Source organism: Salmo salar, chromosome 12 (assembly GCF_965601325.2).
Source record: "Salmo salar chromosome 12, fSalSal1, whole genome shotgun sequence".
NCBI lineage: Eukaryota > Metazoa > Chordata > Actinopteri > Salmoniformes > Salmonidae > Salmo > Salmo salar.
In genome coordinates, this window is record NC_138302.1 from 87749992 (window position 1) to 87822080 (window position 72089).

General features: G+C 45.0%; 1 protein-coding gene across 1 annotated transcript; it reads right to left on the bottom strand.

Annotated features, from left to right (window-relative positions):
- Positions 1-18795: 18795 nt before the first annotated feature.
- On the bottom strand, positions 18796-49543 carry LOC106565710 (membrane metallo-endopeptidase-like 1). Its single transcript, XM_014133112.3, has 24 exons — positions 49291-49543; positions 42045-42339; positions 41469-41513; positions 40942-41001; positions 40617-40778; positions 40372-40452; positions 40120-40215; positions 31032-31150; positions 30845-30910; positions 30610-30744; positions 30249-30338; positions 27913-28049; positions 27387-27480; positions 26954-27082; positions 26691-26789; positions 26010-26093; positions 25765-25868; positions 25596-25654; positions 22899-23018; positions 22616-22749; positions 22401-22466; positions 22164-22259; positions 20160-20236; positions 18796-20066 (listed from the first exon to the last, which is right to left on the bottom strand). Exons 2-24 carry the CDS (start codon positions 42199-42201, stop codon positions 19967-19969), a joined length of 2310 nt encoding a protein of 769 aa, XP_013988587.1. The 5' UTR covers positions 42202-42339; positions 49291-49543; the 3' UTR covers positions 18796-19966.
- Between the last annotated feature and the right edge of the window lie 22546 nt (positions 49544-72089).

Here is a 72089-nt window from a genome sequence, read left to right on the forward strand (position 1 = left end):
TTCCTATTATGGACCCATTTGTATTTGTCAAACGGCAGCCAAGCATCGATCATCATGCCACTAAGACCCTCAATATTTATTGTAAAGCAGCATCAAGCTCATCAATCACCGTGCACTTTCTCCACCCTGTGAATATTCATCATAATTTATTTAATCTGTAGCCTAATAAACTGCATGCTTTACGGAGTTGTAGTAGGAGGACCACACAACATACACTACACGACCAAAAGTATGTAGAAACCTGCTCGTCGAACATCTCATTCCAAAATCATAGGCATAATAATATGGAGTTGGTCCCCCCTTTGCTACTATAACATCCTCCACTCTTCTGGGAAGGCTTTCCAATAGATGTTAGAACATTGCTGCAGGGCTTGCTTCCATTCAGCCACAAGACGAGTCTGACGAGAAGGATATCCTGCTTTCACTGGAACAGACCCAGATCCACACCTTTTGCATGAAGAAAAGATGCAGGAAAAGGGGACTCAGATTGGGCAGTCTTCTGAGAATCCAAAGCCGAGTGAGTGAACTGCCATCCGTTCTTCTTGCTAACGTGCAATTATTGGAAAATAAAATTGATGACCTACGATTAAGATTATCCTGGCCTCCCGGGTGGCGTAGTGGTCTAAGGCACTGCATCACAGTGCTAGCTGTGCCACCAGAGACTCTGGGTTTGAGCCCAGGCTCTGCCGCAGCCGGCCGTGACCAGAAGGCCCATGGGGCGGCGCACAATTGGCCCAGCGTCGTCCAGGTTAGGGAGGGTTTGGCCGGCAGGGATATCCTTGTCTCATCGTGCACTAGCGACTCCTGTGGTGGGCCGGGTGCAGTGCGCGCTGACCAGGTCGCTAAGTGTACGGTGTTTCCTCTGACACATTGGTGTGGCTGGCTTCTGGGTTGGATGCGCGCTGTGTTAAGAAGCAGTGCGGCTTGGTTGGGTTGTGTTTCGGAGGACGCATGGCTCTCGACCTTAGCCTTTCCCGAGTCCGTACGGGAGTTGGAGTTGCAGCGATGAGACAAGACAGTAACTACTAACAGTTGGATACCATGAAAAAGGGGGGTAAAAGTAAAAAAAAAAAAGAATATCCTACCAATGGGACACCAAAACTGTAACATCTTATGTTTCACCGAGACGTGGCTGAAAGACGAAATGGACAACATAGAGCTAGTGGGATTTTCTCTGCAAGACGAGGAGTGGGGGTGTGTGTCTATTTGTCAATAACAGCTGGTGCGCAATGTCTAATATTAAAGAAGTCTCGAGGTATTGCTTGCCTGAGGTAGAGTACCTTATGATAAGCTGTAGACCGCACTATCTACCAAGAGAGTTCTCATCTATATTATTCGTAGCCGTCTATTTACCTTTACCATTACAGAACGAAGCTGGCACTAAGACCGCTCTCAACCAACTCTATAAGGTCATAAGCAAAGAAGAAAATGCTCACCCAGAAGCAGCACTCCTAGTGGCCGGGACTTTAATGCAGTCAAACTTAAATCAGTTTTACCAAATTTTTACCAGCATGTCACATGTGCAACCAGAGAAAAAAAATCCTAGACCACCTTTACTCCACACACAGAGATGCGTACAAAGCTCTCCCCCACCCTCCATTTGGCAAATCTGACCATAATTATATCCTCCTGATTCCTGCTTACAAGTAAAAACTAAAGCAGGAAGTACCAGTGACTCGCTCAATACGGAAGTGGTCAGATGACGCGGATGCTACACTACAGGACTGTTTTGTTCCGGGATTCATCCAATGGCATTGAGGAGTACAACACCTCAGTCATCGGCTTCATCAATAAGTGCATCGACGACGTCGTCCCCACAGTGACTGTACGTACATATTCCAACCAGAAGCCGTGGATTACAAGCAACATCTGCATCAAGCTAAAGGCTAGAGCTGCCGCTTTCAAGGAGCGGGAGACTAATCCGGACGCTTATAAGAAATCCCGCTATGCCCTCAGACGAACCATAAAACAAGCAAAGTGTCAATACAGGACTAAGATTGAATCCTACTACACCGGCTCTGACGCTCGTCGGATGTGGCAGGGCTTGAAAACTATTACGGACTACAAAGGGAAACCCAGACGCAAGCTGCCAGGTGACATGAGCCTACCAGACGAGCTAAATTAATTTTATGCTCGCTTTGAGGCAAGCAACACTGAAGCATGCACGAGAGCACCAGCTGTTCTGGATGACTGTATGATAACACTCTCGATAGCCGATGTGAGCAAAACCATTAAAGAGATCAACATTCACAAAGCCGCTGGGCCAGATGGATTACCAGGATGTTTACTCAAAGCATGCGCTGACCAACTGTTTTCACTGACATTTTCAACCTCTCCCTGACTGAGTCTGTAATACCTAGATGTTTCAAGCAGACCACCATAGTCCCTGTGCCCAAGGAAGTGAAGGTAACCTGCCTAAATGATTACCGCCCCGTGGAACTCACGTCGCTAGCCATGAAATGCTTTGAAAGGCTGGTCATGGCTCACATCAACAGCATCCTCCCGGACACCCTAGACCCACTCCAATTCGCATACCGCCCCAACAGACGCATACCGCCCCTTTGTGATAGCCACTCCAATACCTTGACTTTGTTGTCCTTAAGCCATTTTGCCACAACTTTGAAAGTATGCTTGGGGTCATTGTCCATTTGGAAGACCCATTTGCAACCAAGCTTCAACTTCCTGACTGATGTCTTGAGATGTTGCTTCAATATATCCACATAATTTTCCTCCCTCATGATGCTGCCCCCACAACATGATGCTGCCACCCCCGTGCTTCACGGTTGGGATGGTTTTCTTCGGCTTGCAAGCCTCCCCCTTTTTCGTCCAAACATATCGATGGTCATTACGGCCAAACAGTTCTATTTTTGTTTCATCAGACCAGAGGACATTTCTCCGAAAAGTACAATATTTGTTGCCATGTGCAGTTGCAAACCGTAGTCTGTCTTTTTTATGGCAATTTTTGAGCAGTGGCATCTTCCTTGCTGAGCGGCCTTTCAGGTTATGGCGATATAGGATTCGTTTTACTATGGGTATAGATACTTTTGTACCTGTTTCCTCCAGCATCTTCACATGGTCCTTTGCTGTTGTTCTGGGATTGATTTGCACTTTTCGCACCGAAGTACATTCATCTCCAGGAGACAGAACGTGTCTCCTTCCTGAGCGGTATGACGGCTGCGTGGTCCCATGGTGTTTATACTTGCGTGCTATTGTTTGTACAGATGAACGTGGGACCTTCAGGCATTTGGAAATTGCTCCCAAGGATGAACCAGAATGGTGGAGGTCTATAATGTTTTTTTCTGAGGTCTTGGCTGATTTCTTTTGATTTTCTCATGATGTCAAGCACTGAGGCACTGAGTTTGAAGGTAGGCCTCGAAATACATCCACAGGTACACCTCCAATTGACTCAAATGATGTCAATTAGCCTATCAGAAGCTTCTAAAGCCATGACATTTTCTGGAGTTTTCCAAGCTGTTTAAAGGCACAGTCAACTTAGTGTATGTAAACTTCTGACCCACTGGAATTGTGATACAGTGAATTATAAGTGAAATAATCTGTCTGTAAACAATTGTTGGAAAAATTACTTGTGTCATGCACAAAGTAGATGTCCTAACCGACTTGCCAAAACTATAGTTTGTGAACAAGAAATTTGGGGAGTGGTTGAACAGGTTTTTATGACTCCAACCTAAGTGTATGTAAACTTCCGACTTCAACTGTATGTGAGAATGTTGTTCATTGAGTACAGCTCAGCATTCAACACCATAGTGCCCACGTAGCTCATCACTAAGCTAAGAACTCTGGGACCAAACACCTCCCTCTGCAACTGGATCCTGGACTTCCAGACGGACTGTCCCCAGTTGGTAAGAGTAGGCAACAACACGTCTGCCACGCTGATCCTTAACACTGGGGCCCCTCAGCGGCGTGTACTTAGTATACTCCTGTATTCCCTGTTCACCCACGACTGTGTGGCCAAACACGACTCCAACACCATCATTAAGTTTGCTGACGACACAAAAGTGGTAGGCCTAATCAACGACGAGATGGCCTATAGGGAGGAGGTCAGAGAACTGGCAGTGTGGTGCCAGGACAACAACCTCTCCCTCAACGTGAGCAAGACAAAGGAGCTGATCGTGGACTACAGGAAAAGGCGGGCCGAACAGGCCCCCATTAACATCGATGGGGCTGTAGTGAAGCGGGTCGAGAGTTTCAAGTTCCTTGGTGTCCACATCACCAATGAACTATCATGGTCCAAACATACCAAGACAGTCGTGAAGAGGGCACGACAAAACCTTTTCCCCTTCAGGAGACTGAAAAGATTTGGCACGGCTTCCCAGATCCTCAAAAGGTTCTACAGCTGCACCATCGAGAGCATCCTGACCGGTTGCATCACCGCCTGGTATGACAACTGCTCGGCATCTGACTGTAAGGAGCTACAGAGGGTAGTGCGAACGGCCCAGTACATCACTGGGGCCAAGCTCCCTGCCATCGAGGAAAGCCCATAAAATTGTCAGAGACTCCAGTCACCCAAGTTAGACTGTTTTCTCTGCTACCATATGGCAAGCAGTACCGGAGCGTCAAGTCTAGGACCAAAAGGCTCCTCGACAGCTTCTACCCCCAAGCCATAAGGCTGTTGAACAATAAAGAAAATCACCACTGGACAATTTACATTGACCCCCCCCCCCCTCCCTTTTGTACACTGCTGCTACTCGCTGTTATTTATCTATGCATCGTCACTTCACCCCCATTCACGCCACCTGTATAGAGCCTCATTATTGTTGTTCTTATTGTGTTACTTTTTATTATTACTTTATATTTTAGTCGACTTGGTAAATATTTTCTTAAATCTTCTTGAACTGCACTGTTGGTTAAGGGCTTGTAAGTAAGCATTTCACGGTAAAGTCTATACTTGTATTTGGCGCATGTGACAAATAAAGTTTGATTTGATTTGAAGAGCATTAGTGAGGTCAGGCACTGATGTTGGGTGATTAAGCCTGGCTCGCAATCGGCGTTCCAATTCATCCCAAAGGTATTCGATGGGGTTGAGGTCAGGGCTTTGTGCAGGCCACCATTTCTGTATGGACCTCGCTTTGTGCACAGGGGCATTGTAATGCTGAAACAGGAAAGGTCCTTCTCCAGTGCTTCATTTGTAAATTGAAATGTCTGGAACAAAAATTGAGCCCGAGAGGCTGGGTGACCCGGTTGCTCTGAGGCACCAGAACGCATTCAAAAAATATATTTTATAGTAATGCATTGCTTGCATTATCATCACTTTTGCTTACTGGCATAGAGCAGTATTGTAGAGGCACTTGCAGAAGTTGCACAAATGGAGAATATTTTTTGTTGCCTAGGGTTTGGGGAAAATGTATTTCATGCATTTCTACATTTAGATGGGGAGACACACATATTATACAATATGAGGAGGAAATTATAGCCCTAAAAAAGCTTTACATTGATGCTCAGCTCAATCACTGGTGATGGCCGATGCTTGCTGTGCGTTCCAGGCTGTAGGCATATAGTGATTTGTGTTACACGGAATCTACAGCTAGGTAATTAAAAATATAAACTATTCATCATCTGAGGCTAAATTGTAGTCCTACTCATGGTGTAGTATACGGAATTATTTCATTTCTTTCTGAACTGACAGCAGTAATTCTATAACTTTGGCAAATGTATTTCAATGTATATTGGCTGCTGCAGCACCTCCAGAACCCCTTCGTTCTGCTATGATTCTATAAGGAAATAAACGGTGAAGTGCAACGCTGGAGAGATGAGAGTTGCAGGCTCATGCCTATCAGTAGAGAGTGGGAGAGAGATCATAGAAAGTGAATCTCATTCTAGTTCTGTGCGAGATACAGGCGTGCTTCTGTCTCTCACTACAGCAATGGCCACACTTTGGTCTATATAGGCTACAATGTTGTGCAAATCATCAACACGGGGCAGCTCAACACGAATCAATTACCAGGCACGTTTCCACATTACGTTTTTAGGGGGCAGCCAGGGGGATTACAGAGGAATCAACTTCAATTGCTTTAATTACATTTTTTACATTACAAACAGTGAAAAAATATTTTTCATGCTATGAGAGGTACCGGATCCTGGCAAATGGGTTCAGAAACAAAACTGTCAAAAACTGAGAGGTGCCGAATCCTGTTCTGGCAGGATTCAGCTCACATTAAGCACTGGCCTTCCATAAACTGTTGCCACAAAGTTGGAAGCACAGAATCATCTAGAATGTCATTGTATGCTGTAGTGTTAAGATTTCCCTTCACTGGAACTAAGGGGCCTAGCTTGAACCATGAAAAACAGCCCCAGACTATTATTCCTCCTCCACCAAACTTTACAGTTGGCACAATGCATTAGGGCAGGTAGCGTTCTCTTGGCATCCGCAAACCCAGATTTGTCCGTCGTCGGACAGCCAGATGCTGAAGCATGAGTCATCACTCCAGAGACCTCCTTTCCACTGTTCCAGAGTTCAACGCGGCGAGTTTTACACCACTCCAGCCTACTCTTGGCATTGCGCATGGTGATCTTAGGCTTGTGTGCGGCTACTCGGCCATTTAAACCCATTTCATGAAGCTCCCGACGAACAGTTCTTGTGCTGACGTTGCTTCCAGAGGCAGTTTGGAACTCGGTAGTGAGTGTTACAACTGAGGACAGATGATTTTTACACGCTTCAGCGCTCAGCAGTCCCGTTCTGTGAGCTTGTATGGCCTACCTCTTTGTGGCTGAGCCATTGTTGTTCCTAGATGTTTCCACTTCACAATAACAGCACTTACAGTTGACCGGGGCAGCTCTAGCAGGGCAGAGATTTGACGAACTGACTTGTTGGAAAGGTGGCATCCTATGACGGTGCCACATTGAAAGCCACTGAGCTCTTCAGTAAGGCCATTTAACTGACTGTCTATGGAGATTGCATGGCTGTGTGCTCGATTTTATACACACGTCAGCAACAGGTGTGGCTGAAATAGCCAAATCCACTCATTTGAAGGGGTGTCCACATACTTTTGTATGTAGTGTATATATATATATATATATATATATATATATATATATATATATATATAGTGTATCATTGCTTGACTCCAAGTTTACTTCAGGGACCGGTACGTCCTCAGAAATGCAGAATAGAACACGTACAACTCAGAAGGCACAAAGAAAGAGGAAATGAAAATAGTGTCTTTGTAAAACAAAAAAGAGTAGATATACTAAAGTCCACCTACAGTGGAAACACACACACACATATACATACATACTATATATATATATATATATATATATATATATATATATATATAGCAGCACTACGTACTAGCTATGGGAAAAACAGGATGTCTTCCCCTGGATTTGAGCCTACAGACACACTGACTGCCTACTGTTTGGTCTGGAATGACATCTCCAAACTGATTTTAACGTTTCCTCTCGACTGTATTTAGAACTAAAGGGATGTTCTAGAGCGCTGGCTTTCACCTGCTGATGAATGTGAGAGAGCTATAAATGTCCTACAACAATAGCTACTGTAGCAGGCAGAATATCAGAGAAGAACATGTGGCGGAAAAGCCTACTACTGTAATCTTGGAGCTGTCACGGGTGTCGTAGGGTTTAGACCAAAACGCAGCGGGAAAATGTATACTCATCTTCTTTTATTTAAGGACAAAGAAGGAAAACCAAAACACGACGACAAAGAACATGCCGGTAAGGCACAAAGCTATACACAGCAACAATCTCCCACAAAATCCCATGACAAACACCCTCCTAAATATAGGACCTTCAATCAGAGGCAACGATAGACAGCTGCCTCCAATTGAAGGCCCCAATCCCCATTACCAAAACATAGAAATACAAACACCTAGACAGAACATAGAACGATAACCAAAACTCTGGACTAATAAATCAAATACCCCTCTACATACATAACGACCTCGAACCATATAAATCAAATACCCCCTCTACATGAACACATACACAAACACACCCTGAACCACATAAAACAAATACCCCCTGCCACGTCCTGACCAAACTATAAGAACAAATAACCCCTTTACTGGTCAGGACGTGACAGGAGCTGTGTGCTTAATCATACTGTTACTCAGTTTACTTACAGTACCTGTCCCAGTATTTGCTGAAAAAAGCCTGTTTGTGGGGGAAAACTAATTCTGATTGGCTGGGCCTGGCTCCCCAGTGGGTGGGCCTAGCTGCCAAGTGGGTGGGCTGCACCCCTGCCTAGTCATGTGAAATCCATTAATCAGGGCTGAATTAATTTATTTCAATTGACTGATTTCCGTATATGAACAGTAACTCAGTAAAATCTTTGAAATTGTTGCATGTTGCGTTTATATTCTTGTTCACTACTTTTGTATATATAGGGTATGTACAGTCGCTAGTGAAAGTCTATACTCTTCTTGCACATTCTTCACATTTTGCTGCCTTCAAATTTGATCTAAAAAGGGATTAAATATGATTTTTTCCCCCCTATCGATCTACACGACCTACGCCACGTTTTTAAAGTGAAATAAAAATAAGAAATTTTCCAAATGACTAAGAAATACAAAATGAGGATGTCTTGATTGTGTATGTCTTCACACCCCAGAGTTAATACTCGGTGGAAGCACCTTTGGCAGCTGTGAATCATTTTGAATAAGAGTCTACTAACCTTGCACAATTCTTAGGGAAACATGTATCCATTGTTTTTGTAAACATTGCATTAACCATTTGGCCTATATTAAAAAATACATTTTTTTGTCAAATCGAATAGCACACAACACAGAATGAAACCCTCTGTATTTTCAAGTATTATGGTGGCAGCATCATGTTAAGTGTCATCCACGGGAACTGGGGAGTTTGTCAGAATATGAAAGGAGCAAAGCCCAGGTGAAAAGGTGAAAAGGCCTATAAGGCCTCATTCTTCTGAAAACCTAACCCTGGGATAGAACTTCATTGGACTCTATGTAAACTGGAAACAACATATCCTGAGGCTGCATTTATTGTAGATGGGGATTTTAACAAGGCTAATCTAAAAACAAGGCTCCCTAAATCTTATCAGCTTATCGAATGCGCGACAATACCTGGCAAAATTCTGGATCATTGTTACTCTAACTTCCACGACGCATACAAAGCCCTCCCTCGCCCTCCTTTCGGCAAATCTGACCACGACTCCATTTTGTTGCTCCCAGCCTATAGACAGAAACTAAAACAGGAAAAGCCCATTTTCAGATCTGTTCAACGCTGGTCCGACCAATCTGATTCCACGCTTCAAGATTGCTTCGATCATGGGGACTGGGATGTGTTCCGGATAGCGTCGAACAACAACATTGATGTATACGCTGATCCGGTGAGCGAGTTTATTAGCATATGCATTGGGGATGTTGTACCCACGGTCGACTATTAAAACCTACCCCAACCAGAAACTGTGGATTGATGGCAGCATTCGTGCAAAACTGAAAGCGCGAACCACTGCTTTTAATCAGGGCAAGGCGACCGGAAACATGACCGAATACAAACAGTGTAGCTATTCCCTCCGCAAGGCAATCAAACAAGCTAAGTGTCAGTATAGAGACAAAGTAGAGTCGCAATTCAATGGCTCAGACGCGAGAGGTATGTGGCAGGGTCTATAGTCAATCACGGACTACAAACAGAAAACCAGCCCCGTCGCAGACCCTGATGTCTTGCTCCCAGACAAACTAAACAACTTCTTTGCTCGCTTTGAGGACAATACAGTGCCACCGATACGGCCCACTACCAAAACCTGTGGGCTCTCCTTCACAGCAGCCAACGTGAGAAAAACAATTAAACGTGTTAACCCTCGTAAGGCTGCCGGCCCAGACAGCATCCCTAGCCGCGTCCTCAGAGCATGTGCAGACCAGCTGGCTGGTGTGTTTACGGACATATTCAATCAATCCCTATCCCAGTCTGCTGTTCCCACATGCTTCAAGAGGGCCACCATTGTTCCTGTTCCCAAGAAAGCTAAGGTAACTGAGCTAAACGACTACCGCCCTGTAGCAATCATTTCCGCCATCATGAAGTGCTTTGAGAGACTAGTCAAGGATCATATCACCTCCACCCTACCTGACAGCCTAGACCCACTCCAATTTGCTTACTGCCCCAATAGGTCCACAAATGACGCAATCGCAATCACACTGCACACTGCCCTAACCCATCTGGACAAGAGGAATACCTATGTAAGAATGCTGTTCATCAACTACAGCTCAGCATTTAACACCATAGTACCCTCCAAACTCGTCATTAAGCTCAAGACCCTGGGTCTCGACCCCGCCCTGTGCAACTGGGTCCTGGACTTTCTGACGGGCCGCCCCCAGGTGGTGAGGGTAGGAAACAACATCTCCACCCCGCTGATCCTCAACACTGGGTCCCCACAAGGGTGCGTTCTCAGCCCCCTCCTGTACTCCCTGTTCACTCATGACTGCGTGGCCATGCACGCCTCCAACTCAATCATCAAGTTTGCAGACGACACTACAGTGGTAGGCTTGATTACCAACAACGACGAGATGGCCTACAGGGAGGAGGTGAGGGCCCTCCCTCCCTCACACTCAACGTCAACAAAACAACGGAGATGATCGTGGACTTCAGGAAATAGCAGAGGGAGCACCCCCCTATCCACATCGACGGGACAGTGGTGGAGAAGGTGGAAAGTTTTAAGTTCCTCGGCGTACACATCACGGACAAACTGAAATAGTCCTCCCGCAAAGACAGCGTGGTGAAGAAGGCGCAACAGTGCCTCTTCAACCTTAGGAGGCTGAAGAAATTTGGCTTATCACCAAAAACACAAACTTTTACAGATGCACAATTGAGAGCATCCTGTCGGGCTGTATCACCGCCTGGTACGGCAACTGCTCCACCCACAACCGCAAGGCTCTCCAGAGGGTAGTGAGGTCTGTACAACGCATCACCGGGGGCAAACTACCTGCCCTCCAGGACACCTACACCACCCGATGTCACAGGAAGGCCAAAAAGATCATCAAGAACAACAACCACCCGAGCCACTGCCTGTTCACCCCGCTATCATCCAGAAGGCGAGGTCAGTTCAGGTGCATCAAAGCTGGGACTGAGAGACTGAAAAACAGCTTCTATCTCAAGGCCATCAGACTGTTAAACAGCCATCATTAACATTGAGTGGCTGCTGCCACCATACTGACTCATCTCTAGCCACTTTAATAATACAAAATTGATGTAATAAAGGTATCACTAGTCACCTTAAATAACGCCACTTTATATAATGTTTACATACCCCACATTACTCATCTCATATGTATATACTGTAATCTATACCATCTACTGCATCTTCCCTATGCCGTTCGGCCATCGCTCATCCATATATTTATATGAACATATTGTAACGGGCATCGTAAGGATTAGACCAAGGTGCAGCGGGAACGTGTATACTCATTTTCTTTATTAAATCAAAAGAAAGAAAAACAAACAAATCACGTATACAAAACAACGACCACCACTAAACAGTCCTGTCAGGTGCACAGACACAAAACAGGAAACAACTACCCACAAACCCCCATAGCACAAACACCCCTATACATAGGACCTTCAATCAGAGGCAATGAGGAACAGCTGCCTCCAATTGAAGGTCAATCAACAAACCCTAAACATAGAAATAGAAAGACTAGACTGAACATAGAAATACACTAACATAGAACAAAAACCCCGGAACACTCTAAACAAACACCCCTCTTACATAAGCACATAAACCAACAAACCCAGAGACACTCTAAACAAACACCCCCTGCCACATCCTGACCAAACTACAATAACAAAAATACTCCTTTACTGATCAGGACGTGACACATATTCCTATTCTTTCCTTTACACTTGTGTGTAAAAGGTAGTTGTGAAATTGTTTGATTACTTGTTAGATATTACTGCATGGTCGGAACTAGAAGCACAAGCATTTCGCTACACTTGCATTAACATCTGCCAACCATGTGTATGTGACCAATAAAATTTGATTTGATTATATTTCATTTTTCAGTGAGAAAATTACACACACTTTTATGCCAAAGACACACCAGAATGGCTTTCCATCAGGTTTTGAGTTGTCCAGCCTCAGGTTTTGAGTTGTCCAGCCTCAGGTTTTGAGTTTTCCAGCTTCAGTCTTGACTTACATTTGCTTGAAAAGCAGAGACAAGAGTTGAATATTGCTGTGTGCCAATCATTCCCAACCAAATTTACTGAGCTTAAGCAATTGAAAAAAACAAACAATGGACATACAGTATGTTCCCGTCAGAGTTGGTAGAATATTATTCAAAATGATTCACAGCTGTAAGGGCTGCCAACAATGGGCTAAGGCACTGCCTCTCAGGGCTAGAGGCGTCACTACAGACCCTGGTTCGATTCCAAGCTATATCACAACCGGCCGTGATTGGAAGTCCCATAGGGCGGCGCACAATTGTCCCAGCGTCGTTAGGGTTTGGCCGGGGAGGGCCGTCATTGTAAATAAGAATTTGTTCTTAACTGATTTGCCTAGTTAAATAAAGGTTAAATAAAAATAAAAAGTGCTTCCACCAAGTATTAACTCTGGGGTGTAAAGACATACACAATCAAAATAATTTAGGTTTTTATTTTATTCTTAATTTGGAAAATGTTTTATTTATTTATTGCACTTTGAAAATGTGTTGTGTAGCTCTGAAGGACAAAAATGTGAAGACTGTGGAAGTGGTGTGTAGACTTTCACTAGGTACTGTATGTATAAGTTGTGCCACATTTAAATTCAACTAGCAATTTAGTGGCTTATGGGATTGTAATAAAGATTTAGAATCAATGACTGCACCCTGATGTTGTTGAGTGTTTTGCAGAGCTCTGTGAACACTGTAAACACTCCTTGTAAAATAAAGCATCTAATTCAGTCATCAGATGTGTACAGAGCTGCCAGTTGTTGGTTATAGAAGACCTTACAATAACCATATCATTTTTGACATGGAGAGCTGAAACTCACATAAACAAGCTAACAACTCCTCATTTATCAATTTTTTTACCCAATCTGGAACAAATAGGACCATTAGATTGACTTAGGTTTATCTAGGCACAAGTTTATCTACTCTATGTAAAATGTGAATAGACAGTGTTAAAATATCCAACCTGCATTCCACAATAAACTCCAAACACTACATGTGATGCTTAGACAAGTTAATTTAATACATTTTACTTAATATCTTCAATAAGTATAGCATTTGTTTTTACATCAAGATATACAGTGACATAATAAATTGCATATTACTAATGCAATGCTTATGCAATATGCAATTTATCACAAAACAGCACAAATTCAGAACATTGTAAAGTACCCACCATTTAATATAATCAAAAGTTTGAAAATTACTCACTAGTTTGAGAAGTAAGTATTTAGCTCAATAGCTCTATAATAATCACACTTAAACATTGAAAATGGAGACTTGAAACATCTCAGGTAAACAATCAATTGATAGCGCTAATAAGGGATTGTGAGTCACAAAAATAGCTGTTGGTCTAGATAATTATAAAGCAGTATGAGCTTTCACCTGTGAATAACAGAGAAGCACACAGCAATGACAAGGTATCATTTTGTTGCTTCAGAAATGTATTTTCTGCGTGTTCCATTTTGGTTTAGAGTTATATCGTAAGGTAGTTACGCAAGAAGAAAGACTATCTGGTATTGGATGTTCAATCTGTATTATTTATTTATTTAATTCTCATGGTCTAAGGAATACTATAGTGGGGAAATGTCCATCTATTATCACAGGTTAAAGGAGCTATATTATATAGTACAGCTTCTTTAACCTGTGATAATAGATGGACATTTCCCCACTATATGCTATATATATAGTACCAGTCCAAAATTTGGACACACCTACTCATTCAAGTGTTTTTCTTTATTTGTACTATTTACTAAATTAGAAAATACTAGTGAAGACATCAAAACTATGAAATAACACACATGGAATCATGTATCAACCAAAAAAGTGTTAAACAAATCAAAATATATTTTGTTTTTGAGGTTCTTCAAAGTAGCCACCATTTACCTTGATGACAGCTTTGCACACTCTTAGCATCCTCTCAACCAGCTTCATGAGGTAGTCACCTGGAATGCATTTCAATTAACAGGTGTGCCTTGTGAAAAGTTCATTTGTGAAATTTCTTTCCTTCTTAATGCGTTTCAGCCAATCAGTTGTGTTGTAACAAGGTAGTGGTGGTATACAGAAGATAGCCCTATTTGGTAAAAGACTAAGTTCATATTATAGCAAGAACAGCTTAAGCAAAGAGAAACGACAGTCCATCATTACTTTAAGACATGAAGGTCAGTCAATGTGGAACATTTCAAGAACTTTGAACATTTCTTTAAGTGCAGTAGCAAAAACCATCAAGCGCAATGATGAAACTCTCTCTCATGAGGACAGCCACAGGAAAGGAAGACCCAGAGTTACCTCTGCTGCAGAGGATAAGTTCATTAGAGTTACCAGCCTTGCAGTGCAAATAAATGTTTCACAGAGTTCAAGTAACAGACACATCTCAACATCAACTGTTCAGAGGAGAATGCGTGAATCAGGCCTTCATGGTCAAATTGCTGCAAAGAAACCACTACTAAAGGACACCAATAATAATAAGAGACTTGCTTGGGCCAAGAAACATGAGCAATGGACATTAGACTGGTGGAAATCTGTCCTTTGGTCTGATGAGTCCAAATTTGAGATTTTTGGTTCCAACTGTCGTTTCTTTGTGAGACGCAAAGTAGGTGAATGGATTATCTCTGCATGTGTGGTTCCCACCGTGAATCATGGAGGAGGAGGTGTGATGGTGTGGAGGTGCTTTGCTGGTTACACTGTCTGTGATTTATTTAGAATTCAAGGCACACTTAACCAGCATGGCTAGCACAGCATTCACAGCGACACGCAATCCCATCTGGTTTGCGCTTAGTGGGACTATCATTTATTTTTCAACAGCAGAATTACCCAAAACACACCGCCAGGCAGTGTTTTGGCTATTTGACCAAGGAGAGTGATGGAGTGCTGCATCAGATGACCTGACCTCCACAATCACCTGACCTCAAACCAATTGAGATGGTTTGGGATGAGTTGGACCGCAAAGTGAAGGAAAAGCAACCAACAAGTGCTCAGCATATGTGGAAACTCGTTCAAAACTGTTAGAAAAGCATTCCTCATGAAGCTCGTTGAGAAAATGCCAAGAGTGTGCAAAACTGTCATCAAGGCAAAGGGTGACTACTTTGAAGAATCTCAAATATAAAGTACATTTTGATTTGTTTAACACATTTTTGGTTACTACATGTTTCCATGTCTTATTTCATAGTTGTGATGTCTTCACTATTATTCACTAATATTCTATGTAGAAAACAGTAAAAATAAAGAAAAACCCTTGAATGAGTAGGTGTGTCCAAACCTTTGACTGGTACTGTATGTGTGTGTGTGTGTTATGTTTTTATAGACAAAATGTGTATGAAGTACAATCCTCAAAATATTTATTGTGCAGATGGTATTGACACCACTATACTGTGCCTTATGGCTTTAGCCTTAGGCTGTTTAAATGTAAGTTACTATTTTTAAACGTTTTCCAGAGGAAAGACCAACAACAAAATCAAAAGGTACATCCCAGAGTATAGTGTGCCGTTTGAGACACAGCTTTGTATGGTCACTGTTGGTTATTTTAATTCCTTGTTATCTATGGGGAGTCATTTTGACTGTCATTATACTACAACACCACTAACATCCTAGTCCCAAAGCTATTGGAATCCCCTGCACTGCACTGTACACCAGTCTACAGTAAGCCATTACAACAAGTAAACAGGCAGAGTGAATGTAGAAAAAGTTTCAAAGGCAGATACAGTATATCATGAACATTCAATAAATCAGTCTCTGATGAGACATAACAGTCATGTTCAATTGACCAAGGCATCCTGACTGTGTTGAGCTCTCAGCAATATCGGTGTGTTTGTTATCCTCAGCAGCGCTTTAAAACCCTTTCTTTGTTCCACCACCATGCCAGCCTGTTTAATCATTTTGTCCGGTTCTCTGTTCCGCTCTCCTGCTCTGCTCTTTACTTCTGCTGCTTGTTAATCAACATAGAAACAGTCCTGGCCCTGACTGACAGCTCTCTAATGAGAAGCCATTTCCCCAGAGTGTCCATCTGTCCGTCTGTGTTATCATGAGACCCCTTACAGTGGTTAGTTAACGTGCTCCCGACAGTCCTCATACATGCTACAGCACACAGCCTTTCCATCCCCAGGCCACTGATCAATGGCAGTGATCAAGAGGTACCACTTCACCCCTCACCTACACTTGTGGAGTTTCCTGTGTCTTTATTCATACCTACATTCCACCTCGTGTGTGTGTGTGTGTGTGTGTGTGTGTGTGTGTGTGTGTGTGTGTGTGTGTGTGTGTGTGTGTGTGTGTGTGTGTGTGTGTGTGGGTGTGTGTGTGTGTGTGTGTGTGTGTGTGTGTGTGTGGGGGGGGGGGGGGGGGTTGTAATATCAAGTGGAAATCACAATCAAAATAAATGAAATGAAAATAGTTTTTGGACAAATTGTGAACATGTGCTGCCTGTCCTGGAAAGCGTTGTGGAACATCTCGTAGTAATCTCTGAAATGTTGGCATTTTAGACAGCCAAGACAGACCATGAAAGATAATAGGCCATAAAATGCACTGCTACACACAGTATCCCATTTTAGTAGAATACATGATTCTATTTCATTCCTCCATTTCTTGCACATCCAATATGGAAAGGGGGATCCAGATGCAAAAGTAACAGATGTTTTGTCTCTTTGTAGATAAAAAAATATAATATATATATATTTAATGGAGGAAGGAGAAATGGAGGAAAGGGACATGATTCCCAAAACACCGCTGTTTAGGGCCCCATGTGTATGTAGAGGTTTCCTTCCTCTGTACAGAGAATGTCTTGTTTTACAGGTGGGATGCCATGCAGCTGAGGCATGACTACACATTCCTCATTAAGTCACTAGCTAGTCCAAACCCATGAATGTATTATGGGATGTTGGGAACAGTTTTCAGTTATTTTTTCTATGCAGAAAACATAAAAGCATTGTATACACTTAAAGACTTCTCTGTGCACCTTTTTGAAATGTTCCTCTCTAAATGTTCCTTCCTGACCATATCCTCATAAGGCCCAATGCTCTGAGATAAGGAACACTGGTTGATCAAATGTTTATCTCGGAAATGTTACACAAGACATACAGTAATTAAAATCACTTAGAGTTTCGACTTACAGTTGTGACCGTGTATTGAGTATCTATCATAAATAAGATACTGATCACTCCGTGGCAGATCATCATCACTATAACTCTCAAAGAAAACAGTGCTAGCCTAGCAAGTCTTTTAAACTACTTTCCAAGCAATTATATATTTGTAGATTTCACATTTATATACACTACCGTTCAAAAGTTGGGGTCAATTGGAAATTTCCTTGTTTTTGAAAGAAAATTTAAAAAATTGTCCATTAAAATAACATAAAATTGATCATAAATACAGTGTAGACATTGTTAATGTTGTAAATGACTATTGTAGCTGGAAACGGCAGATTTTTTATGGAATATCTACATAGGCGTTCAGAGGCCCATTATCAAGCATCATTCCTGTGTTCCAATGGCACGTTGTGTTAGCTAATCCAAGTTGATCATTTTAAAAGGCTAATTGATCATTAGAAAACCCTTTTGCAATTATGTTAGCACAGCTGAAAACTGTTGTTCTGTTTAAAGAAGCAATAAAACTAGCCTTCTTTAGACTAGTTTAAGTATCTGGAGTATCAGCATTTGTGGGTTGGATTACAGGCTCAAAATGGCCACAAACAAATAACTTTCCTCTAAAATGTATCAGTCTATTCTTGTTCTGAGAAATGAAGGCTATTCCATGTGAGAAATTGCCAAGAAACTGAAGATCTCGTACAACGCTGTGTACTACACAGCATTGGGGCGGCAGGTAGCCTAGTGGTTAGAGCGTTGGGCCATTAACCGAAAGGTTGCTAGATCGAATCCCCAAGGACTGGGAGGCCCCGGTGCACAACTGAGCAAGAGGACAAGTACATTAGAGTGTCAGAGAGGAGAGTTCCAAAGAAAAAGCCATATCTCAGACTGGCCAATAAAAAGAAAAGATTAAGATGGGCAAAAGAACACAGACACTGGACAGAGGAACCCTGCCTAGAAGGCCAGCATCCCGGAGTCGCCTCTTCACTGTTGACATTGAGACTGGTGTTTTCGGGTACTATTTAATGAAGCTGCCAGTTGAGGACTTGTGAGGCGTCTGTTTCTCAAACTAGACTAGAAGAAGGCTAGTGTAGGAATGTGTAGGCGTCTGTTTCTCAAAATAGACACTCTAATGTACTTGTCCTTTTGCTCAGTTGTGCACCGGGGCCTCCCACTCCTCCTTCTATTCTAGTTAGAGACAGTTTGGCATGTTCTGTGATGGGAGTAGTACACAGCGTTGTACGAGATCTTCAGTTTCTTCGCAATTTCTCGCATGGAATAGCCTTCATTTCTCAGAACAAGAATAGACTCATGCGTTTCAGAAGAAAGTTATTTGTTTTTAAATCAGCTGTTTCCAGTTACAATAGTCATTTACAACATTAACAATGTCTACACTGTATTTCTGATCAATTTGATGTTTTTTTAATGGACAGTAAATGTGATTTTCTTTCAAAAACAAGGACATTTCTAAGTGACCCCAAACTTTTGAACGGTAGTGTATGTTTTAGCAAAAAATTTAAGCCATCCACTTTAGATTTTCTAAATGTTCATATAAGATTAAAGCTGCAAATGTTTAACAGTCTGTCTTCAGGTAAATTGCTTTATTTCAAAGAGTGACGTAGCCAAGCCAGCAATAGTTCACCGCTGCTCTACATTTTCTCACAGAGCCTTTATTAATTTCGTAGTCACACTGTAATGAGAAACTTCCCACTGGGCACAGACGTCAATTCAACGTCTATTCCACGTTGGTTCCACGTTGGTTCCACGTAATTTCATCGTGGAAAAAACGTTGATTCAACCAGTGTGTTATTATTCACTTTGCCTCTCGCTTCGTGGAAAAATGTCTTGAAAAACAAATGTTTCATATCAGATAGGATCGTACAAGGCAACACGGTGCCTAAAGATACTCGGTGCACATAGATTTAAGCCACTAAATATGTGGGCTTCAAAGCGCTGTGGATTTGCCACCCGAATGACTTGACAAAAAGCACAAAGAGTTGCTTAGGAAATTCTTCAAAAAGTCAGTTAAAGCATTTAAAGCCAGCTCGGCTGAAACCTATTCTACAAAATCTTAGGAATGTCCTACATTTTCCCGACTATTCATGTATCAACTGACCCCCCACAGTGGAGATTCAGATGTATACATATACACTCTTAGAGAAAAAGGTTCTGGATAGAACCAATAAGGGTTCTATGCTTGCTTCATATATGGCACCCTTATTCTTATTCACTGAACTAAAATTGGTTCCATTTAGAACCCTAAATTGATCCCAAGGGTTCTATATGGAACCAATTTTGGTTCAGTGAAGAACAACCCCTAAAGGCTCTATATAGAACCTTTAGGGGTGCCATATATGAAGCAAGTATAGAAACATTTTTTGGTTCTACCCAGAATCTTTTTTCCTGAGAGTGTATACAACAAAACCACAAGTAAAACTGTTCACCCACAGACAACATCTTCAAGCTGAGTAGCCATATAAGCACATACCCCTTGCAAGTGTTTTTCCTGTCTAATCGTAGTTTTAATCTGCTTCAAGTGGTGATACTAGGGTGTAGTTTGGTCAGTTATCCAGTCCATATATAAACTGTATTCTGCATTTACACACTGTTAAAACACTTGTGTAGATATCTATGTTAACTTGTGACATGTAAATCTATCAGACATACTCTAAGGCAGGATGCCTCTGTGGTAGTTAAGAATGTTCAGTTGCCCCAGTCAAGAAATAATGAACAAGAGTAGAAGAAGGCAGGAGCTGGCTACCACACCCGACATTTTATCTCAGGGTTCATGGGAGTACCCGGTTTGCACTGGAATGCCTCTGAGAATGCACCAAAATTCTGTAGGGAGCCAAGCACCCTGTGAGAAAAGATAGATAAAGAGTATTAACAGATTAATGACAGAAAATAGGTTGGAATAGCCAAACGCTCCATTTTTACAGTTGGTCGTTACCTGTATTCCAGGGGACTGTGGGAGTCCGTTTTGATGGACTGGCTGGCATATTCAGGCCGATAGGCACCACACCATACCTGGAGGAAGAAGATGTATCACTAATTAAATCATTCAATTTTGACACAATCAAAGCAGATACAGTATTACTGTGCCCATAACACATTTATTTTCTCAACTACACCTGTTCGTATTTTACAAGTGAAGATATTTTGGGACTGAATGTAAACCATAAAATGATGAGGAACATGATATGCCAGAGAGAACACCTTAAGGGGTACCAAGTATTTTTTCCAAGGCGCTGTTCGACAGCCCATCTGAATAATCCCAGCAGGGATTATGCTTGACTTTAGCTTTGACCTGGTTTTGGATGAAGACTGTCAAACACTAGTCTGGCTTTGCTCTGGCCTTGTTTTCCCTGGCACAGTACCGCAGTGGTCTTTATTTTGGCAAAATATTCTGGACCCCTAGGTAGGTAGCTTGATATAATGATCTGTGGTAGTTTTAAACCCCTTGGTCCAACTGTTTATTTATTGAAACCCAAGTATTTAGGAAAATATACAGTTTTGGGGCTTTTGTTGACAGTGGTCTCTAGACCAGTGTTTATCAATGGTCCGTGAACAGCAGTGGAGGAAGGGTGGTGATATACACTATATATACACAAAAGTATGTGGACACCCCTTCAAATTAGGGGATTTGGCTATTTCAGCCACTCCCGTTGCTGACAGTTGTATAAAATCGAGCACACAGACATGCAATCTCCATAGGAAAACTTTGGCAGTAGAAGGGCCTTACTGAAGAGCTCAGTGACTTTCAATGTGGCACCGTCATAGGATGCCACCTTTCCAACAAGTCAGTTTGTCAAATCTCTGCCCTGCTAGAGCTGACCCTGTCAACTGTAAGTGCTGTTATTGTGAAGTGGAAACATCTAGGAGCAACAACGGCTTAGTCGCGAAGTGGTAGGCCACACAAGATCACAGAACAGGATCGTTGAAAATCTTCTGTCCTCGGTTGCAACACTCACTAGTTCCAAACTGCCTCTTGAAATAACGTCAACACAAGAACTGTTCGTCGGGAGCTTCATGAAATGGGTTTCCATGGCTGAGCAGCCGCACACAAGCCTAAAATCACCATGCCAATGTTGGCGTTGGCTGGAGTGGTGTAAAGCTCTCCACTATTGGACTCTGGAGCAGTGGAAATGAGATCTCTGGAGTGATGAATCACGCTTCACCATCTGGCAGTCCAACGGACTAATCTGGGTTTGGCAGATGCCAGGAGAACGCTACCTGCCCCAATGCATATTGCCAACTCTAAAGTTTGGTGGCGGAGGAATAATGGTCTGGGGCTGTTTTTCATGGTTCAGGCTAGGCCCCTTAGTTCCAGTGAAGGGAAATCTTAATGCTACAGCATACAATTACATTCTAGACGATTCTGTGCATCCAACTTTGTGGATCGCTGACTGCGAGTCAGGCCTAACATCAGTGCCCGACCTCCCTAATTGTGGCTGAATGAAAGAAAGTCCCCTCAGCAATGTTCCAACATCTAGTGGAAAGCCTTCCCAGAAGAGTGGAGGCTGTTATAGCAGCAAATGGGGGATCAACTCCATATTGATGCCCATGAGTTTTGAATGAGATGTTCGACGAGCAGTTGTCCACATACTTTTGGTCATGTAGTGTAAGTTTTAGTTGATGCAATAAAGGTTGAGAAACAGTGGTCTACTCCAGACAACTCAATTTATTAAAGGGATGCTTTGGGATTTTGTCCATGAGGCCGTTTATCTACTTCCCCAGAGCCAGATGAACTAGTGGTTACCATTTTTTTATGCTAGTAGATACCCATAGACCTTCAGTCATTGTGCTAACGCTAGTAAGCATTGGCTCGCGAAACTACCTCTAACTTCCTTCTTACCGAACACAGATACATAAAAATGGTATCCACAAGGGAAAGTAGATAAAGGGACTCATTGCCAAAATCCCAAAGTATCCCTTTAAAGTGGTGTTTACTCACTTGGGCAAAGTTAAGAAAGAAAAGTTGTTTGTGGTCCATGTCCAGACCAGGTAAACGATGCTCTTCACCTTCTCTCTCCATCCACTTCATGTAGGCCTGACCACAAACACACATAAACATTCAAATGTCAAATATAATTAGATACTTCTTAATCAGAAATCCATTTTTGTTAGACAGTGGTTCATCGTGTTTTCATTGTGTTGTGGGGGTTGAATGAGTTTTGTGAGGGTGTCACACCTTATAGGCTTGCCGAACTCCTCCGTTGTCAGCGATGTTCTCCCCCAAAGTGCTAATTCCACTGACCTGGGGTCACGCAGAGACAGTCATTAACACACTCCCAAAAACCATTCATCGTCAATAATCTTTTCTAGTGAAGCTAAAATGAAGTATTAGTCAGTACACCCAAATAAATGTTTGATTTTCCTATCCTTCTGCTACAATGGGAAACTCACATTTTGTCCACCTGCGAGTTTCCAGTTGAAGTTACCATATTGTTGCACCATGCATTGTGATTGGTCCTTGAAGTGCTCAGCAGAATAATTACTCCACCAGTTAAGCATGTTACCATCCTTATCAAAATTACGGCCTGTTTTTAAAGATAAAACATGGAATTAATTGTGATGCAGTCTCATTTAAATTTGACCAAAATTGAATTAATACTCTATACTAATCATGATTGTGCAACACATTGGACACAAACATGGACAGTGACTATAAGTATGAGGACTGCCTCACCATTGTCATCAAATCCATGAGTGATCTCATGTCCAATGACCATCCCTATTCCTCCAAAGTTCAGGGCCTGGAGCTGCTGCTTACTGAAGAAAGGAGGCTGCAGGATACCTGCAGGGAATACTAGGATAAAGAACAGAGAGAAACCAACAGAGAACAGATCAGGCCAAATGAACAAACAGAGTCTATCATCTTGCAACCTTAGGAGCAAGCCAATTAAACTGAATTTCAGCTTCATATCTGACTAATCATCACTGCACATTACCAGTCCATGTGTTTGCGGCATTGTCTGAGTGGAATTCAATGTGGCTTGCGCCCCAACCCCATCTCTTTTAGCCACAAAGCCTGTGTGCACTGGAGCCTGAAACTAGTTCCATTCTATCAACAGCGGAAAGCATTACCGCCAGTCATTATTCTCAATGAGGTTAAAGTGGCAGTGAGACAGAACACCGGGGCACGCGGCCGAGCAGGCTCACATACAGAGAGGGCTCACACATACAGAGAGGGCTCACACATACAGAGAGGGCTCATACCTACAGAGAGGGTTCACACATACAGAGAGGGCTCATACCTACAGAGAGGGCTCACACATACAGAGAGGGCTCATACCTACAGAGAGGGCTCATACCTACAGAGAGGGCTCATACCTACAGAGAGGGCTCACACATACAGAGAGGGCTCACACATACAGAGAGGGCTCATACCTACAGAGAGGGCTCATACCTACAGAGAGGGCTCACACATACAGAGAGGGCTCATACCTACAGAGAGGGCTCATACCTACAGAGAGGGCTCATACCTACAGAGAGGGCTCACACATACAGAGAGGGCTCACACATACAGAGAGGGCTCACACATACAGAGAGGGCTCACACATACAGAGAGGGCTCATACCTACAGAGAGGGCTCATATCTACAGAGAGGGCTCATACCTACAGAGAGGGCTCACACATACAGAGAGGGCTCATACCTACAGAGAGGGCTCATACATACAGAGAGGGCTCACACATACAGAGAGGGCTCATACCTACAGAGAGGGCTCATACCTACAGAGAAGGCTCATACCTACAGAGAGGGCTCATACCTACAGAGAGGGCTCATACCTACAGAGAGGGCTCATACATACAGAGAGGGCTCACACATACAGAGAGGGCTCATACCTACAGAGAGGGCTCATACCTACAGAGAGGGCTCATACCTACAGAGAGGGCTCATACCTACAGAGAGGGCTCACACATACAGAGAAGGCTCACACATACAGAGAGGGCTCATACCTACAGAGAGGGTTCACACATACAGAGAGGGCTCATACCTACAGAGAGGGCTCATACCTACAGAGAGGGCTCATACATACAGAGAAGGCTCACACATACAGAGAGGGCTCATACCTACAGAGAGGGCTCATACCTACAGAGAGGGCTCATACCTACAGAGAGGGCTCATACCTACAGAGAGGGCTCAAACACACAGAGAGGGCTCATGCCTACAGAGAGGGCTCATACCTACAGAGAGGGCTCATACCTACAGAGAGGGCTCACACACACAGAGAGGGCTCATGCCTACAGAGAGGGCTCACACACACAGAGAGGGCTCATGCCTACAGAGAGGGCTCACACATACAGAGAGGGCTCACACATACAGAGAAGGCTCATACCTACAGTGAGGGCTCATACCTACAGAGAGGGCTCATACCTACAGAGAGGGCTCATACCTACAGAGAGGGCTCATACCTACAGAGAAGGCTCATACCTACAGTGAGGGCTCACACATACAGAGAGGGCTCATACCTACAGAGAAGGCTCATACCTACAGTGAGGGCTCACACATACAGAGAAGGCTCATACCTACAGTGAGGGCTCATACCTACAGAGTGTGTCTATGCACACTCACAGGACTCTACACACTCACTCAAACTGACATTCCAACACACACATATAAACTCTACACACACGCACTCACATACAGTCACCATTTACACTGCTGCTACTCTATTTCTCATATCGTGATGCCTAGTCACCTTACTCCTGTACATATCTATGGTATTGGAACTGACTTCTTACTTTCTTGTGTTCTTCATATTTTAAATGTTTTATTTATTGTGTGTTTTTGACTACCTTATGTTATTTTTAGTGGTATATTGATATTGATTACTGCACTGTTGGGTTTGGAGCGTGCAAGAAAGGCATTTCACTGTACTTCTGCATGTGATATTAAAACTTGAAACTTCACACAGCATAGCACTCACATCAGAGCCAAACCCTAATAGTCACCAGGTGGTCTGTCTGTCTGCTTTCAATAAGACTACAAATAGACCCAAAGGAATGGCTTGAAGAGTTGTGTAATATTTCACTATGGTTCAGGGGTAGAAATTCATGTTCAATGTAATGTTTAATGTTCTGTATGTAACGCAATATTATTACAACCAAATGCAAATGAGTCCCTATTCAAAATACATTCCTTTTATTTGCTCCAGTTAGCTGCAAGCTGCATGCATTTACATCATTTCTTAAATCAGGAGTTGACTATCTTTCAATCATTCAAGAACTTGTAAGAAATAAATCCTTTGCTAGTATAGAAACAAATACTGTAGTCACAATTATTGTTAGTAAGGGATATCCTTAAGTCAGGATTGGCCGGCGATAGATAACTTCAGCTGGATGAGGAAAGATGCAGCCAGTGTGTTGACTGTTGTCATATTACCTATCTGGTTTCTGTTTGGTGAGTAGAAAGCATTGACCACAGCAGCACCAATGATCCACCTAGAAAAAAACACTAGAATATAGATCTCACCATTTAAGAGGCAATGTGTAATGTGTACATGTGTTTATGTTCACGTGTGTCTATGTGAGTCTAAATGAATGTATCTTACATGTCTGGGTTGACCGGCTCTCTCAGCTTCTTCAAACTCTTGTGTGCTTCAGCCTGCAGGTTCTCAAGGATGTTCTCAAAGTAGTTCTCCTCACTGAAGTTCAGCTGCAGACAGAGACCAGGCAAAGATAATCAGAGACAATCTAGACAACAATTTGTATATCCATTTCACTCTGAAAAGGAGGATTTATCATAATCCTTTGAGGCCCAAAGGGGCTAATGTGTGGGCAGGTCTCACAGACATACATGGGCATACTCCTGGTCAAGCTTCAGATTGCTCTCTTCCAGAATGTGGTCAGGATAGCCAATATGCTCCTTAATGGCCATGGCCTGTAACATAGAGCAGTAGAACAGTCAGCTGCTAAGTTCTTTCTTTTACATATTCAAAACACTGATGATGTACAGGTAACTGCCAAAATAATGGAAACACTTGAGTAAATGAGAGATACAAAGTATATTGAAAGCAGGTACTTCCACACAGGTGTGGTTCCAAAGTTAATTAAGCAATTAACACCATGCTTAGGGTCATGTATAAAAATGCTGTGCAGGCCATTATTTTGGCTACCATGGCCATGCCCCTATAGGATAACAATGTCCCCATCCACAAGGCACAAGTGGACACAATGGTTTGATGAGCATGAAAATGATGTAAACCTTATGCCATGGCCGTCTCAGTCACCAGATCTCAACCCAGTTGAACACTTATGGGAGATTCTGGAGCGGTGCCTGAGACAGTGTTTTCCACCACCATCAAATTATGGAATTTCTCGTGGAAGAATGGTTTCGCATCCCTCCAATAGAGTTCCAGACACTTGTAGAATCTATGCCAAGGTGCTTTGAAGCTGGTGGTGGCCCAACACCCTATTAAGACACTTAATGAATTAGTTTCTATTATTTTGCAACTAGCTGTACATTGTATGTTTGTACCTTCTCTCTTGCTTTTTCCTTAGACTGGTCATCCATCCAGCTCAACTCCTCTAGCGTCTCCACGTACGCTTCCTGGATCTTACTGATGAGGTCACTAACCTGCCCACACAAAGAGATCATATATTCATTTACAGGGAAAGCAAACACAAACACACACACACACACACACAGATTGCAGACTAAACTGCTGTAGTGACAGTGATTATAGAAGCCGGAGCAGATTTTCCTGTTTTGTCTGCATCCTGTCTACAGGAGTGACTCACCATGCGTTTACTCTCGCCAGCAAAGGTCTCTCGCACATACAGAGCCCCCACTGCGTTCTCCATGCTGCCCTGGACGTAACGCACACAGTCTCTCCACCGCGCCTCCTCTACGGTCGTCCCATACAGGGCCTGACCACACAGACAAACCGTCAAAGTTGCCACACGTTTATACATGAATTAGCTTTTCAATGTGTCTGTTTCTAAGGGCTCATTAAATCTGTATCGTTGAAGTGTTACAGATTGCGCAATATACATTTTAAGGTAATTTCCGATTGAGCCGACATATGCATGCAGCGTTTACCGTGAATGATTTCTTCGCTTTCGCGGGAACATTGCCTTTAAATTTCCATCACAATGTAATGCTGAATTTCCACGATATGGATTGAATGGAGCCCTAAGGGTGCTCCTAGACGTGCTCATATCTCTGTCTCACCTTTCTATAGTGTGCCCTGGCATCTTTGAAGCGGCGACTCAGGCTGCTGACTCTCTCCATGACAACCTGCCAGGTGAGGTAGTTCTGCATGGTTCTGGAGGAGGAGACATTTCACCCAATAATGTCACTCAATCACTCAACCAATGGATATACTGTACGTGACACACAGCGCTAGATGATGCAACCACAAATCTACACTTAGAAAAACGTTTTCCAAAAGGGTTCGTCGGCTGTCCCCATAAGATAACCATTTTTGATTCCAGGTAGAACCCTTTTGGTTTCTTTTTAAAACCCTCTGGGGAAACAGTTTTACATGGAACCCAACAGAGTTCTGCCTGAAACCAAAAAGGTTTCTTCAAAGGGTTCTCCTATGGGGACAGCCGAATAACCCTGTTGTTTTAGGTTCTAGATAGCACCTTGTTTTCTAAGAGTGTACCGTTCTGCATGACTCACATGATAAATCACAGTAGATAAAATATTGCTAGAGGCACATTTTAACTATGGTCTACACATCATCAGTTCTGACCTGACAGTGTGTTTGGAGAGCACTTTGTTCATCTTCTCCAGGTAAGGGGAGCTGTAGACCACCACCTCCTCTTCCAGCTGTACCTTCACAGCCACGCTGGACAACACACCACGCACAAATCTTGTCCAGTTAAAACCCTGGAAGAAAGAGCATTGTTTTTGTTAGTAATACTAGTCTTGAGGCTTGCTCTGCAATCTACAAGTGTATTTTGTAGCGATCTTAACCTTACAACTAGCGACCTCGTCAAGAAGCTTTGACCTCTTGGCGTAATGGCTAAGGTGTTGGGTTGACAGTCGCTGGACCCAGGTTTGAGTCCCGGTCGAGGCAACCCCCCAAAATTACTACATTGGTGTCAGAAGTGGGATGGTGCCTGTTAGGCCATCAGAGAGGCGTGTACATGTGAGGGACTTGGTATAGAGAAGCGTGGGAACACGCTCTCCCGATGGAAGGGGGTAATGTAACAACCTTAATGTATGCACTCACTACTGTAAGTCGCTCTGGATAAGAGCGTCTGCTAAATGACTCAAACGTAAACCAACACCTAGCAAGATCATCAAGGGGTTTGGACCTCTTAGCGCAACGGTTAAGGTGTTGGCTTGACAGTCACTGGGCCCGGGCTCGAGTCCCAGTCGTGGCTACCCCCCGAATTCGCTACAATATATATACTGCTCAAAAAAATAAAGGGAACACTTAAACAACACATCCTAGATCTGAATGAAAGAAATAATCTTATTAAATACTTTTTTCTTTACATAGTTGAATGTGCTGACAACAAAATCACACAAAAATAATCAATGGAAATCCAATTTATCAACCCATGGAGGTCTGGATTTGGAGTCACACTCAAAATTAAAGTGGAAAACCACACTACAGGCTGATCCAACTTTGATGTAATGTCCATAAAACAAGTCAAAATGAGGCTCAGTAGTGTGTGTGGCCTTCACGTGCCTGTATGACCTCCCTACAACGCCTGGGCATGCTCCTGATGAGGTGGCGGATGGTCTCCTGAGGGATCTCCTCCCAGACCTGGACTAAAGCATCCGCCAACTCCTGGACAGTCTGTGGTGCAACGTGGCGTTGGTGGATGGAGCGAGACATGATGTCCCAGATGTGCTCAATTGGATTCAGGTCTGGGGAACGGGCGGGCCAGTCCATAGCATCAATGCCTTCCTCTTCCAGGAACTGCTGACACACTCCAGCCACATGAGGTCTAGCATTGTCTTGCATTAGGAGGAACCCAGGGCCAACCGCACCAGCATATGGTCTCACAAGGGTTCTGAGGATCTCATCTCGGTTCCTAATGGCAGTCAGGCTACCTCTGGCGAGCACATGGAGGGCTGTGCAGCCCCCCAAAGAAATGCCACCCCACACCATGACTGACCCACCGCCAAACCATTCATGCTGGAGGATGTTGCAGGCAGCAAAACATTCTCCACGGCGTCTCCAGACTCTGTCACGTCGGTCACGTGCTCAGTGTGAACCTGCTTTCATCTGTGAAGAGCACAGGGCGCCAGTGGCGAATTTGCCAATCTTAGTGTTCTCTGGCAAATGCCAAACGTCCTGCACTGTGTTGGGCTGTAAGCACAACCCCCACCTGTGGACGTCGGGCCCTCATACCACCCTCATGGAGTCTGTTTCTGACCGTTTGAGCAGACACATGCACATTTGTGGCCTGCTGGAGGTCATTTTGCAGGGCTCTGGCAGTGCTTCTCCTGCTCCTCCTTGCACAAAGGCGGAGGTAGCGGTCCTGCTGCTGGGTTGTTGCCCTCCTACGGCCTCCTCCACGTCTCCTGATGTACTGGCCTGTCTCCTGGTAGCGCCTCCATGCTCTGGACACTACGCTTACAGACACAGCAAACCTTCTTGCCACAGCTCGCATTGATGTGCCATCTTGGATGAGCTGCACTACCTGAGTCACTTGTGTGGGTTGTAGACTCCGTCTCATGCTACCACTAGAGTGAAAGCACCGCCAGCATAAAAAAGTGACCAAAATATCAGCCAGGAAGCATAGGAACTGAGAAGTGGTCTGTGGTCCCCACCTGCAGAACCACTCCTTTATTGGGGGTGTCTTGCTAATTGCCTATAATTTCCACCTGTTGTCTATTCCATTTGCACAACAGCATGTGAAATTTATTGTCAATCAGTGTTGCTTCCTAAGTGGACAGTTTGATTTCACAGAAGTGTGATTGACTTGGAGTTACATTGTGTTGTTTAAGTGTTCCCTTTTTTTGAGCAGTGTATATAGTATAAGGCTTTGTCTACTTTATATAGACAATGCCATTAGATTTAGGTCTCAAGTCGTATCCACTTGAAATCACTAGAGTTGAAGCACTTACGTTGAGATTGAAAGACTCCTGCAGCTCAGTCAGGGTCATTTTTTTGTAGAGAATCGTGACATCCTGACGCTCCTCTGCAGGGGATGTGGCCTTTGACATGACAAGACAGAAAGCATAGGCCTACAGTCATGTCTGATGTATTTAAATGTAAATGTATTTAGCCATAATGTTGATCTATTCAAGTTTTTAACATGCAGATGACATGTAGTACAGTATAGTTGATTTCATCCATCTCTATTAGCTGTTTCTTGTTGAAGACTAATTCATTTAATAAGAGGGGGTACATCCACCTCATATGTGTTCCTGTCTCTTTTAACTTCTGTCACAGTTCCATTTCCTGTTGTGACGGGCTGGCACTCACATTTGCGATATCTGTTTCCAGCTCCAGCACTTGCAACATCTCCTCCACCACACGATCATCTTCCTGGGTCAAGTTCCTGTCTTCACGGGCAATCCTCACCATGGAAACCATGAACTGCAGGTAGGCCTCTCGAACCTAAAGAGCCACATGACACATACATGCAAAGATGACCTTGTCTTTTCCAGTGCAATGGCATTAACAGTACATTAATACACAATACTGTTTATGAAAGTACCCTTTTGTAGTTTCCATCATTGAAGTAATACTCTCTGGATGGCATTCCTAGTCCTGGCTGGTCAATCTGTAAAATAAAAACAGACTTGTTAGTTTTCTTACCACCCAATCAGAATGGGGGAAGATTTAATTAAAAAAACACAAGCACTGAACTTTTGGGACATTGCGTATTCAAACACTGTCCTTACGTAGATGATGTGGCGTCGGGAGTCACGGTCATCAGTCCACACATACATATCCAGCAGGACCTTCTTGTGGTAACGAGAGATGAGGGTGGCTAGAGTGTCCTCCAGGCTCCAGGCCTCCTCTGGGATAATACAATTAAACAATTAAACATAAATACAGTACCAGTCAAAAGTTTGGATACAGCTGCTCATTCAAGGGATTTTCTATTTCTACATTAGAGAATAACAGTGAAGACTTCGCGTCTTGTGACGGCCGGCCTCCCAACAACCTGCCCACTTGACCCTATCCCCTCCTCTCTTCTCCAGACCATTTCCGGAGACCTTCTCCCCTTCCTCACCTCGCTCATCAACTCATCCTTGACCGCTGGCTACGTCCCTTCCGTCTTCAAGAGAGCGAGAGTTGCACCCCTTCTGAAAAAACCTACACTCGATCCCTCCGATGTCAACAACTACAGACCAGTATCACTTCTTTCTTTTCTCTCCAAAACTCTTGAACGTGCCGTCCTTGGCCAGCTCTCCTGCTATCTCTCTCAGAATGACCTTCTTGATCCTAATCAGTCAGGTTTCAAGACTGGGCATTCAACTGAGACTGCTCTTCTCTGTGTCACGGAGGCTCTCCGCACTGCTAAAGCTAACTCTCTCTCCTCTGCTCTCATCCTTCTAGACCTATCTGCTGCCTTTGATACTGTGAACCATCAGATCCTCCTCTCCACCCTCTCCGAGTTGGGCATCTCCGGCGCGGCCCACGCTTGGATTGCGTCCTACCTGACAGGTCGCTCCTACCAGGTGGCGTGGCGAGAATCTGTCTCCGCACCATGCGCTCTCACCACTGGTGTCCCCCAGGGCTCTGTTCTAGGCCCTCTCCTATTCTCGCTATACACCAAGTCACTTGGCTCTGTCATATCCTCACATGGTCTCTCCTATCATTGCTATGCAGACGACACACAATTAATCTTCTCCTTTCCCCCTTCTGATAACCAGGCGGCGAATCGCATCTCTGCATGTCTGTCAGACATATCAGTGTGGATGACGGATCACCAGCTCAAGCTGAACCTCGGCAAGACGGAGCTGCTCTTCCTCCCGGGGAAGGACTGCCCGTTCCATGATCTCGCCATCACGGTTGACAACTCCCTTGTGTCCTCCTCCCAGAGTGCTAAGAACCTTGGCGTGATCCTGGACAACACCCTGTCGTTCTCCACTAACATCAAGGCGGTGACCCGATCCTGTAGGTTCATGCTCTACAACATTCGCAGAGTACGACCCTGCCTCACACAGGAAGCGGCGCAGGTCCTAATCCAGGCACTTGTCATCTCCCGTCTGGATTACTGCAACTCGCTGTTGGCTGGGCTCCCTGCCTGTGCCATTAAACCCCTACAACTCATCCAGAACGCCGCAGCCCATCTGGTGTTCAACCTTCCCAAGTTCTCTCACGTCACCCCGCTCCTCCGCTCTCTCCACTGGCTTCCAGTTGAAGCTCGCATCCGCTACAAGACCATGGTGATTGCCTACGGAGCTGTGAAGGGAACGGCACCTCCATACCTTCAGGCTCTGATCAGGCCCTACACCCAAACAAGGGCACTGCGTTCATCCACCACTGGCCTGCTGACCCCCTACCTCTGAGGAAGCACAGTTCCCGCTCAGCCCAGTCAAAACTGTTCGCTGCTCTGGCACTCCAATGGTGGAACAAGCTCCCTCACGACGCCAGGACAGCGGAGTCAATCACCACCTTCCGGAGACACCTGAAACCCCACCTCTTTAAGGAATACCTAGGATAGGATAAAGTAATCCTTCTAACCCCCCCCCCCCCCCCCCCCCGCTTAAAAGATTTAGATGCACTATTGTAAAGTGGTTGTTCCACTGGATATCATAAGGTGAATGCACCATTTTGTAAGTCGCTCTGGATAAGAGCGTCTGCTAAATGACTTAAATGTAATGTAATGTAAATGTAAGACATCAAAACTATGAAATAACACCTATGGAATCATGTAGTAACCAAAATAATGTTAAACAGATCGAAATACACTACCGGTCAAAGGTTTTAGAACACCTACTCATTCAAGGGTTTTTCTTGATTTTTACTATTTTCTACATTGTAGATGTCACGACTTCTGCCGAAGTTGATGCCCCTCCTTGCACGGGTGGTGCTCGGCGGTCGACGTCACCGGTCTTCTAGCCATCATTGATCAGTTTTTCATTTTCCATTGGTTTTGTCTTGTCTTCCTACACACCTATTTCCAATCCCATTAATCATGTTGTGTATTTAACCCTTTGTTTCCCCTCATGTCCTTGTCGGTGATTGTTTGTGATGTTATGTTACGTGGGTTTATGTATCGGTGTGCAACGGGTATATGTTACCCATGTTATTTTGTACTTTGGTTTTGGAGTTTGTTTTTTCATTAAATACTCCAGATTAACCAATTTGGTTTCTCCTGCGCCTGACTTCCCTGCCACCTACATACACGAATATGACAGAATCACCGACCTGCATATTGAAGTCAGCAGGAGAAGATACCCCGGACGGAGAGGTGGAGAAGCGCATCCAGGAGAATGCGGAGAAGCTACACCATCTATGCGTCGCCATGGATTGCGTTGTCCAGAATCTGGACCGCTGGGAGAGACATGGAATTCATCCAGCGCCTCCACCAGCCCAATCGGGGTCTATCCGAAGCGCCCCGTGCCAACCGGAACCCGGTGGCATCAGTCTAGCCTTGCCTCAGGGTTACGATGGGAGTGCTGCTAACTGCCGGGGTTTCCTGCTCCAGTTAGAACTTTATCTGGCCACGGTCCACCCTGTTCCGACTGACCGTGAGTAGAGTTTCGCCCTCGTCTCGTGCCTTACCGGGAGAGCCCTGGAATGGGCCAGCGCTGTGTGTGGAGAAGGAGATGCGGCGTTGGACCATTATGAGGAGTTCACCCGCCGTTTTCGGGCAGTCTTCGACCACCCACCCGAGGGCAGAGCGGTGGGTGAGCGCCTCTACTATGTGAGGCAGGAGACGAGGAGCGTCCAGGATTTCGCCCTGGAGTTCAGGACCCTGGCAGCCGGTACGGGATGGAATCACAGGGCCCTGATCAACCATTACCGCTGCAGTCTGCGTGAGGACGTCCGTCGGGAGCTGCCCTGCAGAGACACCACCCTCACCTTCGACCAACTGGTGGATCTGTCCATCCGGCTGGACAACCTGCTGGCTGCTCGTGGACGTCCAGATCGGGGTCTGGTCGTTCCATCCTCCAGCACCCCCTCTCCTCTTCCCATGGAACTCGGAGGGAGGGTGCACAGGGAGACTGGAAAGGGTTCCCGCTCGTGCACCATGGGTGGCCGCAGAGGTCACACTGCTGGTAGGTGCCGGGTAGGTTCCTCTGGGAATCGAGGTAACAGGCAGGGCGCTCTGGCGCCACCCCAGGTGAGTAGGCACCATTCTCATCCAGAGCCCTCTGTTGCACATATATTTGTGTCTGTTACTTTTTCCGATTTTTTTCCCCCCCGTGTTCCCAGTATAAGGTGCTAGTAGATTCAGGCGCGGCTGGGAATTTCATTGATCAAGCTCTTGCTCGTAGTTTAGGGATCCCCATTGTACCCGTGGATGTGCCTTTCCCCGTTCACACCTTAGATAGTCGACCATTAGGGTCAGGGTTGATCAAGGAGGCCACCGCTCCTTTGAGTATGGTGACGCAGGGGGGTCACAAGGAAAAATGTGTCTTTTCCTTATTGACACTCCTGCGTATCCTGTGGTGCTGGGTCTACCTTGGTAAACTAGTCATACTTTTCTTGGCCACAGAGGGCTCTCACCGGGTGGTCGCGAGAGTGCTCAGGTAGGTGTGTAGGGGTTTCCGTTGGTGCTACTACGGTTGAAAGTCGAGATCAGGTCTCCACCATGCGCATTCCCCCAGAATATGCCGATTTGGCTCTCGCCTTCTGTAAAAGGAAGGTGATTCAATTACCACCCCATCGACAGGGGGATTGTGCGATAAATCTCATGGTAGACACTGCACTTCCCAAGAATCACGTGTATCCCCTGTCGCAAGCGGAGACGGTGGCTATGGAGACATATATCTCTGAATCCCTGCGTCAGGGGTACATTAGGTCCTCCATTTCACCCGTCTCCTCGAGTTTCTTTTTTGTGAAGAAGAAGGATGGAGGTCTGCGCCCGTGCATTGATTATCGAGGTCTAAATAAAATCACGGTGGGATACAGTTACCCACTACCTCTGATCGCCATGGCGATTGAGTTAATGCATGGGGCGCGCTTCTTCACTAAACTGGATCTCAGGAGTGCGTAAAATCTGGTGCGTATCCGAGAGGGGGACGAGTGGAAGACAGCATTTAGTACCACCTCAGGGCATTATGAGTACCTCGTCATGCCGTACGGGTTGAAGAATGCTCCATCAGTCTTCCAATCTTTTGTAGACAAGGTTTTCAGGGACCTGCACGGGCAAGGTGTAGTGGTGTATATCGATGACATTCTGATATATTCCGCTACACGCGCTGAACATGTGTCCCTGGTGCGCAGAGTACTTGGTCGCCTGTTGGAGCATGACCTGTACGTCAAGGCTGAGAAATGCCTGTTCTTTCAACAGTTCGTCTCCTTCTTAGGGTATCGCATATCTACGTCAGGAGTGGAAATGGAGAGTGACCGCATTGCAGCCGTGCGTAATTGGCCGACTCCAACCACGGTGAAGGAGGTGCAGCGATTTTAGGGTTTGCCAATTACTACCGGAGGTTTATCCGGGGTTTTGGTCAGGTAGCTGCTCCCATTACCTCACTATTGAAGGGGGGTCCGGTGCGTTTGCAGTGGTCGGCTGGGGTGGACAGGGCTTTTAGGAAACTGAGGGCTCTGTTTACCTCGGTTCCGGTGTTGGCTCATCCGGATCCATCTTTGCAATTCATAGTGGAGGTGGACGCGTCTGAGGCTGGGATAGGAGCTGTGCTCTCTCAGCGCTCGGGTACGCCATCAAAGGTCCACCCCTGTGCCTCCTTTTCTAAGAAGCTCAGCCCGGCAGAGCGAAACTATGATGTGGGGGACCGGGAGCTGTTGGCTGTCGTCAAGGCTTTGAAGGTGTGGAGACATTGGCTTGAGGGGGCTAAACACCCTTTTCTCATCTGGTCTGACGACCGCAATCTGGAGTACATCCGGGAAGTGAGGAGACTAAATCCTCGCCAGGCAAGGTGGGCCATGTTTTTCACCCGTTTTGTGTTTACCCTCTCTTACAGACCAGGTTCCCAGAACGTTAAGGCAGACGCATTGTCCCGGCTGTATGACACAGAGGAGCGGTCCATGGATCCCACATAATTCCAGCTTCTTGCTTGGTGGCGCCGGTAGTGTGGGAGCTAGACGCGGACATTGAACGGGCGTCACGTGCAGAGCCCGTTCCCCCTGAGTGTCCAGCTGGGCGTCGGTATGTTCCATCTGCTGTCCGCGATCGATTGATCTACTGAGCTCACACGTCACCCTCCTCTGGTCATCCTGGGATTGATCAGACGATGCGGTGTCTTAGTGGGAGGTACTGGTGGCCCACTTTAGCTAAAGACATGAGGGTTTATGTTTCCTCCTGCTCAGTGTGCGCTCAGTGCAAGGCTCCTAGACACATACCCAGGGGTAAGTTACAACCCTTACCCGTTCCACAACGGCCGTGGTCGCACTTGTTGGTGGATTTTATAACCGATCTTCCATCTTCACAAGGTAACATCACGATCCTGGTCTTGTGGATCGTTTTTCTAAGTCCTGTCATCTCCTCCCTTTGCCCGGTCTCCCTACGGCCCTACAAACGGCGGAGGCTCTGTTTACACACGTCTTTCGGCACTACGGGGTGCCTGAGGATATAGTGTCTGATCGGGGTCCCCAGTTCACTTCTAGGGTCTGAAGGGCGTTCATGGAACGTCTGGGGGTCTCCATCAGCCTTACCTCGGGTTTTCACCCTGAGAGTAACGGGCAGGTGGAGAGAGTTAACCAGGATGTGGGTTGGTTTCTGAGGTCTTATTGCCAGGACCGGCCGGGTAAGTGGGCGGAGTTTGTGTCCTGGGCAGAGATGGCTCAGAACTCGCTCTGCCACTCCTCCACTAACCTCTCTCCCTTTCAGTGTGTGTTGGGGTATCAGCCGGTTCTGGCCCCTTGGCATCAGAGTCAGACCGAGGCTCCTGCAGTGGACCACTGGTTCCGGTGCGCGGAGGAAACCTGGGACGCTGCTCATGTCCGCCTTCAGCGCCAGAAAGTGGGCGCAGACCGTCGCCGCAGTGAGGCCCCGGTGTTCACACCGGGGGACAGGGTCTGGCTCTTGACCAGAAACCTGCCCCTCCGCCTGCCCTGCCGGAAGCTGGTTTGTGGGGCCGTTTAAAGTCCTGAGGAGAATGAACGAGGTATGTTATAGGTTAAAGCTCCCTTCTTATTACCGCCATAACCCCTCATTCCATGTGTCTCCTCAGGCCGGTGGTGGCTGGCCCGCTCCAAGAGGCTGAGGTGCGGGAGGTTCCTCTGCCCCCTCTGGACATTGAGGGGGCCCCGGAGTACTCCGTTCGATCCATCCTGGATACGAGACGTCGGGCGAGGGGTCTTCAGTACCTCATGGACTGGGAGGGGTGCGGTCCGGTGGAGAGATGCTGGGTTCTGGTGGAGGATGTGTTAGATCCGTCCCCGAGGCCGGTGTCGACGCGCGGCTTGGGGGGTACTGTCACGACTTCTGCCGAAGTCGATGCCCCTCCTTGCTTGGGTGGTGCTCGGCGGTCGACGTCACAGGTCTTCTAGCCATCATTGATCAGTTTTTCATTTTCCATTGGTTTTGTCTTGTCTTACTACACACCTGTTTCCAATCCCATAATAGGGAAGACATCAAAACTATGAAATAACACACATGGAAGCATTTAGTAACCAAAAAAGTGTTAAACAAATCAAAATATATTTGAGATTCTTCAAATAGCCACCCTTTGCCTTAATGACAGCTTTGCACACTCTCTGTATTCTCTCAACCAGCTTCACCTGGAATGCTTTTCCAACACTATTGAAGGAGTTCCCTCATATGCTGAGCACTTGTTGGCTGCTTTTCCTTCACTCTGCGGTCCAACTCATCCCAAACCATCTCAATTGGGTTGAGGTCGGGTGATTGTGGAGGTCAGGTCATCTGATGTAGCACTCCATCACTCTCCTTCTTGGTCAAATAGCCCTTACACTGCCTGGAGATGTGTGGGTCATTGTCCTGTTGAAAAACAAATGATAGTGGGACTAAGTGAAAACCAGATGGGATGGCGTGTTGCTGCAGACTGCTGTGCTAGCCATGCTGGGTAAGTTTACCTTGAATTCTAATAAAACAGACAGTGTCACCAGAAAAGCACCCCCACACCATCACACCTCCTCCTCCATGCTTCACGGTGGGAACAGCACATGCGGAGATCATCCATTCACCTACTCTGCATCTCACAAAGACAGGGCGGTTGGAACCAAAAATCTCACATTTGGACTCATCAGACCAAAGGATAGATTCCCACCGGTCTATTGTCTATTGCTTGTGTTTCTTGGCCCAAGCAAGTCTCTTCTTATTATTGGTGTCCTTTAGTAGTGGTTTATTTGCAGCAATTCGACCATGAAGGCCTGATTTATGCAGTCTCCTCTGAACAGTTGATGTTGAGATGTGTTTGTTAGTTGAACTGTGAAGCATTTATTTGGCTGCAATCTGAGGTGCAGTTAACTCTAATGAACTTATCCTCTGCAGCCAAGGTAACTCTGGGTCTTCCATTCCTATGGCGGTCCTCATGAGAGCCAGTTTCATCATAGCACTTGATGGATTTTGCAACTGCACTTGAAGAAACTTTCAAAGTTCTTGAAATGTTCCACATTGACCGATCTTCATGTCTTAAAGTAATGATGGACTGTTGTTTCTCTTTGCTTATTTGAGCTGTTCTTACCATAATGGACTTGGTCTTTTACCAAATAGGGCTATGTTCTGTATACCACCCCTACCTTATCACCACACAACTGATTGGCTGAAATGCATTAAGAAGGAAAGACATTCCCCAAATGAACTTTTAACAAGGCACACCTGTTAATTGAAAGGCATTCCAGGTGATTACCTCATGAAGCTGGTTGAGAGAATGCCAAGAGTGTGCAAAGCTGCCATCAAGGCAAATGGTGGCTACTTTGAAGAATCTCAAATATAAAATATATTTTGATTTGTTTAACACTTTTTCGGTTACTATATGATTCCATATGTGTTATTTCATAGTTCGGAAATCTTCACTATTATTCTACAATGTAGAAAATAGTAACAAATAAAGAAAAACCCTTGAATGAGTAGGTGTGTCCTAACTTTTGACTGGTTCTATACAATAAATCTAACATTCAACATCTGGTTGGCAGAGAGTAGACTGACTACCTCTCACACAGACAAGTTTAGATGGCCACTGCCGCACAATTTACAGTGCAGTCATAAATCTGTCTGTGCAGATGCACCAGATGCACTTCTGCGTTGTAAATTCTGTTTGAGAACCTACATTTAATTACACTGGCGGCAGTCAGGTTTAGTGCAGAGAAAAGCGGTCTATTTTAAGAATCAGTCACAGTCCTGATTGGGAAGCTGCCCACTCAACACATCCACCCCCCGTCACTACACCTGACTGCCCTTCAGTAGAGCCAGGGGGGCCCGCCTGGATGACCATGTCACATGTCACTCACAATCATATCACTCATCATTTCAGTTGGTGAACGTGGGACCAGAAGTCCCCACAACAATAGTAAACAAACAAATATTGGACCAACTGGGGACTTTTTGTTAGTCGCCACAAGGTCAAATGCTATTTCTAGGGCATTTAGGGTTAAGGTTAGAATTAGTGTTAGGGTTAGAATTACGTTTAGGAGCTAGTGTTAGTTTTAGGTTCAGGGTTAGGAGCTAGGGTTAGGGTTAAGGTTAGGTTTTGGGGTTACGGTTAGGGTTAAGGTGAAGGTTATGGTTAGGGTTACGATTAGGGTTAGGTTAGGTTTTGGGAGAAGTTAATGGTTAGAATTAGGGTTAGGTTTAGGGTTAGGGGTCAGAGAAAATAGGATTTTAAATGGGACTGAATTGTGTCCCCCCACATGGTAAGTTATACAAGACTGTGTGTGTGTCAGTACCAGCAGTGCTGTTCCAGTCCTCCGAGGCAGCAGGCCAGTCTCCTATGCTGTCAATGAGGAGCATGAGCGGCTGGGAGTCACGCTGCTCTATCAGAGCTATAGAAGACAACACGACACTATTAGCAACACACTGTCAGTCAATCTTACATACAGTACTGTTAATGAATGTTACAGAGTATGCAGCTGATTCCGAGAGCAAACGTCTGTGGAATAATGTTAGTTTGGAGTTTGGTTGAGAGGAGCCCTACTCACTCTCATTCATGCAGGAGCTATAGAGAGTTTTGGCCTTCTTGAAGGCGTCACGGTCCTGATCACTCTCAGTCTCAAAAACTCCTGTGAGGAGACGACCAACAGAAACAAAAATGTACCTCATTCTGTCTAGTGATCTAACACAGAAAGTAGATTTGATCCTGCAAAAAACACTATCTGAGCATAGGTCTCTTTTCCCGCACAATGGCTGACCCTGAGGTTCCTATGGAAACATGTCGCTGTCTGACCTTTGAGCACAATCTCAAGCCTGTCTCTGAGGATGTCGAAGACACTGTGCCGGGAGCTGGTCTCGGGGATGACATGACGCTCCAGCCAGCCCCCACAAGCATATTGGTAGAAGTTCTGACACGGCTCCACCGTCGCATCCATGTTCTGCAAGAGACGAGCGGCTGTGGAGGGTAAAGTCAGCGGAGGACGGATAGGGGAGAATGTGAATAACATAGAAGGAAAGGGAATATTACGATGCAGTTATCTGTTATGTTGATATAAAATTGAGTGATGAATTTTGTTTTTGGAGGACGGACAACCCCATACGCAGGTGGAACTGCTCACCTGCTGTGACGCACTCAGGAGTTGTGCAAACATTGCTGGGGCCAGAACGATACTTCTGCCCTGAAAACATCAAGAAATAAATACTATTGTCATTCCTGGCAGAGAGTAGGAATTTATTAGCAGCAGCATCAAGGGATTGTAGATTCCTCTGCAAATCATTGCTTGATACTGTCTGTCCCTCTGTCTGTCTGTCTGTCTGTCTGTCTGTCTGTCTGTCTGTCTGTCTGTCTGTCTGTCTGTCTGTCTGTCTGTCTGTCTGTCTGTCTGTCTGTCTGTCTGTCTGTCTGTCTGTCTGTCTGTCTGTCTGTCTGTCTGTCTGTCTGTCTGTCTGTCTGTCTGTCTGTCTGTCTGTCTGGTCTCTGAAATGGCTGTGTCAGCAATGACTCTGTTCTCTCGCTTTTGTCCGACACTGCTGATGAGGCAGCAGAGGGAATTAAAAGGGGATCATCCTCTGTCCAGTTTACATCGTACCGTATCCTATAACATATAAACACATACAGTATTTCAACTCAAGTGTCAAGACTCACCCTCAGTGACTGAGCTCCTTGACACACCAGGTATATTGGACCGCTCTGCATTGGAGATAAAAACACATTAAAAACACTTGTTCAGAGCAGTTACTGTACCTAGTACACACAGGAGGTTGGTGGCACCTTAATTGGGGAGGATGGGCTCGTGGTAATGGCTGGAGCAGAATAAGTGGAATATTATCAAATACATTAAATACATGTGTTTGATGCCATTCCATTTGCTCCGTTACGGCCATTATTATGAGCCTTCCTCCCCTCAGCAGCCCCCACTGCAGTACAGTAGGCTAGAATGCATTTCCTAATTTTATTCTGAAAATTGGTTGCCTATTTATGCCTCAATAGATTTCACAAAACACTCTGGAATAGTTGTCAAAAGATGCTAATAAAGTTTTCTGTTACTCTCCTATTTTAATAACCTACTGCTTGAATGTGCTTTCAAACAATACTAATCATAACATAAACACCAGAAACATCACTCGTTATGGTATTTCTTCAGCCATTTCCAGTGAGGTCAGTGTAATTAGTGGAGGTCAAACTCTATTTTTATTTTGATGGTAACTGGGTTGAGCCTACCTCTCAGAGCCGATGTGTAGAGGACTATCAGTCCAGCTAGGGCACAGCTGACCAGCAACAACAGCACAGACAGCCCAATCTCTGCAACAGTCCAATGACGCTTCCCTGGTTTGGTAGATTTTTCCATGATATCCATTTGGCTTTCGGATTTGCCCATTCTCAGCTCTCCGGGCTCTCTGGAAAAGTAGTGTGGAGAGTGACCGGAACGGGGTACAGCCAGAGAGCCTGCGGTGCGTCCCTGTGTGTGAGTGGGCTGTGTAAACTGATGCAGTGCAACGCCAGTCGCTCAAGTGACCTAGAGCGAGTGAGAAAAACATAGTTGAAACTTTGACTTATCTCTTCTCCATATGAAAGTGTCTCCTTTCTATGCTAGTAGTCTAATCAATCACACACTTCCATGGTTCCATTACTGCGCAACATTGTAATGAAATGATTTTGCGTGTCAAATACATGGTGTTCCCTTTGGTGCTGTGATGTGGTATTAAACCAGCCTTAGCTGACACTGCATGACAAATTGTGATCTCGGGTGGGGTACTTCGCTATTTTCAGAAAATTACGAGGTTGGGACATAACGTAATATTTGCTAAATTAGACTTGAGACATTTTTTGCCTTGCAAGTGGCCCTTTTAGGCCTATGTTAGATATAACGTTGGTTTCTTAAAGCATTTTTAATGGAATTATGCATTTGTGCATTTAGATTTAAAAAAAATTATAGACCTAACTGAATAGGTGTAATGTGGCCCTTTATAATTCTACAGTTGGCTGTATACTTCTCTACAACATGCTTCCAGAGCAAAATTTCCTATTCATCGCAATGTTTTATTTGAACACAATATTGCAAATGAGCATTTCTGGGGAACAAACCCTGAATTACTAATACCTTTCGGCATCACTTTGCATCTATTCACTTATCGGCACCTGTTCCTCCTATACCAGCCTCTTCCAATACCAGCCTCCTCCAATACCAGCCTCCCCCAATACCAGCCTCCTCCAATACCAGCCTCCTCCAATACCAGCCTCCTCCCATACCAGCCTCCTCCCATACCAGCCTCCTCCCATACCAGCCTCCCCCAATACCAGCCTCCCCCAATACCAGCCTCCTCCCATACCAGCCTCCTCCAATACCAGCCTCCTCCAATACCAGCCTCCTCCCATACCAGCCTCCCCCAATACCAGCCTCCTCCCATACCAGCCTCCTCCCATACCAGCCTCTTCCAATACCAGCCTCCTCCCATACCAGCCTCCTCCCATACCAGCCTCTTCCAATACCAGCCTCCTCCCATACCAGCCTCCCACAATACCAGCCTCCAACCATACCAGCCACCTCCAATACCAGCCTCATCCCATACCAGCCTCCTCCCATACCAGCCTCATCCAATACCAGCCTCATCCAATACCAGCCTCCTCCAATACCAGCCTCCTCCAATACCAGCCTCCCCCAATACCAGCCTCCCCCAATACCAGCCTCATCCAATACCAGCATCCCCCAATACCAGCCTCCTCCCATACCAGCCTCCTCCAATACCAGCCTCCTCCAATACCAGCCTCCTCCAATACCAGCCTCCTCCAATACCAGCCTCCTCCCATACCAGCCTCCTCCCATACCAGCCTCCTTCAATGTCGTCTCAAATAAAACTGTGAAGGACCTCAGCGTTACTCTGGACCCTGATCTCTCTTTTGAAGAACATATCAAGACTGTTTCAAGGACAGCATTTTTCCATCTACGTAACATTGCAAAAATCAGAAACTTTCTGTCCAAAAATGACGCAGAAAAATTTATCCATGCTTTTGTTACTTCTAGGCTGGACTACTGCAATGCTCTACTTTCCGGCTACCCGGATAAAGCACTAAATAAACTTCAGTTAGTGCTAAATACGGCTGCTAGAATCCTGACTAGAACCAAAAAATTTGATCATATTACTCCAGTGCTAGCCTCCCTACACTGGCTTCCTGTTAAGGCAAGGGCTGATTTCAAGGTTTTACTGCTAACCTACAAAGCATTACATGGGCTTGCTCCTACCTATCTTTCCGATTTGGTCCTGCCGTACATACCTACACGTACGCTACGGTCACAAGACGCAGGCCTCCTAATTGTCCCTAGAATTTCTAAGCAAACGGCTGGAGGTAGGGTTTTCTCCTATAGAGCTCCATTTTTATGGAATGGTCTGCCTACCCATGTGAGAGACGCAGACTCAGTCTCAACCTTTAAGTCTTTACTGAAGACTTATCTCTTCAGTAGGTCCTATGATTAAGTATAGTCTGGCCCAGGAGTGTGAAGGTGAACGGAAAGGCTGGAGCAAAAAACCGCCCTTGCTGTCTCTGCCTTGCCGGTTCCCCTCTCTCCACTGGGATTCTCTGCCTCTAACCCTATTACAGGGGCTGAGTCACTGGCGTACTGGTGTTCTTCCATGCCGTCCATGGGAGGGGTGCGTCACTTGAGTGGCCTGAGTCACTGACGTGGTCTTCCTGTCTGGGTTGGCGCCCCCCCCTTGGGTTGTGCCGTGGCGGAGATCTTTGTGGGCTATACTCGGCCTTGTCTTAGGACGGTAAGTTGGTGGTTGGAGACATCCCTCTAGTGGTGTGGGGGCTGTGCTTTGGCAAAGTGGGTGGGGTTATATCCTGCCTGTTTGGCCCTGTCCGGGGGTTTCATCGGATGGGGCCACAGTGTCTCCTGATCCCTCCTGTCTCAGCCTCCAGTATTTATGCTGCAGTAGTTTATGTGTCGGGGGGCTAGGGTCAGTCTGTTACATCTGGAGTATTTCTCTTGTCTTATCCGGTGTCCTGTGTGAATTTAAATATGCTCTCTCTAATTCTCTCTTTCTCTCTTTCTCTCGGAGGACCTGAGCCCTAGGACCATGCCTCGGGACTACCTGGCATGATGACTCCTTGCTGTCCCCAGTCCACCTGGCCGTGCTGCTGCTCCAGTTTCAACTGTTCTGCCTGTGGCTATGGAACCCTGACCTGTTCACCGGACGTGCTTGTTGCACCCTCGACAACTACTATGATTATTATTATTTGACCATGCTGGTCATTTATGAACATTTTAACATCTTGACCATGTTATGTTATAATATCCACCCGGCACAGCCAGAAGAGGACTGGCCACCCCTCATAGCCTGGTTCCTCTCTAGGTTTCTTCCTAGGTTTTTGGCCTTTCTAGGGAGTTTTTCCTAGCCACCGTGCTTCTTTCACATGCATTGCTTGCTGTTTGGGGTTTTAGGCTGGGTTTCTGTACAGCACTTTGAGATATCAGCTGATGTACGAAGGGCTATATAAATAAATTTGATTTGATTTGATTTCAATACCAGCCTCATCCAATACCAGCCTCCCCCAATACCAGCCTCCCCAATACCAGCCTCCTCCCATACCAGCCTCCTCCAATACCAGCCTCCTCCCATACCAGCCTCCTCCAATACCAGCCTCCTCCCATACCAGCCTCCTCCAATACCAGCCTCCTCCAATACCAGCCTCCCCCAATACCAGCCTCCTCCCATACCAGCCTCCTCCAATACCAGCCTCCTCCAATACCAGCCTCCTTCAATACCAGCCTCCTCCAATACCAAACTTCCTCCCATACCATTCTCCTCCCATACAAGCCTCCTCCCATACCAGCCTCCTTCAATACCAGCCTTCCTCACATACCAGCCTCCTCCAATACCAGCCTTCCTCCCATACCATTCTCCTCCCATACAAGCCTCCTCCAATACCAGCCTCCTCCCATACAAGCCTCCTCCAATACCAGCCTCCTCCAATACCAGCCTCCTCCCATACCAGCCTCCTCCCATACCAGCTCCTCCCATACCAGCCTCCTCCAATACCAGCCTTCTCCCATTCCAGCTTCTTCCCATACCAGCTTCCTCCAATACCAGCCTTCTCCCATACCAGTTTCCTCCCATACCAGTTTCCTCCAATACCAGCCTCCTCCCATACCATCCTCCTCCAATACTAGCCTTCCTCCCATACCATTCTCCTCCCATACAAGCCTCCTCCCATACCATGTCCTCCCATACCATTGTCCTCCCGTACAAGCCTCATCCCATACCAGCCTTCCTCCCATACCAGTTTCCTCCAATACCAGCCTCCTCCCATACCATTCTCCTCCAATACCAGCCTTCCTCCCATACCATTCTCCTCCCATACAAGCCTCCTCCCATACCAGCCTTCCTCCCATACCATTGTCCTCCCGTACAAGCCTCATCCAATAACAGCCTGTTGCACACTTCCTCTAGATTACTTCTATTAGGAGTGACAGGAGGCAGGGCTGTAAATAAGAGGTTCATGTCGCTGTGCCCCAGTAACTCCTCTTGATGAATACTCATGGGCACATGTCTGGCACTGCTGTGATGGATGACTGGGGGGAGAGAGGAGGGGGGAGGATGGAGGGGGAGGATGAAGAGGAGGGAGGATGGAGGGGAGGGAGGGGAGGGAAGATGGAGGGGTAGAGGAGGGGAGGATGGATGGATGGGGAGGATGGAGGGGAGGGAGGGAAGATGGAGGGGTAGAGGACGGGAGTATGGAGGGACAGGATGGAGGCGGGGGAGGATGGAGGGGGAGGGAGGATGGAGGGGTAGAGGAGTAGAGGATGGAGGGAGAGGATGGAGGGGAGGAAGGATGCAGGAGAGGGAGGGTGGAGGGGGAGGATGTAGGAGATAAAGGATGGAGGGGTAGAGGAGAGGATGGAGGGGGAGGATGGAGGGGAGGATGGGGTGGAGGGCTAGAGGAGGGGAGGATGGAGGGGAGGATGGAGGGGTAGAGGAGGGCTAGGAGGAGGGGAGGATGGAGGGCTAGAGGAGGGGAGGATGGAGGGGTAGAGGAGAGGAGGATGGAGGGGGAGGATGGAGGGGAGGATGGATGGGAGAATGGAGGGGTAGAGGAGGGCAAGATGAGGGGAGGATGGAGGGGGAGGATGGAGGGGAGGATGGAGGGGTAGAGGAGTGGAGGATGGAGGGAGAGGATGGAGGGGAGGAAGGATGCAGGGGAGGGAGGGTGGAGGGTGAGGATGTAGGAGATGAAGGATGGAGGGGTAGAGGAGAGGATGGAGGGGGAGGATGGGGGGTAGAGGAGGGCTAGATGAGGGGAGGATGGAGGGGGAGGATGGAGGGCTAGATGAGGGGAGGATGGAGGGGAGGATGTAGGAGATGGAGGATGGAGGGGTAGAGGAGAGGATGGAGGGGGAGGATGGGGGGTAGAGGAGGGCTAGATGAGGGGAGGATGGAGGGGGAGGATGGAGGGCAAGATGAGGGGAGGATGGAGGGGGAGGATGGAGGGGTAGAGGAAGGCTAGATGAGGGGAGGATGGAGGGGGAGGATGGAGGGGGAGGATGGAGGGGTAGAGGAAGGCTAGATGAGAGGAGGATGGAGGGGGAGGATGGAGGGGTAGAGGATGGAGGGGTAGAGGAGGGCTAGATGAGGGGAGGATGGAGGGGAGGATGGAGGGGGAGGATGGAGGGGGAGGATGGAGGGGGAGGATGGAGGGGTAGAGGAAGCCTAGATGAGAGGAGGATGGAGGGGGAGGATGGAGGGGGAGGATGGAGGGGTAGAGGAAGCCTAGATGAGAGGAGGATGGAGGGGGAGGATGGAGGGGGAGGATGGAGGGGTAGAGGAAGCCTAGATGAGAGGAGGATGGAGGGGTAGAGGAAGCCTAGATGAGAGGAGGATGGAGGGGGAGGATGGAGGGGGAGGATGGAGGGGTAGAGGAAGCCTAGATGAGAGGAGGATGGAGGGGGAGGATGGAGGGGGAGGATGGAGGGGTAGAGGAAGCCTAGATGAGAGGAGGATGGAGGGGTAGAGGAAGGCTAGATGAGAGGAGGATGGAGGGGGAGGTTGGAGGGGGAGGATGGAGGGGTAGAGGAAGGCTCGATGAGAGGAGGATGGAGGGGTAGAGGAAGGCTAGATGAGAGGAGGATGGAGGGGGAGGTTGGAGGGGGAGGATGGAGGGGTAGAGGAAGGCTCGATGAGAGGAGGATGGAGGGGTAGAGGAAGGCTAGATGAGAGGAGGATGGAGGGGGAGGTTGGAGGGGGAGGATGGAGGGGTAGAGGAAGGCTAGATGAGAGGAGGATGGAGGGGTAGAGGAAGGCTCGATGAGAGGAGGATGGAGGGGTAGAGGAAGGCTAGATGAGAGGAGGATGGAGGGGGAGGATGGCATAGTGTTGTATGTTGGAGGAGCTGCAGGTCTTCACTGCCCAACTCTAATAGACTGGCAGGAGCTGTCTGTCTCTATTTCAGAGCTGCGTGTCTCTGTTGCATTGGTCTGAAGCCGAAAAAGAAAGGAAATTCACAGGCGCACCACAATGCCTACTCCACCCACGCTCTACCAAGGTTTCGGTAATAATAATAATAATAAGTAATTGATATTTTTGAAATATATTTAGATATTGCATATTTGATATCTAATAGTGATTTGATTGTATTGTCATCATCAAGGACCTTTTTCTAAATCAGTTTTCTCACTAATGGTGGTGCTCATTTATGCATTCAATTCCGTTGATATACGTCTTGGAGAATAGATTAGATTTAGTCATCTAGAAAAGAGTCCTTCTATTTAGGCCATGAGCCATGAGACATGCGCAGCGTTTCACTTAGTGAATGAGAGCAATGATGCAGTGTTATGGTGTGGATCTGTATGTGTCAAAAGGAAACCTTCGGGTGGAAAATGTAATGGATTAAAATGTTCCTTTCTCTAAAGATATTTTGTCATTAGTTTGGATGACATGTTCGGTGATTGGTACCATAGCTACTTCTCTAAACTCTCACCTCTGTGCCAGTGATTAGTGCCTGTGTGTCAGGTCAACAGTGTGAACAGTGTACGGACAGTCTAACATACTCACGTCTACACATATTGCTTTGTTTAGAACTGTATAATTACATAGAAAATATAACATTGGAATATTTCAACTATTTTGAATTGTTGTCTAGTAGTTTGCTAAAATTACATTTCAGGTGGCTTTGGAGGTATTTGTTGGATGCACAAACATAGCATTCATGGTGGAAATAATCCTTATGGTAGTCAAGACGCATGATACAGTTTTCATTCAAAATAGAACAGAAAAGTGTTATCTGACTGGGAGAAAAATGAGACATATATTTTGTAATCTAAATTAAATGACTAGCAAAGATCTTACAAATGAGACTCCAGTTTAAATCCTATGAAAAGCTGAAGCTATGAAGGTATACCTGTGTATGAACCTGTCCTGGTACAAGGTGTTCAGAGGTGTGTAGCGAGGAAGTGCCTGTGAGTGCTCCTTACCTGTATCTGGTCAGTAGAACTCCCTGAGACGTCCCTTACAGCAAGCTGTAGTTCCCAGACACCCCTACTGAGCTGTCACCCAGAGCTGGTGTGTGGAGAAATGAGGCTGTGGAACTGGATACTGGAGAGAGACTATCTGGTCCAGTTCGCAGCTCAGGGAGTGTGTGTGAGAGAGAGAGAGAGAGAGAGAGAGAGAGAGAGAGAGAGAGAGAGAGAGAGAGAGAGAGAGAGAGAGAGAGAGAGAGAGAGAGAGGGGGGGGGGGTGAAAGAGTGAGAGATGGAGGGAGGGGAGGGGTATAGGGAGAGATGGTAGCAGGCTGCCAGTGAGATAGTGACAGTGATAATAAGAAATCATGAGGAGAAGAAGACTGTTGGGAGGGGGACAGAGAGAGAGAGAGAGAGAGAGAGAGAGAGAGAGAGAGAGAGACAGAGAGAGAGAGAGAGAGAGAGAGAGAGAGAGAGAGAGAGAGAGAGAGAGAGAGAGTGACAGTAAGGGAGAGCGAGAAGCAGAAGAGAGGATGGGAAGATCGCAGTAGGCATCAGTTTCCTCCTCAGTGTTTCATTTCCTCACAGAGGTTTCTATTGAAGGTCCCCAGCTGCTGAGTGAATCAGTGAAAAGGACAAAGGGATGCTGAGAGACGGGAAGCTGCCTGGGAGAGCAACTGGAGAAAAGCATTGGCTTACAGGAATCTGCGGAGGGAGTGTAGGGAATGTAATATTGTCTCTTTCGTGTCCCAGGCCGAATGAGCAGGTTAAAACCATGTTGCCCCTCTCATGGATCTACCCTCCAGCCCCAGCCCCAGCCCCAGGGAGGGCACTACTGCTTGGGGGAAGTTAGTTAGCTGCTGCCTGGTGCCGCTGCTGGCTGAGACATGAACCCTGCCCTGGTGTCAGATTGAAATGGCGTGGCGCCCAGGCTCATTATCAGGCTGATTAACCACAGTAATGAACTGATATTAGAGAGAGAGAGAGACACTGTGACCAACTAACATCCTTCTTCATTCACAAGGTGGCACTGAAAGAAATAGGCTACATAGTGCATATGGCTGGGGGAGTGTGAAACAGACAGACAGCTATAGGAACTAAATGTATGAGATATCACAGCAATATTTGTATTCCATTCCATTAGAAATGGGTCCTTGTGTCAAATATTCTATTGTTAGGCCCTGAGCCTGGGAAATCTAATTTTGCAAATTAGCTCATAATTCTGGAATCATTTAGTTGGAGGGAATGTTGTTCCTATAACTTAGAAATCATTCAACCCCCAAGTGACAGAACCATTGATAGCTACATGAATAAATACACTGAAACTCTCAGAAGGATGATGTGCTCTATGCATTCAAGACTTTATTGAAATGTGATGGTCTCTTTTCGCTAAGATTTCCTGAACAGTCTTGATTTCAGGTTCAGCGGGAAAGAAGGGGCCAGGACTTCATGCCCTGGGTAAGTGTCCCCATTTCCTAACTTCATAATTACATATGGTAACTCAGTTAAACAATACAGTGTACATGTGTGTAACTGCTAACTTAATAGAGAGGACCGCAAACAGCTGGTGAAGAACAGTACAGGTACAATGTCTGGCTGCGTCCACACAACATTTTAATAGTTCAAATGAAGTGTTCAGGGAGTCGTGACCTTTGTTTTTCAGTAGCCAACTAGCAGCTTATTGATATGTACTCTATTGTATGTTGATAGTCGTCTTAGGGATAGCAAGCTGTTTACCAGACATGGCTTGTCATTCTTGTTAATCCTTATATGGCTGATTGTCTGATTGTCTGGATGCTCTCTGTACTCCACCTGTGTATGAAGTGGAGACTGCTCCCAGTGCTCGGCAAAGGCGTGTGCTAATTTTATTCAAGTGCAGGAGCTCAAATTCAATCATTAGAGATGAATTCAAAGTGTTTAAGGCAGTGTATGTTTGTGCTTGCTCAGGCAGTAAATTAATGCTTTACTGTCTAAATGATTAGGAACTTTGAAAAACAAGCTTTGAAAGCTTTTTAATTAGGCTATTAGGAATGAAGTCAAGTCATGTTTTTGATGGAGCAGCTAGCATGAGTTTGCTAAAAGCCTGCTGCACTAGCACTCTCATTTGATCTGAATTGTGTTGGGAATTGCAGATACTGTAGGTCTCTGGGGGAAATTGAAAGATTGGGACACCTGGATTGTAGTATAAATGACACTTGTTGTTTTTATCAAGAACATACTGGACATTTATGTCTCTTTAATATAACAAATCTAAATTATATCATTTTCATTTCCATATAAAATGTCCTCTGTTTTGCACATTTGTGATGACTGTTTTTTTCCCCATCATTTATCTTCCTATACTAGGAATGTATTTATTTATTTATTTATTTATGTCACCATGTTCCATTTCTTTTTCTGGAATTTGTTTATTTCTTGCTGGAACATACAGTATATTACATAAGCCTATGATAATGGTTGTAATAATCAGTTGCAGATTTCACATTTTATGCTATTTATTAATTATATCCCTGCAGAATTCTAAAGGATTATTGCTCTGAATGTCCACAGCCAACACACCATATATGAGCTTATCATTGCATAACTTTAGAATTAGCATTGTTTTAGATGTGAATCCCATTAAGTCATGCTGTCACTAAATTGATACGATCCCACATTAAAAAAAATACATTGAGTCCCATGTCTGTCAAACATGATTTGTCTCTGTAGACAGGTCCAAACAAACGAGTGTTCTGGGGTTACGTAAGAACGATTACCTCCATGGTTAAGAGCTGGGTAAAATAAACCCATTAATTATGGTTTGACAGGAGTGGATGTTGAGCCTGCCTGCCTGCCTGCCTGCCTGCCTGCCGGCCTGCCTGCCTGCCTGCCTGCCTGCCTGCCTGCCTGCCTGCCTGCCTGCCTGCCTGCCTGCCTGTCTGTCTGTCTGTCTGTCTGTCTGTCTGTCAGTCTGGTGTGACAGCATTAGTCCCTACAGACTGTAGATTCATGGGCTGATGGTCACCCCTGATGTTCTTGCTCTGCTGTGATTAACCACTAGGTTGTTCCTCTACAGATTTACTGCTGTCTAATAGTACATAGAGACACATGGCTCTGCAGGTTTGTCAACTCACATAAAGCCCTCATAACAAGTCCTGGTCAGCATACAGTTGAAGTCGGAAGTTTACATACACTACGGTAGGAGTCATTAAAACTTGTTTTTCAACCACTCCACAAATGTATTGTTAACAAACTATAGTTTTGGAAAGTCGGTTAGGACATCTACTTTGTACATGACACAAGTAATTTTTTCAACAATTGTTTACAGACAGATTATTTCACTTATAATTCACTGTGTCACAATTCCAGTGGGTCAGAAGTTTACATACACTAAGTTGACTGTGCCTTTAAACAGCTTGGAAAATTCCAGAAAATTATGTCATGGCTTTAGGAGCTTCTGATAGGCTAATTGACATCATTTGAGTCAATTGGAGGTGTACTTGTGGAGGTATTTCAAGGCCTACCTTCAAACTCAGTACCTCTTTGCTTGACATCATGGGAAAATCAAAAGAAATCAGGCAAGACCTCATAAAAAACATTGTAGACCTCCACAAGTCTGGTTCATCCTTGGGAGCAATTTCCAAACGCCTGAAGGTCCCACGTTCATCTGTACAAACAATAGTACGCAAGTGCAAACACCATGGGACCACGTAGCCGTCATACCGCTCAGGAAATAGACGCATTCTGTCTCCTAGAGATGAATGTACTTTGGTGCGAAAAGTGCAAATCAATCCCAGAACAACAGCAAAAGACCTTGTGAAGATGCTAGAGGAAACAGGTGCAAAAGTATCTATATCCACAGTAAAACGAGTCCTATATCGACATAACCTTAAAGGCCGCTCAGCAAGGAAGAAGCCACTGCTCCAAAACCGCCATAAAAAAGCCAGACTACGATTTGCAACTGCACATGGGGACAAAGATCGTACTTTTTGGAGAAATGTCCTCTGGTCTGATGAAACAAAAATAAAACTGTTTGGCCGTAATGACCAGCATTATGTTTGGAGGAAAAATGGGGATGCTTGCAAGCCGAAGAACACCATCCCAACTGTGAAGCACATGGGTGGCAGCATCATGTTGTGGGGGTGCTTTGCTGCAGGAGGGTCTGGTGCACTTCACAAAATAGATGGCATCATGAGGAAAGAAAATTATGTGGATATATTGAAGCAACATCTCAAGACATCAGTCAGGAAGTTAAAGCTTGGTCGCAAATGTGTCTTCCAAATGAACAATGACCCCAAGCAAACTTCCAAAGTTGTGGCAAAATGGCTTAACCTGTCTGGGCTAGGGGGCAGTATTTTCAAAGCCGGATGGAAAACGTACCCAATTTAAACAGGTTACTACTCAGGCCCAGAAGCTAGGATATGCATATTATTAGTATATTTGGATAGAACACACTCTGAAGTTTCTAAAACTGTTTGAATGGTGCCTGTGAGTATAACAGAACTCATATGGCAGGCAAAAACCTGAGAAAATTCCAAGCAGGAAGTGGAATGTCTGAGAATTGTACTTCTTTTGATTCTCTATCGAAGCTACAGTGTCTGTGGGGGACGTTGCACTTCCTAAGGCTTCCATTGGCTGTCTAAAGCCTTCAGAAAGTGGTTTGAGCATTTTCCTGTCACTGGGAAGATAATAGGAGCTCAGTTACTGAGTGGTCTACCTGGCAACAAAGGGATTGTATATGCACGGTCATGCGAGCACACCGTTCCTTCTTTAGCTTTTTGAATTAATATGCTATTGTCCGGTTGGAATATTATCGCAATTTTACGTTAAAAATACCATAAAGATTGATTTTAAACAGCGTTTGACATGCTTCTAAGTACGGTAATGGAACATTTTGACTTTTCGTCTCTCGTTCCACGCTCGCGCGTTATGTCTTTGGATAAGTGATCTGTACGCACGAACAAAACGGAGGTATTTGTACATAAATATGGATTATTTCGAACAAAAATAACATTTCTTGTGGAAGTAGCAGTCCTGGGAGTGCATTCTGACGAAGATCAGCAAAGGTAAGATCAGCAAAGGTAACCCTAACCCTAACCCTAACACTAATTCTGAGTTTAGGTTGCACCGAACTTGGCGGGTGTCTGAATAGCTCACCGTGATGGCTGAGCTATGTACTCAGAATATTGAAAAATGTGCTTTCTCCGTAAAGCTATTCTAAAATCTGACACAGCGGTTGCATCCCGGGGTAGTCTATCTATAATTCTTAAAATAATTGTTATGTATTTTGTCAATGTTTATGATGAGTATTTTTGTAAATTGATGTGCACATTCACCGGACGTTTTGGTGGGAATACATTTTCTGAACATCACGCGCCAATGTAAAATGCTGTTTTTGGATATAAATATGAACTTTATCGAACAAAACATACATGTATTGTGTAACATAATGTCCTAGGAGTGTCATCTGATGAAGATCGTCAAAGGTTAGTGCTTCATTTAGCTGTGTTTTGGGTTTTATTGACACATGTCCTTGCTTGGAAAATGGCTGTGTGATTATTTTTGTCTATGTACTCTCCTAACATAATCTAATGTTTTGCTTTCGCTGTAAAGCCTTTTTGAAATAGGACAATGTGGTTAGATTAATGAGAAGTTTATCTTTAAAATGATGTAAAATAGTGGTATGTTTGAGAAAGTTGAATGTTTGATAAAGTTTTTCAATTTGCCGCGCTGATATTTCACTGGCTGTGTCCCGCAGGTGGGACGCTAGAAGTTAAGGACAACAAAGTCAAGGTAATGGAGTGGCCATCACAAAGCCCTGACCTCAATCCTATAGAAAATTTGTGGGCAGAACTGAAAAACCGTGTGCGAGCAAGGAGGCCTACAAACCTGACTCAGTTACACCAGCTCTGTCAGGAGGAATGGGCCAAAATTCACCCAACTTATTGTTGGAAGCTTGTGGAAGGCTACCCGAAACATTTGACCCAAGTTAAACAATTTAAAGGCAATGCTACCAAATACTAATTAAGTGTATGTAAACTTCTGACCCACTGGGAATGTGATGAAAATAAATAAAAGCTGAAATAAATTATTCTCTCTACTATTATTCTGACATTTCACATTCTTAAAATAAAGTGGTGACCCTAACTGACCTACGACAGGGAATTTTTACTAGGATTAAATGTCAGGAATTGTGAAAAACTGAGTTTAAATGTATTTGGCTAAGGTGTATGTAAACTTCCGATTTCAACTGTATCTCTCCAGGCCCACAACTACCTGATATGATTTCTCCTTCTCATCATGGTCTCTCCAGGCTTTCTTAACATCTCTCTCCTGGTTATGATTATTGAGTGTCTGTATGGGTGGTTGTACATTAGTATGCATTGCCTGTTAGGTTGTCTTTCCTTTTACAAACGCTGTCTGCGCAGTCTTTAATCCCTCTCTCACTGAGGCGAAACCCTAGAGCATAATTACTTTGATGATAACCAGCCATTTGTGAAGACAGAGAGTTCTCCTCGTGAGGGTCATTGAGTAGCAAGGATAATGTTTGTCTAAGTGCGACTGTTCTTGTACGTGCATTTGTGTGTGTATGTGTTTGTGTGTGTGCGTGTGTGCGTGCGTGCAAACATGTGCATGTGTATATATTTTGTATTTGCCTGTGCTCTGCAGGTATTTGTTTCTGTGTGTCTGTTGTATTCCAGTGGCAATAATTCAATACTTTGTAGAGCCACCTTTTTCAGCAATTACAGCTGCAAGTCTCTTGGGGTATGTCATTTTGGCACATCTAGCCACTAGGATTGTTTCCCAATCTTCAAGGCAAAACTGCTCCAGCTCCTTCAAGTTGGATGGGTTCAGCTCGTTTACAGCAATCTTTAAGTCATACCACAGATTCTCAATTGGATTGAGGTCTGGGCTTTGACTAGACCATTCCATGACATTGAAATGTTTCCCCTTAAACCACTCGAGTGTTATTTTAGCAGTATGCAAGACATTTAAATGTTTCCCCTTAAACTACTCGAGTGTTACTTTAGCAGTATGCTTAGGGTCATTGTCCTGCTGGAAGGTGAACCTCTGTCCCAGTTTCAAATCTCTGGAAGATTGAAACAGGTTTCCCTCAAGAATTTCCCTATATTTAGTGCCATCCATCATTCCTTCAATTCTGACCAGTTTCCCAGTCCCTGCCGATGAAAACGTCCCCACAGCATGATGCTGCCACCACCATGCTTCACTGTGGGGATGGTATTCTCGGGGTGATGAGAGGTGTTGGGTTGCGCCAGACATAGCGTTTTCCTTGATGGCCAAAAAGCTAAATTTTAGTCTCATCTGACCAGAGTACATTCTTCCATATGTTTGGGGAGTCTCCCACATGCCTTTTGGCGAACACCAAACGTGTTTGCTTATTTTTTTTCTTTAAGCATTGTCTTTTTCTGGCCACTCTTCCATAAAACCCAGCTCTGTGGAATGTACGGCTTAAAGTAGTCCTATGGACAGACATTCCAATGTCCGCTGTGGAGCTTTGCAGCTCCTTCAGGGTTATCTTTGGTCTCTTTGTTGCCTCTCTGGTTAATGTCCTCCTTGCCTGGTCCATGAGTTTTGGTGGGCGGCCCTCTCTTGGCAGGTTTGTTGTGGTGCCATATTCTTTCAATTTTTTTAATAATGGATTTAATGGTGCTCCGTGGGATGTTCAAAGTTTTGGATATTTATTTATAACCCAACCATGGTCTGTTCTTCTCCACAACTTTGTCCCTGACCTGTTTGGAGAGCTCCTTCGTCTTCATGGTGCCGCTTGCTTGGTGGTGCCCCTTGCTTAGTGGTGTTGCAGACTCTGGGGCCTTTCAGAATGGGTGTAAATATACTGAGATCATGTGACAGATCATGTGACACTTAGAGTGCACACAGGTGGACTTTATTAAACTAATTGTGTGACTTCTGAAGGTAATTAGCTGCATCAGAGCAAAGGGGGTGAATACATATGCAATCACCCCTTTGCTTTGTTTTTTTTTTTGAATTTTTTTGAAACAAGTAATTTTTTTCATTTCACTTCACCAATTTTTACTATTTTGTGCATTACATGAAATCCAAATAAAAATCAATTTAAATGACAGGTTTTAATGCAACAAAATAGGAAAAACGCCAAGGGCGATGAATACTTTGGGAGGCACGGTATATGGGCTAGATTAAAATGTTTCTTACAGAAGAAATATGAAAAGCATAAACATGGTAGCAATTGAAAAGGAACTGTTTGGAGTTTATGGGAAAATGACTAGACCAAAGATGAGGACACAACAGTTAATCTGAAAGAAGACTGAATCCAAACATTACACTGTTGATTGTATGTGCATTTTTCTACGGCTGGCCATGCTTTCCACCTGGCTACATTTACATTTAAGTCATTTAGCAGACGCTCTTATCCAGAGCGACTTACAAATTGGTGCATTCACCTTAAATATCCAGTGGAACAACCACTTTACAATAGTGCATCTAAATCTTTTAAGGGGGGGGTTAGAAGGATTACTTTATCCTATCCCAGGTATTCCTTGAAGAGGTGGGGTTTCAGGTGTCTCCGGAAGGTGGTGATTGACTCCGCTGTCCTGGCGTCGTGAGGGAGCTTGTTCCACCATTGGGGTGCCAGAGCAGCGAACAGTTTTGACTGGGCTGAGCGGGAACTGTGCTTCCTCAGAGGTAGGGAGGCGAGCAGGCCAGAGGTGGATGAACGGAGTGCCCTTGTTTGGGTGTAGGGCCTGATCAGAGCCTGAAGGTACGGAGGTGCCGTTCCCCTCACAGCTCCGTAGGCAAGCACCATGGTCTTGTAGCGGATGCGAGCTTCGACTGGAAGCCAGTGGAGAGAGCGGAGGAGCGGGGTGACGTGAGAGAACTTGGGAAGGTTGAACACCAGACGGGCTGCGGCGTTCTGGATGAGTTGTAGGGGTTTAATGGCACAGGCAGGGAGCCCAGCCAACAGCGAGTTGCAATAATCCAGACGGGAGATGACAAGTGCCTGGATTAGGACCTGCGCCGCTTCCTGTGTGAGGCAGGGTCGTACTCTGCGAATGTTGTAGAGCATGAACCTACAGGATCGGGTCACCGCCTTGATGTTGGTGGAGAACGACAGGGTGTTGTCCAGGGTCACGCCAAGGCTCTTAGCACTCTGAGAGGAGGACACAAGGGAGTTGTCAACCGTGATGGCGAGATCATGGAACGGGCAGTGCTTCCCCGGGAGGAAGAGCAGCTCCGTCTTGCCGAGGTTCAGCTTGAGGTGGTGATCCGTCATCCACACTGATATGTCTGCCAGACATGCAGAGATGCGATTCGCCACCTGGTTGTCAGAAGGGGGAAAGGAGAAGATTAATTGTGTGTCATCTGCATAGCAATGATATGAGAGACCATGTGAGGATATGACAGAGCCAAGTGACTTGGTGTATAGCGAGAATAGGAGTGGGCCAAGAACAGAGCCCTGGGGGACACCAGTGGTGAGAGCACGTGGTGCGGAGACAGATTCTCGCCACGCCACCTGGTAGGAGCGACCTGTCAGGTAGGACGCAATCCAAGCGTGGGCGGCGCCGGAGATGCCCAGCTCGGAGAGGGTGGAGAGGAGGATCTGATGGTTCACGGTATCAAAGGCAGCAGATAGGTCTAGAAGGATGAGAGCAGAGGAGAGAGAGTTAGCTTTAGCAGTGCGGAGAGCCTCCGTGACACAGAGAAGAGCAGTCTCAGTTGAATGCCCAGTCTTGAAACCTGACTGATTAGGATCAAGAAGGTCATTCTGAGAGAGATAGCAAGAGAGCTGGCCAAGGACGGCACGTTCAAGAGTTTTGGAGAGAAAGGAAAGAAGGGATACTGGTCTGTAGTTGTTGACATCGGAGGGATCGAGTGTAGGTTTTTTCAGAAGGGGTGCAACTCTCGCTCTCTTGAAGACGGAAGGGACGTAGCCAGCGGTCAAGGATGAGTTGATGAGCGAGGTGAGGTAGGGGAGAAGGTCTCCGGAAATGGTCTGGAGAAGAGAGGAGGGGATAGGGTCAAGTGGGCAGGTTGTTGGGCGGCCGGCCGTCACAAGACGCGAGATTTCATCTGGAGAGAGAGGGGAGAAAGAGGTCAAAGCGCAGGGTAGGGCAGTGTGAGCAGGACCAGCAGTGTCGTTTGACTTAGCAAACGAGGATCGGATGTCGTCAACCTTCTTTTCAAAATGGTTGACGAAGTCATCCGCAGAGAGGGAGGAGGGGGGGGGGGGAGGGGGAGGAGGATTCAGGAGGGAGGTGAAGGTAGCAAAGAGCTTCCTAGGGTTAGAGGCAGATGCTTGGAGTTTAGAGTGGTAGAAAGTGGCTTTAGCAGCAGAGACAGAAGAGGAAAATGTAGAGAGGAGGGAGTGAAAGGATGCCAGGTCCGCAGGGAGGCGAGTTTTCCTCCATTTCCGCTCGGCTGCCCGGAGCCCTGTTCTGTGAGCTCGCAGTGAGTCGTCGAGCCACGGAGCAGGAGGGGAGGACCGAGCCGGCCTGGAGGATAGGGGACAGAGGAAATCAAAGGATGCAGAGAGGGAGGAGAGGAGGGTTGAGGACAGAATCAGGAGATAGGTTGGAGAAGGTTTGAGCAGAGGGAAGAGATGATAGGATGGAAGAGGAGAGAGTAGCGGGAGAGAGAGAGCGAAGGTTGGGACGGCGCAATACCATCCGAGTAGGGGCAGAGTGAGAAGTGTTCGATGAGAGCAAGAGGGAAAAGGATACAAGGTAGTGGTCGGAGACTTGGAGGGGAGTTGCAATGAGATTAGTGGAAGAACAGCATCTAGTAAAGATGAGGTCAAGCGTATTGCCTGCCTTGTGAGTAGGGGGGGAAGGTGAGAGGGTGAGGTCGAAAGAGGAGAGGAGTGGAAAGAAGGAGGCAGAGAGGAATGAGTCGAAGGTAGACGTGGGGAGGTTAACCTCTCTAGGCTAGGCGGGACGAATTCGTCCCACCTACGTAACAGCCACTGCTATCTGGTGGCGCGATTTTCAAAACCTTAAAAATCCTATTACTTCAATTTCTCAAACATATGACTATTTTACAGCCATTTAAAGATAAGACTCTCGTTAATCTAACCACACTGTCCGATTTCAAAAAGGCTTTACAACGAAAGCAAAACATTAGATTATGTCAGCAGAGTACCAAGCCAGAAATAATCAGACACCCATTTTTCAAGCCAGCATATAATGTCACCAAAACCCAGAAGACAGCTAAATGCAGCACTCACCTTTGATGATCTTCATCAGATGACAACCCTAGGACATTATGTTATACAATACATGCATGTTTTGTTCAATCAAGTTCATATTTATATCAAAAACCAGCTTTTTACATTAGCATGTGACGTTCAGAACTAGCATACCCCCCGCAAACTTCCGGGGAATTCGCTAACATTTTACTAAATTACTCACGATAAACGTTCACAAAAAGAAGAATTATAGATACAGACCTCCTCTATGCACTCGATATGTCCGATTTTAAAATAGCTTTTTGGTGAAAGCACATTTTGCAATATTCTAAGTACATAGCCCAGGCATCACGGGCTCGCTATTTAGACACCCGGCAAGTTTAGCACTCACCATAATCATATTTACTATTATAAAAATTTCATTACCTTTTGTTGTCTTCGTCAGAATACACACCCAGGACAGCTACTTCAATAACAAATGTTGGTTTGGTCCAAAATAATCCATCGTTATATCCGAATAGCGGCGTTTTGTTCGTGCGTTCCAGACACTATCCGAAATAGTAAAGAAGTGTCACGCGCTTGGCGCAATTCGTGACAATAAAATTCTAAGTATTCCATTACCGTACTTCGAAGCATGTCAACCGCTGTTTAAAATCAATTTTTACGACATTTTTCTCGTAGAAAAGCGATAATATTCCGACAGGGAATCTCCTTTTCGGCAAACAGAGGAAAAAATCCCAAAGGCGGGGGCGGTCGGGGTCACGCGCATAAGCTAGTGTCTCTTGATCGGCCACTTGAGAAAGGCGATAATGTGTTTCAGCCTGGGGCTGGAATGACGACATTCTGTTTTTTCCCGGGCTCTGAGCGCCTATGGACGACGTGGGAAGTGTCACGTTAGAGCAGAGATCCTTAGTAAAGGATAGAGATGGAAAAGAAGTTCAACAAATGGTCAGACAGGCCACTTCCTGTAAAGGAATCTCTCAGGTTTTGACCTGCCATTTGAGTTCTGTTATACTCACAGACACCATTCAAACAGTTTTAGAAAATGTAGGGTGTTTTCTATCCATATGTAATAAGTATATGCATATTCTAGTTACTGAGTAGGAGTGGTAACCAGATTAAATCGGGTATGTTTTTTATCCAGCCGTGTCAATGCTGCCCCCTAGCCCTAACAGGTTAAAGTCACCCAGAACTGTGAGAGGTGAGCCATCCTCAGGAAATGAACTTATCAAGGCGTCAAGCTCATTGATGAACTCTCCAAGGGAACCTGGAGGGCAATAAATGATAAGGATGTTAAGCTTGAAAGGGCTGGTAACTGTGACAGCATGGAATTCAAATGAGGAGATAGACAGATGGGTCAGGGGAGAAAGAGAGAATGTCCACTTGGAAGAGATGAGGATTCCAGTGCCACCACCCCGCTGGCTCGATGCTCTAGGGGTATGCGAGAACACGTAGTCAGACGAGGAGAGAGCAGTAGGAGTAGCAGTGTTATCTGTGGTAATCCATGTTTCCGTCAGCGGCAGGAAGTCTAGGGACTGGAGGGTAGCATAGGCTGAGATGAACTCAGCCTTGTTGGCCGCAGACCGGCAGTTCCAGAGGCTGCCGGAGACCTGGAACTCCACGTGGGTCGTGCGCGCTGGGACCACCAGGTCAGAGTGGCAGCGGCCACGCGGTGTGGAGCGTTTGTATGGCCTGTGCAGAGGAGAGAGAACAGGGATAGACAGACACATAGTAGACAAGCTACAGAAGAGGCTACGCTAATGCAAAGGAGATTGGAATGACAGGTGGACTACACGTCTCGAATGTTCAGGAAGTTAAGCTTACGTTGCAAAAATCTTATTGACTAAAATGATACAGTACTGCTGGCTGGTGGAGTAGGCTAGCTAGCAGTGGCTGCGTTGTTGACTTTGAACGTGTAGCTGGCTAGGTAACCTCGATAGTTTCAGTACTACACCTTGTCATGATACAAAGCAACTTTGGAGCTAGCTAGCTAACATAACACTAATCAAGACGTTCCTTGTAATGTATTTAGTTTCTACAATGCTGCTCGTCGGTAATAGTTGGCTGGGTTAGGAAGAATGGCGTCGCGGGGGACGGAAATAGCTGGCTAGCTAACCTCGATGGCTGGCTAGCTAACAATTATCAAGCTATGACAGATACAACTAAGTAGCTAGCTAGGTAACACTGCACTAGTCAAATCGTTCCGTTGTAAAGTATTAGTATCTGCAGCGCTGCTAGTCGGTAACGGTTGGCTAGCTGGCAGTGGGTTAATGATGACTAGGTGTGTTGACTGAGTCAGGCGCCGCGTCGCGGCTGGCTAGCTCACCTCGATAATACTCAAACTCAAACTACACAATTATCTTAGATACAGAGACAGCAAAGACAACTATGTAGCTGGCTAACTAACACTAACACCACACTAATCAAGTCGTTACGTTGTAATGTAATAGTTTCTGCAGTGCTGCTAGTCGGTAGAAGTTGGCTAGCTAGCAGTGATGACTAGCTAGCTAGCAGCTAGCAGTGTTGACTACGTTAGGAGGACGAAGATAGCTAGCCTCGGTAATTACTCAATTACTCTAAACTACACAATTATCTTTGATACAAAGACGGCTATGTAGCTAGCTAAGAAGAATTGCTCAGATCAAACAAATCAAGCCGTTGTAATGTAGTGAAGTGTAATATTACCTGTGGAGCGAAGCGTGGTGCGACTGCTCGCTCCAAACCGGAAGTATCCACAAAGTATCCCCTACCCCGGTCAACAGCACTGCACCCCCTACAGCAACTCGCCCAAGCCTTCCCCATTAATTGACCATCCTACCGATCCTCGACTTCGGCGATGTCATTTACAAAATAGCCTCCAATACCCTACTCAATAAATTGGATGCAGTCTATCACAGTGCCATCTGTTTTGTCACCAAAGCCCCATATACTACCCACCACTGCGACCTGTACACTCTCGTTGGCTGGCCCTCGCTTCATACTCGTTGCCAAACCCACAAGACCCTGCTAGGTAAAGTCCCCCCTTATCTCAGCTCGCTGGTCACCGTAGCAGCACCCACCCGTAGCACGCGCTCCAGCACGTATATCTCACTGGTCACCCCCAAAGCCAATTCCTCCTTTGGCCGCCTCTCCTTCCAGTTCTCTGCTGCCAATGACTGGAACGAACTACAAAAATCTCTGAAACTGGAAACACTTATCTTCCTCTCTAGCTTTAAGCACCATCTGTCAGAGCAGCTCACATATTACTGCACCTGTACATAGCCCATCTTTAATTAGCCCAAACAACTACCTCTTCTCCTACTGTATTTATTTATTTCTTTTGCTCTTTTGCACCCCAGTATTTCTACCATCCACTGCAAATCTACCATTCCAGTGTTTTACTTGCTATATTGTATTTACTTCGCCACCATGGCCTATTTATTGCCTTTACCTCCCTTATCTCACCTCATTTTCTCACATTGTATATAGACTTATTTTTCTACTGTATTATTGACTATGTTTGTTTTACTCCATGTGTAACTCTGTGTTGTTATATGTGTCGAACTGCTTTGCTTGGCCAGGTCGCAATTGTAAACAAGAACTTGTTCTCAACTTTCCTACTTGGTTAAATGAAGGTGAAATAAATACTATTAAATACATTTTACATGTACTGTACTTTTCACTGCATTTGTTGATAACGAAATCTGAAAATCCTCTTGATACATTCAGTAACATGATAAGAATATTCCTGGAAAAGGTGGGTAGATGCAACATAAGACAAATGACAAGGGTTTGAATGAGAGGACTAACTGGTGTCTCCACATGGCCAGACACCTTTTCAAAGTGTGCACAGTTCCTAAGTCATTTCAATGCACTTTTATGACTCAAAGAATAGTCTTCAACTGTAAGGTGCTGTCCTGTGCTGTTAAGAAACTAGAGCAAGCACACTTGTAGTTGTTTTGTTTGGAACACAACCCTACATCTCCACCATACAGTGCCATTCAAAAGTTTGGAAACACCTACTCATTCAAGGGTTTTTCTTCATTTTGTTTTACTATTTTCTACATTGTAGAATAATAGTGAAGACATCAAAACTATATGGAACCATGTAGTAACCAAAAAAGTGCTAAACAAATCAAACTATATTTTATATATATTTTATATATGTGATTCTTCAAAGTAGCCACCCTTTACCTTGATGACAGCTTTGCACACTCTCTGTATTCTCTCAACCAGCTTCACCTGGAACGCTTTTCCAACAGTTTTGAACGAGTACTGAGCACTTGTTGGCTGCTTTTCCTTCACTCTGCGGTTCAACTCATCCCAAACCATCTCAATTGGGTTGAGGTCAGGTGATTGTGGAGGCCAGGTCATCTGATGCAGCACTCCATCACTCTCCTTCTTGGTCAAATAGCCCTTACACTGCCTGGAGGTGTGTTTGGTCATTGTCCTGTTGAAAAAGAAATGATAGTCCCGCTAAGCACAAACCAGATGGGATTGCGTGCCGCTGCAGACTGCTGTGGTAGCCATGCTGGTTAAGTGTGCCTTGAATTCTAAATAAATCACATACAGTGTCACCAGAAAAGCACCCCCACACCATCACACCTCTTCCTCCATGCTTCACAGTGGGAACCACACATACCGAGATAATCCATTCACCTTCTCTGCGTCTCACAAAGACACATGGCGGATGGAACCAAAAATCTCAAATTTGGACTCATCAGACCAAAGGACAGATTTCCACCAGTCTAATATCCATTGCTCGTGTTTCTTAGCCCAAGCAAGTCTCTTCTTCTTATTGGTGTCCTTTTAGTATTGGTTTCTTTGCAGCAATTCGACCATGAAGACCTGATTCAGGCTTTCTCCTCTGAACAGTTGATGTCTGTTACTTGAACTCTGTGAAGCATTTATTTGGGCTGCAATTTTTGAGGCTGGTAACTCTAATGAACTTATCCTCTGCAGCAGAGGTAGCTCTGGGTCTTCCATTCCTGTGGCGGTCCTCGTGAGAGCCAGTTTCATCATAGCGCTTGATAGTTTTTGTGACTGCACTTGAAGAAACTATTAAAGTTCTTGAAATTTTCAGCATTGACTGACCTTCATGTCTTAAAGTAATGATGGACTGTCATTTCTCTTTGCTTATTTGAGCTGTTCTTGCCATAATATGGACTTGGTCTTTTACCACCCCTACCTTGCCAAAACACAACTGATTGGCTTAAATGCATTAAGAAGGAAAGAAATTCCACAAATTGACATTTAACAAAGCACATCTGTTAACCTGTTATGGATAGGGGGCAGTACTTTCACGGCCGGATGAAAAACGTACCCGATTTAATCTGTTTATTACTCCTGCCCAGAAACTAGAATATGCATATAATTGTTTGATTTGGATAGAAAACACCCTAAAGTTTCTAAAACTGTTTGAATGATGTCTGTGAGTATAACAGAACTCATATGGCAGGCCAAAACCTGAGAAGATTCCAAACAGGAAGTGCCCTCTCTGACCATTTCTTGGCCTTCTTTAGCCTCTTTATTGAAAACAGAGGATCTCTGCTGTAACGTGACACTTTCTAAGGCTCCCATAGGCTCTCAGAAGGCGCCAGAACGTTGAATGATGACTCTGCAGTCCATGGCTGAAAAACAGTAGCACATTTGGATAGTGGTCGATCTGAGAACAATGAGACAGGTTCGCGCGTGCACGTGAAGAGTCCATTTTACATTTTCAGCCTTTGAACGAAAACGACGTCTCCCGGTCGGAATATTGTCGCTATTTTACGAGAAAAATCGCATAAAAATTGATTTTAAAGAGCTTTTGACATGCTTCGAAGTACGGTAACGGAATATTATGAATTTTTTTGTCACGAAACGCGCCGGCGCGTCACCCTTCGTTACCCTTCAGATAGTGTCTTGAACGCGCGAACAAAACGCCGCTATTTGGATATAACTATGGATTATTTGGAACCAAACCAACATTTGTTGTTGAAGTAGAAGTCCTGGGAGTGCATTCTGATGAAGAACAGCAAAGGTAATCCAATTTTTCTTATAGTAAATCTGAGTTTGGTGAGTGTCAAAATAGCTAGCCTGTGATGGCCGGGCTATCTACTCAGAATATTGCAAAATGTGCTTTCACCGAAAAGCTATTTTAAAATCGGACACCGCGATTGCATAAAGGAGTTCTGTATCTATAATTCTTAAAATAATTGTTATGTTTTTTGTGAACGTTTATCGTGAGTAATTTAGTAAATTCACCGGAAGTGTTCGGTGGGAATGCTAGTTCTGAACGTCACATGCTGATGTAAAAAGCTGTTTTTTGATATAAATATGAACTTGATTGAACAAAACATGCATGTATTGTATAACATAATGTCCTAGGAGTGTCATCTGATGAAGATCATCAAAGGTTAGTGCTGCATTTAGCTGTGGTTTTGGTTTTTGTGACATTATATGCTAGCTTGAAAAATGGCTGTCTGATTATTTCTGGCTGGATACTCTCCTGACATAATCTAATGTTTTGCTTTCGTTGTAAAGCCTTTTTGAAATCGGACAGTGTGGTTAGAGAAAGGAGAGTCTTGTCTTTAAAATGGTGTAAAATAGTCATATGTTTGAAAAATTGAAGTTTTCGGATTTTCGAGGAATTTGTAATTCGCGCCACGCCCTATCATTAGATATTGGAGCGGTGTTCCGCTAGCGGAACATCTAGATGTAAGAGGTTAATTGAAATGCATTCCAGGTGACTAGCTCATGAAGCTGGTTGAGAGAATGCCAAGAGTGTGCAAAGCTGTCATCAAGGCAAAGGGTTGTTGTGGAAAACTTCTTATACAGGGACACTCGAGGTCAATCTTAAATGAATCATTGTTTACATGTCAGCGCGCTGGAGAGGTTCCAACCAACTCAATGCACCATAGTACACATGTCAATCAGGAGCTCTGCCTGGGCAGACGCAGCAGTTGTCTTATATATGGCTATACACAAACAAGTTATATTTGCATGATTTAGCATAATTAATTAATCATTACCGTTTTGTTTCATTCATGTGACTGACCAACACCTCACGAGGCTTCTCCTCTCTTAGCTGAGACCTTGAAACTGAGATATCGTTCGTTCTCAAAACAACATCTGGCCGTACTGCCAAATTGCAGCTATTGATAGGTGTGATTTGTACAGTCAGCCACTTGCATGAACACAGAAATTGGTTTATAGAACAGCACATAAATAGAACACAGAAATGAGTTATAAGAAAAGCACAAACATTAAAATTCCCATTACAGGGTGGCTACTTTGAAGAATTTATTTAGCACTTTTTGGTTGCTACATGGTTTCATATGTGTTATTTCATAGTTTTGATGTCTTCACTACTATTCTATAATGTAGAAAATAGTAAAAATAAATAAAAACCCTTGAATGAGTAGGTGTGTCCAGACTTTTGACTGATACTGTACGTAAAATGTATGCAGCATGACTGTAAGTCTCTTTGGATAATAGCATCTGCTAAATGGCATATAATATATATTATTACACAATTACTGTTATTGTTTACGCAATATGCAAAAACGGGCCATTATTAATCCCAATCTGGGTCAGGTAGGGATCATTTGTACGTAAGCTTTCTTAGTGTCCAACAAGCTTTCTCTGCCCTTAACCTTGTTCTGAACACCTCCAAAACAAAGGCAATGTGGTTTGGTAAGAAGAATGCCCCTCTCCCCACCGGTGTGATTACTACCTCCAAGGGTTTGGAGCTTAAGGACCTCACCTCATACAAGTACTTGGGTATATGGCTAGACGGTACACTGCCCTTCTCTCAGCACATATCAAAGCTGCAGGTTAAAGTTAAACCTAGACTTGGTTTCCTCTACTGTAATAGCTCCTCTTTCACCCCAGCTGCCAAACTAACCCAGATTCAGATGACCATCCTACCCATGCTAGATTACGGAGATATAATTTATAGATCGGCAGGTAAGGGTGCAATCGAGCGGCTAGATGTGCTTTACCATTCTGCCATCAGATTTGCCATCAATGCTCCTTATAGGAGACATCACTGCACTCTATACTCCTCTATAAACTGATCATCTCTGTATACCCGTCTCAAGACCCACTGGTTGATGCTTATTTATAAAACCCTCTTAGTCCTCACTCCCCCCTATCTGACATATCTACTGCAGCCCTCATCCTCCACATACAACACCCATTCTGCCAGTCACATTCTGTTAAAGGTCCCCAAAGCACACACATCCCTCGGTCGCTCGTCTTTTCAGTTCGCTGCAGTTCGCGACTGGAACGAGCTGCAACAAACACTCAAACTGGACAGTTTTATCTCAATCTCTTCATTCAAAGACTCAATCATGGACACTCTTACTGACAGTTGTGGCTGCTTTGCATGACGTATTGTTGTCTCTACCTTCTTGCCCTTTGTGCTGTTGTCTGTTCCCAATAATGTTTGTACCATGTTTTGTGCTGCTACTACATTGTGCTGCTGCCATGTTGTGTTGCTACCATGTTGTTGTCATGTTGTGTTGCTATCATGTTGTGTTGTCATGTGTTGCTGCCTTGCTATGTTGTTGTCTTAGGTCTCTCTTTATGTAGTGTTGTCGTGATGTGTGTTTTGTCCTATATTTTTTTAACATTTTTAATCCCAACCCCTGTCCCTGCAGGAGGCCTTTTGCCTTTTGGTAGGCTGTCATTGTAAATAAGAATTTGTTCTTAACTGACTTACCTAGTTAAATAAAGGTTAAATAATAAAAATAAATAATTGAAAACTTGTTCTATTGCCAACATGACTACCTAAGTTATAAAATACGATCTTACAGTGTTAGGCTTTCACAAGGCAATTTAGAGAAACAGATCGCAATTTTGGCGCGCATCGAAAAGAGTCATGAGTGCATTCAGGTGTGTGTTCTGTGACAAATTTTCTTCAAAATAGACAAACAGGCTCATTCTGTTCAGAACAACACAAGGTTTGATGTCATGTCATCTTGCAGTTGTACATCAAACATAGTGATCATAAACGTTGAAACTGTATATGACATGAGTTTTATGATACGGAAATTTGAAGTGCACATTTGGACTCAAGGGTATTTGACTTGCCTGTATGACATCAAAGCTGTATTTATAATCATCGTCTTATCTTTCAAAATACATAGAGTCCTCTTAATTTACATAATTTCAAAATATGCAAGAGTTGCACGATTAGCGGAGGGATGAAGGCAACTTCTTGTCATTCATGGTGCCCAAATTCAGAACGGCTGTCAGTCAAAACCCATACATTGTAAAGCGCAGAGCTTGAGGTCTGACGTCATTAATAGCATGTTACTATACATCCGCAGCATTCCAGTTTAGCTACATATCAGTGCCCAAATCTGACATTTTCAACGCGTTTATGGGTACGAGTGACATTTTGACATTTCCCTTTAAGTTTTGGGATAGGCTTAAAACTAAAATATCAAAAACAACTTTCTATCACTAGATTTGAAAATGTAATCTTTGGAACTAGAGGCAGATGCTTACACCATCCGCCATCCCTGTCCACAATACTTTGGCTAAACCTAAACCTACTTCAAGGTATCAGTGCCCACTGTTGCCTCTAGTGGCCGGTTTCCACATCATCTCCTGACGTCCTCAGATATGGATGGATGTCGAATACTGACTTGTATCACGGGGGATCTGCCTGGATAGCATATGGGGAGATCCTTTCCTGGAATACTAAGGGTCTACAATGATTATACACAGATAAGCACTCACTCCATTCCAGGAAAACCATCATCGGTGCCCTGCACACCTAAATACTAGCTAAAGAGTGCTCCGTTGCCATGGTTCTGTTTTTCTCATTGTGCTCTTAACATAATCCCTCTCTGACACTCAGCGCTCTATAGAATGATAGATAATGCCAGTACCTGGATTTTTATGGAGGAAGACAAAACAATATTCCTCCCATCCTGGAATGGCTGCACATTTCGATCCCCTCAGTTGATTAGAAGCATTTTTATTGTGTGAAGGAAAAAGGGAACTCAAAGAACACGTGTTTCTACAACCTAGGAAGGATTCTGTTTTGCCCTGACACTGTTCAGTGTGGATTGTATACAGCCTTTAGTGTCTTTGATCACTTAATGCATTTGTGGTTCCTGTGTTGATGCTGAAAGGTAGAGTATCTGCAAACCTATTTTGGAGACTGTGTCTCTGCATACCTCCTCTTGGACTCTGTCTCTCACCCAGTATGATCTCTCCTGCTGTCCTGTCCATCAGAGCATGGCAGCCAGGACAGCCAGTACAGCCCTCTCCCTGTGCCAGGCCTAATCCTCTTTATCTTAATGGCATCCACCTGCTATCGGCAGGATGGTGGGAACAATCGACCCTCTGTGTCTCTTTATCAGCACGGCGACCTCCCACCTTCAATATCTCACTGCCACCTGCTGTGACAGGCATCCCCTCTCAGCCTGATCCTATCACCCACCCTGACCCTTCACTGTCCATCACAATCTCCTCCATGGAGTATGTTTCCCAGTCCTGCTTACTGCTTATCAAACATGATTTCAAATGAAGAATATTAGAGGTGTCCCTGTCAGGCAGTACGCCTAGCCCACAGACAAAAGTTTAAATCAGAGTCAGTATTTTAGAATCATATAGTGGATATTAAATCATATCTTAAATTGAGAGGTAGAGGGGGATTCCATCTCTTTTTGTGGCATTTACCTTGCCCTGGGCACCTTAAAAGAAAGAAGGTGGAAAGATTTAATGTCATGAAATTATGAATGATGATGGTGATTGCAATAAAACCAACTGTACAAATGATGGTATGTTCTGTATTAAATGGGAACCAAACTAGTCAGAGAACACCTTACGTGACTTATACAAACATTTGATGTATATTTACATTGGCTTTGGTTTATTTTTCTTTCCATGTACTGTAGCCTACTTGGACTGGTCTCCGTAGACCCAGTGTGACGCCTGCAGCTCCACAGCAGGGGAGCCCACAGTGAATTTTAGTTCAGAGGAAATTAGAAAGAGCAATATCATATGGTAAAAACAAGGTTCCCATCTAGCAGTGAAGGACCCACAGTATTTCTACACCCTGTAAAACTATGATGAGATCAATACATTCAGCTACTCCAGATGGGATTTGAAATTAGTTTTAACACGGTTGGAGCACTTAGCTCAGCCGCAGCATGAACACAGTGTCCTGGTTAACTTCTTGTGTAAGACATTTCCATTTGTTATTGACTTTTACAGTTCATTCTTATCTAAAATAGTTATTTTAAAGTCACACGACATCGCCCTCTACAGGGTATGAAATGGATCATATTAGAGACATGATATAGTTTACCACAGTATGAGTCTTAATACCCATAAAACCTAGCGGTCAAACATGGTCATTTTTCCTATAGGGGATTTTAGAAACATTTCAAATAAGGGCTGTGTTTCGTGTAGACTACCCCTGGTGTGATGTTTTGATAACCGTGTAAATCTCTCTTGGACAAAGTGGCTTTTATCAATATATTCACCTGTATTTGCTAATGCTAATTAGCTGCTAATGTGTCTATCATACAGAACACCAAATGCCTGTCTCAAGCTTCAAGTCACTCACCAGGGCCATGATGATCTGGATGAGCCTGCCGAATCAAGGCAAAGCTAAAAATCTCTAGCTCATAGTTATCTAGTTAGCAACATTAGCCTTGCTAGATGGCTA

Bases quoted from the DNA above. Each gene is read 5' to 3' on its own strand.
- LOC106565710 (XM_014133112.3), bottom strand. From the start codon at position 42,201: ATGGGCAAATCCGAAAGCCAAATGGATATCATGGAAAAATCTACCAAA. The intron at 22,750-22,898 runs GTGAGGCAGTCC...CTTTAAAAACAG, and splicing joins TCATGGATTTGATGACAATG to GCCGTAATTTTGATAAGGAT. The intron at 22,260-22,400 runs GTGTGACACCCT...GTTTGTGGTCAG, and splicing joins GAGTTCGGCAAGCCTATAAG to GCCTACATGAAGTGGATGGA.